At 42.0% G+C, this 60,948-nt stretch overlaps 1 protein-coding gene across 1 annotated transcript; it reads right to left on the reverse strand.

Annotated features, from left to right (window-relative positions):
• Window positions 1–17,192: 17,192 nt before the first annotated feature.
• On the reverse strand, window positions 17,193–59,402 carry rabggta (Rab geranylgeranyltransferase subunit alpha). The gene is made up of 17 exons (XM_033997140.3): window positions 59,296–59,402; window positions 58,962–58,997; window positions 58,681–58,791; window positions 57,544–57,668; window positions 56,933–57,120; window positions 56,504–56,704; window positions 54,268–54,351; window positions 52,094–52,176; window positions 50,942–51,043; window positions 50,445–50,550; window positions 49,567–49,618; window positions 45,123–45,211; window positions 38,719–38,807; window positions 38,008–38,124; window positions 37,721–37,834; window positions 28,986–29,073; window positions 17,193–18,555 (listed from the first exon to the last, which is right to left on the reverse strand). The coding sequence occupies exons 2-17, from the start codon at window positions 58,962–58,964 to the stop codon at window positions 18,407–18,409; spliced, it is 1,701 nt and encodes a 566-aa protein (XP_033853031.3). The 5' UTR covers window positions 58,965–58,997; window positions 59,296–59,402; the 3' UTR covers window positions 17,193–18,406.
• Between the last annotated feature and the right edge of the window lie 1,546 nt (window positions 59,403–60,948).

Here is a 60,948-nt window from a genome sequence, read left to right on the forward strand (position 1 = left end):
ATGTCTCCCTAGAACCTCCTGTGCAAGAAAGAAATTATATATATATATATATATATATATATATATATATATATATATATATACAGTATATATATATATACTGTATATATACAGTACATATATATATATATATATATATATATATATATATATATATATATATATATATATATATATATATATATAAGAAAAAAGAAAAAAGAAAAGGATATTTCAGGTACTTAAAAAGGTAGAATAATTGATTACAAATCAATTATCAGGACGTTTCGGACTACAAGTCATTCATCGGCTGAATACAAAAAAACAGTGCACTGTGGCAAACAAGAGTTACAGTTAGAGTAAGAGTTAGAGTCCTGGTGGGTGAGACCTACGGGCAGGTAGGCCTTTGCAATCACCTCCCCAGAATATATTTCCCAGATTGATAAACAAGATTCGGTCGCTGAGAGGCCCAATTGTGGCACTTCTGAGTATTATATACAACAGGAAAAATAATCAAATTAAAATGGCCAAGGATATATCATATGTAGAACAAGTGCTAATCAAAGTGAATCAAACACTAAAAGAAAAAAAAGATTGTATCCATTCAAGTGTAAAAAGGAATCTGGCAGTAAAAAGAATGATGACAAAACATAGAATAGATAAGAGCTATCATAGGTAGTTTCCAAAGTAGAGTAATGGTAATTAAGAAGTTGTTTATTAATGATTGTTTGGGTTAGACTGGTTTTGCTTACGCAAGGAAATAAAGCAACATCTTAGGGAAAAAAGGAATTTTGAGAACTCGTTTATGAATGATTGTTTAGTTCATGCCTGAGCTGAGCAGGGAGATAACATTTTCTTTGAATGGAAAACAAATAATAAAAAAAAAAAATAATGAAACAGAAACTCAGTACTATAAAGTACAGAGTTATGTTACTCGCATTGAACTGCCTTTATGTTGAAGTATGTCGTTTTGTTTGTTTGTCTTTGTGTGTTTAACTGTGTGTGAATCTTGAGTAGGCCTATGTGTGTGCGTGAATGCGTAAACTGTGTTTACGAATTATTATTATTATTATTATTATTATTTATTTCTTATTATTATTATTATTATTATTTATTTCTTAGCAGACGCCCTTATCCAGGGCGACTTACAATCGTAAGCAAATACATTTCAAGTGTTACAATACAAGTAATACAATAAGAGCAAGAAATACAATAACTTTTGTTCAAGCAAAATACAAGTGTGACAAACCACAATTCAATAATACAGCAGATAACAGTGATAGTTACATCAGGATATGATTAAATAGTGATAGTTACATCAGGATGTGATTAAATACAAAGTACTACAGGTTAAACACTTGGCAGATTACAGTATTCTGAAGTACAGGATTAAATGCAGTAAAATAGGGGGCAGATAAGAGCAAAATAAAGCACATTTAAATGAAGGGTGATAGTGTCCCAGGATACAAACAGAGGAGTTCGACAGGTGCTGTTTGAAGAGGTGAGTCTTAAGGAGGCGCCGGAATGTGGTCAGGGACTGGGCAGTCCTGACATCTGTAGGAAGGTCATTCCACCACTGCGGAGCAAGGGTGGAGAAGGAACGGGCTCTGGAGGCAGGGGAGCGTAGCGGAGGTAGAGCTAGTCTTCTAGTGCAGACGGAGCGGAGAGGTCGAGTGGGGGTGTAGGGAGAGATGAGGGTCTGGAGGTAGCTGGGTGCAGTCTGGTCAAGGCATCTGTAGGCTAGTACAAGAGCCTTGAACTGGATGCGAGCGGTGATCGGGAGCCAGTGGAGCGAGCGGAGTAGTGGAGTAGCGTGGGCGAAGCGAGGCAGAGAGAACACCAGGCGGGCAGCAGAGTTCTGGATGAGCTGGAGCGGACGGGTGGCAGACGCAGGGAGGCCAGCCAGGAGGGAGTTGCAGTAGTCTAGGCGGGAGAGTACCAGGGCCTGGACCAGGAGCTGGGTAGCATAGTTGGTGAGGAAGGGTCGGATTCTTCGGATGTTGCTCAAGAAGAATCGGCAAGTGCGTGCCACAGTGGAGATGTGCTGGGAATAAGAGAGGCAGGGGTCCAGGGTGACTCCAAGGTTCTTAGCTGAGGAAGAGGGAGAGAGTGTGGTAGATTCCAGAGGAACAGAGATAGAGAGATCAGAGGAGGGGGAGGAGGAGGGAAAGAAAAAGAGGTCAGATTTAGAGAGGTTGAGTTTGAGGTGATGCGAGTGCATCCAGGAGGAAATAGCAGACAGACACGTAGAGATACGGGAGGAGATGGTGGAGTCAGAGGTGGGGAAGGAGAGGAAAATCTGAGCATCATCAGCAAAGAAATGGTATGAGAAACCATAGGATGCGATGAGGGGGCCCAGGGAGCGGGTGTAGAGAGAGAACAGAAGAGGACCCAAGACTGACCCTTGGGGGACTCCAGTTAAGAGAGGGTGAGGTGTGGAGGTTGCTCCACGCCAGGTTACCTGGTAAGTGCGGTTGGAGAGGTAGGAGGAGAACCAGGCCAGAGCAGTGCCAGAGATCCCCAGGTCAGCAAGAGATGATAGTAGAATAGAGTGATCAACAGTGTCAAAGGCAGCAGAGAGGTCGAGGAGAATTAGGACAGAGGAGAGAGAGGCAGCTCGGGCACACTTAAGTGAGTTGGTGACAGACAGGAGGGCGGTTTCAGTGGAGTGAGCAGAGCGGAAGCCAGATTGGAGAGGGTCAGGCAGAGAGTGGTTGGACAGGAAAGCAGAGAGCTGACGGTGTACAGTCCGCTCGAGGGTTTTGGAGAGGAAGGGTAGGAGGGAGACAGGACGGTAGCTCTGGAGGGAGGTGGGGTCGAGGGTAGGTTTTTTGAGGAGGGGAGTGATAGAGGCTTTTTTGAAGGCAAAGGAAAAGATACCAGAAAGTAGAGAGGTGTTGAGGAGGGAGGAGATGAAGGGGAGTAGAGCAGGAGCAGCAGCTTGAAAGAGGTGAGTGGGTCCAAGGCACACGTGGTGGGTTTGTGACCCTGGAGCAGGGAGAAGAGGTCAGAGTCTGAGTGGGGCAAGAAGGTGGAGAAGGAGGGCGAGTAAGTAGGGGATGTAGTGGGTGTAGGGGTTGGAGCAGGAGGGGGTGCGGGGGAGGGAGAGGTGTTAAAGAGTTTGCGGATATCTGAGATTTTAGAAGAGAAGAAGGAGGCAAAGTCATCAGGGGAGATTGAGAGGGAGGAGGAGGGGGGGAGGGTTTAGGAGGGAGGAGAAGGTAGAGAATAGTTTACGTGGGTTGTTAGTGGAGGCTTGGATTACAGATTGGAAATAAGCACATTTAGCAGAGGAGAGAGTAGAGGAGAAGGAGGAGAGGAGAGTGCGGTAAAGGTCTAGGGCAGCAGGGAGTTTGGTTCTCTTCCATTTCTTTTCAGCAGATCGCAGTGTGATTCTTGCCAAGCGGAGCGCAGAGGAGAGCCAGGGATGGGGAGGGGAGGGGCGAGCAGGTCGGGAGGTGAGGGGACAGAGGTAGTCGAGGGAGGAGGTGAGTGAGGAGAAGAGGGTGGAGGTAGCAGAGTCTACGAAGAGTTGTTAAAAGGAGTCGATAGGAGGGAGGTGAGAGAGAGCAGTGGAGGCAAGGACAGAGGGGGAGAGAGAGCGGAGGTTACGGCGAGAGGTGACAGTGGGGGTAGGAGGAGCAGGGAGAGGGGGGAGAGACAGAGAAAAAGAGATGAAATAGTGATCAGAGAGGTCCAGGGGGGTGACAGAGAGGGTGGAGGGGCAGCAGGCCCTGGAGAAGGTGAGGTCCAGTTGACGGACAGCTTTGTGGGTAGGAGGGGACAGAGAGAGACAGAAGTCGAAGGAGTGAAGGAGAGGGAGGAATCCAGCAGAGTGGCTGGGGTTGGAGAGATGGATGTTGAAGTCACCCAACAGGACAGTCGGGGTAGACAGAGAGGGGAGGGAGGAGAGCAGATAGTCGAGTTCATCCAGAAAGTGAGTGAGAGGCCCAGGGGGGCGGTACAGAACAATGAGCAGGAGTTGACAGGGAGAGGTTAGTTGGACTGCATGAAATTCAAAGGTATTGACAGAGAGTGAGGAGAGATCGGAGGGGACAGAAAAGAGTAAGGAGGGAGAGAGGAGAAGACCCGTCCCACCTCCCCGTCCAGTGAGACGCGGGGTATGGGACAGGACGTAGAGAGAGGACAGGGCAGCAGGAGTAACAGTGTGAAATGATGGCAGGGAGAATAATTAGGCTACCAAAATATCCTAATCCAATGGTAAGCGTTCAAATAAAAAATCTAATTGAAAACTTGACACAGGTGCAGAACAGGTTAGCACAGTTCAAAATTTGAAGCTGGTATTGAAAAGAAAAATGATGCAAGCTGAAAAATATGCTAATCTGAAATTAACGTAGGAAAAAACATACCGACCATGGTATTTATACCAAAGAGACCCCTCACCCCAAAATGACACAGTCCATACACGGTAACCAACAAGGTCAATGTGTATGTGGGAGTCATTGTAAAAATAAATAAATAAAATGGTATCACATCTCAGAAGTGAAAGTTATAAAAACTGCATAACAGTATATACTACACTCGATCATTCCCTCTCTCCACAGAATAACGGAAGCCAGATGGGACCCTCCTGCGACCATGGTGAAGAAGACACAGTGCATTAAACAAGGACAGCGTGTACAATTGCAGTTCAAACGTGCACTGAGGCCCCAGGCACGGCCAAAAGGCATTGAACATCCTGCAGCTGGAGTTGTGGAGACACACATGAAACCTGAGCACATCTTTTGATGGAGAAAAGGAGAACAATATCATCTTATACTAAATGAATCAAGCATGAACTCTGATCACAGACTGTGCCTCCACAATTGTAAACAATGACACTAAACAGCATAATCGACAATGTTTGGAGTTAGAGGTAGGGCTATGGTCCAATAATGATGCTCTAAACAGTACAGTATGGTCAGTATGAAGGAACATATATGAGGAGGGATAATGCCAGCCACCAAAAGAATGGCTGGATAACACCTATTTCTTGATGAATAACTATAACATGAGCAGTCAAAATTGTATTTGGAAATCAATTCGAAATATAACACTGACCTCTTGCAAAAATGACCAACCAAGGGAGTGCCCAACAAAAAAAAGGCCTAATGGAGGAAGACATCATTATTGGTCCAGAGTGTAAAAGTGTTTTGAATAATGTAAGTATGGTATTGACACATGTTATGTTTAATCTCAGACAGTGGTTACAAAGAAAGGATAGCGATATGGTGCACAAAGCATGCTGTTATGAAACTAATACACATGTGGTATGGCAACGTCCTGCAGTCACCCCAATTAACACAAACATAACCACTTAGCTAGTATGTGAAATGTTTCCAGTCAATTAATAACTGTCTATCATTTGATTGACTTAATCCAATGCCATAGTGATCAATCAGTGCTGTGGTCACGACATTAAAGAGCGTCACTTAAGCTATGATTATCAGACAAAATAGAAATATTGCATGTGATTTTGATCGGTGGAAAGCATCACACCCCAATACGAGGAGGTGGGGGAAGGAATCCCCCCAAGCTAAGAACAAGCGACGAGATCCAGAGAGGCTCACTGCCAATAAAGGGTCAGCGGAAATCCGATTGCAAAAAGCATGTAGTGAAGCGAAACCCAGTGGAGCAGTATCCCACTTTCAAGGAAAGGATTAATGGAGCTCAGATTGCATAGCAAGTGAGAATCCTGATCCTGATTTTCAAGGGTGACCAATGGTGAGAGGCTGCAACAGGGGAACAAAATCCTGCAAGCAATATGTTATTAAGAATGCCATAGCGAACTCATTAATTCTACAACAGTTTCTGACTCATTACAAAGCATAATTTTGCTCAATAGCTTTATTAAGCTAAGGAATAACTAAAAAGATACATAATAATCTGGTTGTACTTGATTGTAGTTGTACAATTCAGTACAAAAAGGGTGGACTGTAGTGATGGCTTTCTGCATGAAGTATTAATTATGTTATTAATTATAAGTTGTATTAATTCAGTTGCTTTAATAAGCTTTTATATTAAGTTTCTATAGAGTATTGTGTAAGTTTCAAGTTCTTTCACTTCCCATCGGCAAAACCAGCTATGTGCAGTTTTGCACAGCCTAACACGACTGAAAGTCACAGATAAGTGTCTGAGCTAAACGCCAAAAGGCAGGATATTAGCAGAGATAGTGTGAGATGGGGGAAGGGGAACTGAAAGACAAGATGCATGCGCCCTGCTAGGTACCATGTGGTATGCAACCCCTCTATGTCACGTGTGTGCATCACCGCTGCTTAAGCAACACAGAGAGACATTGGGGGTGGAGCTGAAACGCCGGCACAGGCGCACAGGATTTATTCACAAAACAGAAATAAAGGTAAGGGTTCATCCGACACCACTATTTAATATTACTACTATCATTAAATTGCAATTTACATTGACAGACATCTTACAAAACCCACAGTCTAAACACCCAGTCTAAACAAAACAAACAAAAAAGTTGAGTCAGCAATTGTTTACAAAGGTATAAATGCCAAACATTGTAAAGTTTTGTCAGTCTTTCGAATTGACTCCATGGATATCCGTGCTTTCTAATACAAACATATGCACTGAGCTGTACTGAGGCCTTGTCCAAAGTCAGTTTAAATCTCGTGCTTATATGATTGTATTGGAGGTATACCTTTCTTGTACATAAAGTGTTTTTGAATCAAAAACCATTTGTCAGCTTAATTTCTTCACAACAATATCTGTCTTGTAACGTCCTCCTGTTTGAACTGAGGCGGTGTGCTATATAGACATAGATGCTTGGTCAAGTGGCCTGATGAGGGAAACCTGATTCAATCAACCAATTAATAAACTAAAATGTGACATAATCAGCTGGAACAATTGTATCCTATAACAGAACATTGCAATCCATTAATTACAGAGTGGACAGCATGGACCTGGAGTCCAGGCGCACTCCCAAATAGGAGGGTGTCTGTAAGGGTAAGAGCTGGCTCTTTGCATGATTCACTGACAGACCCAACCGATGAAGGTGGTCTGTGACGAGGTCCGTGTGAGCCTCTGCCTGCACTAGAGACTGAGCACAAATGAACCAGTCGTCCAGGTAATTGAGCACTGATGCCTCTGAGTCTCAATGGGGCCAGAATAACCTCCATGCACTTCAAAAAGGCATGGGGATCTAGAGAGTGGCCAAACTGCAAGACCCTGAACTCATACGCTGTTCTGCAGGTACTTAAGTGCGTCAGGTTTTATGGGGATACGGAAATAGGCATCTTTGAGGTCCACCGTAGTGAACCAGTTGCTTGGCCTGAATGACTGCAACACCTGTTGCATCGTTAACATTTTGAACCTCCGTTGACTCAGATACAGATTGACCTGCCTGAGGTCGAGGACCCCTAGGGCCGCTGCTAAGCTTGTGTCTTGGCCTGAGGCTCTTGCCTCTGCACCGGGCAGCGGTCTGGCCGCAGGCACAGCTGGCTGTGCTGGTCCCTGAAGCTGCTGTACAGGGATAAAAACCCAGGCATATGCAATAGCAAGCAATGTACACTATTCCTGGGTGCGTGGCTCTCCCTTGGCCCAGAGCCATGGGGTGAGGATGCAGCCATCTCTCTATGAGAGGGGGATGGGGAAGAGTGCTGTGCAGGTGAGGGACGCAGAGCGCTCTGTAGAGCTGCAGGAGGAACGTTTCTCCAGCATATACTTGGAGAATGCACACAAAACTCGCAGAAAGTGCGGTTTACCAGAGCCTCCTTTGGATGCTGCTGCCTCAGGCAGGAAGAGCATCTGCTTATCCACAGGCAGGCTGGCCTTGCATGTGCCACAGGGACAAACCCAGTCATTATGCAAATAGCAAGCAATGTACCGTAACAATGTACAGTTGCTGCCTCAGCTTGCTAAAAACAGCAACTGGACTGTCAACAAGGCCTGCTTGGTATCATATTGGGGATTGTAAAAGCCCGATCGGTAGCAGGTCGGAACCAGAACTGTACCCGAACGGTATGGGGCCGGTTTGGTACCAGTAGCACCGGGTTGGTACAGTAGTGTACAGTACTGTTGTTGCCCTCAAGGGGGCGTCTGCTCAAACAGCAATGCCGCTGTGCAGTAATACAACAGGACGGATCTGTAGACCAGGGCACCTGCAAAACCACAGTGGCCTCTTGATCATTGGCATAAGCTCTGTCGTTACAGGGAGAGCTTAACCGCAGGGGTGTGCTATCTGAGTCCACGTCCTCAGACAGGAATGCCAGCTCCTAGAGACGCAAAGCACCTTGGAGAAATGCTGACAGTCAACCCTCTTTATACCGCTGGGCCATGGGCAAAAACAGGCAATAAGCAAGGGTGGCGTTATAGTGAGGGTCAACAACAACAAAACACACACACACACACACACACACACACCTTCTATGTTTGCAATAAATTCAAACGTTTAAATTTTTTTTGTTATACAATTACAGTATCTCCAGGTCATTTTAATAAAACATTAATCTTTTTTTAAAACTACAGTACTAGTTCTTAACACAACAGTAGGTATACTAGTGACGATGTTTTATCATCTTTTCCCATCTGTATGAAACATACAGTACATGGTTACTTTTGAGGTACAGTTTATACTTAAATAAATAAATTATAAAAAAATAAATGAAACACTGATTCAGTTTCAAAACACCCAAACAACAATTACATAAAAACAATAATGCGTATGATTTTTTTATTTTTTATTTTTTTTACTGTACTGGTCATTTGAACTTTACTGTTTGTGGCACGACTGTAAGCCTGTTGAATACTCCATTGCACGCTGCCATCTATTTATTTCACAAAGCAATTTAAGCTCAACAGCATTCTTTTTATAAGCAGTTAAAAAAAACGTTGAATATGTACAGGCAAACACTTTTTTTAAATGAAAAGTAAAAAAACTACTAAACTATTATGCTGTTTACAAAACTGATGCTTTAGTCTAAACACTTGCACGTAAACAAACAAACCTCTTACAGTACATTTTTTTAACATTTAAGAACATATGAGCATAAGTAAGTTTATAAACGAAAGGAGGCCATTCAGACCATTTTGTTCGTTTGGTTGTTAGTAGCTTATTGATCCCAGAATCTCATCAAGCAGCTTCTTGAAGGATCCCAGGGTGTCAGCTTCAACAACATTACTGGGGAGCTGGTTCCAGTTTTTTATTTTATTTATGTGTTGTTATTTTGGGGGGGTGGCGTGGGGGGATTGATAAAAGCAGGTAACACCACAAAAATGTAAACTGTTGGCAATGACAATCTGGGGCTGTATTATGTTCTAAAGAAAATAGTTAATAATAACTTCCTTAGAACTTAGATCCTTAATTTGATTCGTGATTCATGTTCTTTTAACTTGATACGTTGTTCTTTAAACTCGATTTAATTAATCCACCTCACCTGTAATAAACAATTATCGCGGCCCACCTAACTACCACCAGCACCTGCAAGGTCAATTTTTTAAGTGACCGAAAATCATGCCTCTATCTGGGGAATAGCTTGTCGAACTACATGTAGTGTTGCTGTGGCTTCCGAAAATTTTGGTCCTCTCCGGCTGTGCTTGGTCCAGCAACAGCGCTTCCGCTGGCTCGTATCTCGTCTTAGAGGAGGCAGATCTGAGGGAACAACAGAGCGTTATTTAAAGGTTCAGCAATCCCCCAAGGCCCGCCTCTCAGTCACTCAGAGAGAGGGAAATCCAACACACCCTCTTCCCCACCTCTCAGTGTCATTGCCATGACTGACAGGCGGATCTTACGAGGCTGCTGCCCTCTTCCTGCAGTGCCATACATACGCCAGACAGTCAGTACAGATCTCCCCTGCTACATATCTTTCCCCTAAGAATGGCACCACCGATCCATTCGAAAATCCTACAATCCCATGCCTTCCCGAGAGAAAGGAGGCAATGGCACCAATGGAGCTCGTGGGATGGCTCTAGGACTGGCCTTCTGACACTCCCCACAACGTTTGCAAAAACGTCTGACGTCACCATCCAGCCCCATCCAGTAGAACCGTGACACAAGCCTCGCTTTGGTCTTATCCCTTTCCAAATGACCAGACAGGGGAATAGCGTGAGCCAACTGCAACAAATCCTCTGAAAGGGAATGAGCAATTGGTGAGGCACTTCCCCAGTCTGGGGTAATTTCTCAACACGGTACAATAGATATCGAACAATTTCAAAGTGAGGGTACGCGGCAACGCGTCTAGGCTCAACCACCCGACCATTAACCACAGCTGCTTGGTCAAAGAGTCTGACCATCACTTCGTCACGTCCTTGCTCGAGTCGTAAGTCACAGGAACAAGTTAAAAAATCAGCTCCCATGGCTTCCAGCTCAGGATCGGGTCGGTCCTGAGCGGAGGCAGCCGACCCAGACCCCTGCGCTGACTCCGCGGCCTCCCCCCCAGACTCTTCACCAATCGCCCCCACCTGAAACTTCTCGGACTCCCTCCATTGCCAGCCCTCATTCTTAGCGGTCCGGCGTTCACATTTAGTTTTTCGGGGTCTAAATCTATGGCAATACCATGCTGGGTCACGAAAGGGGAAGATCTCTCCAATTACTTCCTCTTTCTTAGCCAATAGGGAGGACGGGGCCATCACAGCAGCCAACCAATCTTTGAACTGCTCGCAGTCCCGCCCCAGAACTACAGGCACTGGCAATCGAGGACACAAACCCAACTGCACTCGCGTCACCTGCTGGCCAATTTTTTAATTCACATACATTTTAGGATAAGTGCGCACATCCCCATGAATACATTTAATATGCAACTGTCCCGATATTTGCTATGCCCTGGTGAGATCACATCCTATAGCGAGGCAATCCTAGTTGATGTGGCTCACCTCCCAGCTTGTTCCACACATCAGTGAACTGGTTTCTCACCATGAAGCTTCAGCAGGAGGTTGAAACAAAGGAGCCATCAAAGGGGCTCAACGGTACGGTCCGGTCCCGCAGATCTGGCACCCCCCTGCACGACCTCCGTTAGTGTTTGGCGCAGGAGGTCCATCATGGCGACGAACTGTTGGATATCCATTCTGTCTCCCTCGGTTCTTGCACTGTTGTATGGGCAGTGTCACTGAATCCCACCACTAACACCACGTGTGGAAGGGTGGTGGGCAATTTACTGACACACAGTAGACAAAACTTTACCGTCGAGCCCCTTTGATGGCTCCTTTGTTTCAACCTCCTGCTGAAGCTTCATGGCGAGAAACCAGTTCACTGATGTGTGGAACAAGCTGGGAGGTGAGCCACATCAACTGGGATTGCCTCGCTATAGGATGTCCTGAATACTGCCAACAGTAATCAGGACCACAGGGTTACAAAAGGCATGAAGAAAAAAGGAAAACAAAACGCTACTAACAAAACTACAAAATAAAGGTGCCGCGTTCTGCAGCGTTTCCCTGACCGTCACTACCTGCACGGTCTGGGTCTCCGTCCTACACTCCACCATTCCCTCAGACTACGGTCTATACTTTTGGGCGGTTTCTCCGCTACCCCTATATTTATTTTATTTTATTTTATTTTGTTTTGTTTTGTTTTCGTTCTCCGGCCGTTCTCGGTCCAGCAATAGAGCTTCCACTCGCTCGTTTGTCGTCCTATAAGAGCCGACCTGAGAACAACAGAGCGTAATTTTATAAGCCCAGCAATATCCCAAGGCCCGCCTCTCAACCATTCAGAGAGAGGGAGAGACCACACACCCTCATACCACCTCTCCATGTCATTACCATGACTGACAAGCGGATCTTGCGAGGCTGCTGCCCTCTTCCTGCAGAACCATGCATGCACCAGACAGTCAGCACAGATCTCCCCTGTTACAGTGCATTTAATTGTTTTCAGTTTTATTTCTTCTTGTAGCAGGATATTAATCCAGTTTAAGATGGATAGGCTCATAAGTTATCGACCCTCTTTTAAGAGACCACCTGTGTTAAGAGGCCACTACTTGACTGTCCCTTGAGTGGTCGCTTAATACAGGTTTGAGTGTATAAAACATGTTAACATAAAATGTTTAAAAGTACCTTGTAGCTAATATCTGCATGTAGCATTGCAATTTATTATTTAATTAATTAAATAATACAATTTCACTTAAGTCTCACTAGGTTTGATGGACAGTGAGCCTGAGAGAGTTGGACAGGGATCCTGATAGAGAGAGAGAGAGAGAGAGAGAGAGAGAGAGAGAGAGATGGACAGGAAGAGAGAGCTGGATAGAGAGAGAGCTGGACAGGAAGAGAAAGAGAGCAGGACAGAGAGAGCTGGACAGGAAGAGAAAGAGCTGGACAGAGAGAGCTGGACAGAGAGACAGAGAGAGAGAGCAGGACAGGAAGAGAAAGAGACCTGGCAGAGACAGAGCTAGACAGAGAGAGTACTATGAATACCGCCACTTTTTTTGTTCCCACGTCAAGCACTGATGATAAATAATAACCCTAAACAAAATAAAATAATTAATCGTGTATTAAAAACAGTGCAGTACCCATCCCACCCTCACTGCAAAAAAAGAACATCTTGTCATTTTTTAAACGAAAGGCCCCTGAAAATGGAAATGAACAACCATCCTTGAAAAAGAACTGTGAAAATACTTCTGCAGTAGAAGACAGACTGGCAGTCGCTCCTACCCCTATGGGCATGACAGTGGCAGCAGCCCCTATCTGCACACCAAAGGAAGTCCTTTGTGCTCTGACATCACCAGAAGATTGTGTTACACAGGATTCATCTGTTCATGATGGGAACAACAGCAGCATCTCCACAGCTGTAGATATTTCATTGTGCAAAGTGGAACAACCAATCAGGCCTCAACTGGATTCATATCGCGCTAAAAATGGTTGCCGTTTCTACAGCAGTTGGTTCCCTGTACCCCTTCATTGAATACTCAACTGTACAGAATTCTGTGTTTTGTTTTCCATGCTGTCACTTTGCAACTGAAAGCACAGTTGGAGCAGGAGAACAATTCAACAACAGAGCATTCATTGAGCATGGCTTTAAGAAATGGAAGGATTTTAAAAATTTGTTACAACAACATGCACTCAGTACTAGGCATCAGAGGGCTTTCATTGTACTAAGGCAATTTCATTGAAATCCTGGAACTGGTTGCTCCAATCAACCTGACCTTTTGAAATGACTGAACAGCAGGTACACATCTCAACAATACCAGAATGATTTAATATATTCTGCGGCAGAGAAAGTATTGTTGAGGAGGTCAAACAAGCCAAGTATTTTTCTGTCCTAGTTGATGAAACAAAAGATAAGTCAAACAAAGAACACTGTGACTCTTACTATGCCACGAGATGCCCAGAGAGCCATTGCCATGCCCAGAGAGGGAGCTATCATGCCCAGAGAGGGAGTTATCATGCCCAGAGAGGGAAATGCCATTGCCATGCCCAGAGAGGGAGCTATCATGCACAGAGAGGAAGCTATCATGCCCAGAGAGGAAGCTATCATGCCCAGAGAGGGAGCTATCATGCCCAGAGAGGGAGCTGACACTGACATTTCAGAATGTATGTAAATAATAAAACAACAGGAATTCCTGTTTTGTACCGCATCCTGTTTTCATTGTGTCTAGCAGTGTATTGGACATCCCAGAAACATCTGTCCAAAATAATTGCATCTTTTTCTAAAAACTTGATCAACTTTATTCACACCCTGTAAATTGAAATGAAATTATTTTGGACAGATATGTTTTTGCAATGTCCAGTACTGCTAGTCTTACAATTTTGATGTTTTCATTTTTTATGCAACAAATAGTGAAAGTGCACTTGCATTTTTTTTGCTAAAAGCAGCTTTCAGTTACATTGTATCTAGGAGGGTATGAATAATTGTGGAGGCTACTACTGTATATTATATCCTTAACAAATATGAATGTAAAAAAAGGCTTTTTTCAGTAGTGAGTCTGCATACCACACTTTAAAATTTGCTAGTTACTCCTGTGCTGGTAATTCATATTGTAATTAGTTTTGTGTGATTTATATAACAAAAAATAGTACATTATCTGAGAAAATGCTTACGTAATAAACTGTTTTTCAAGTTTTTATTTGTAAAAAACCGTCTGAAAGTTTGCCCCACCCTACTTAAATCTGAAATGGCGCCCCTGATGTAGGGTCGACTCACCATGTTGTACTTTTTGTTTTGCTTTGGGAGCGGCAGTGTTGATGACATTGGTATGAACGTTCAGTTAACAACTAACTAGGAAAGCGAGTCAAAGGTTAACTGCATAACTTTGTTGTTTTAATTGGCCATGATTGTTTCGCTGGCGCTACAATGAGGTAAACTACAATGCTTATATTTACATTTGCTTGGCTTGGGAAGTTGGCGGGTGGCGGAAAGCGGGGTGGCGATATAACGTGTACAAATAGTACAGTTTTTATATTGGTGACATTTGTTCAGAGAGAATAGCTGGAGGTATGCGAGGGTGGCGTTAAAAAGGGGGGCAGTATAACGCGGGACAACTGTGTGTGTGTGTGTGTGTGTGTGTGTGTGTGTATATATATATATACATACATACACACACACACTTACTTGTATAAGCTGGTGTTATGTATTAAACAAACATCTTTGTAGCAAGGACCCTGTGAACTCCAGTTCAGCTAAATTTTAGGGAAAGGAGGGAGAAGAGGGAGTCACCAGTACCTTCTGAAATATATTATTCACACAAAGATAAGAGCTGTCAAGGCAGAGATTAATGTTTAGATTTAATTGAGACTTCTGATGTATTGAATGGAGAACAATTGGTACATTTGTGATCCATGCTCTGAGGATCTCTGAGAAGCTGGTAGCTGTTTGGTTCGTATTCAGAAGTCTGCTTTTGAAGACAGCTTGTTTTTACGTTGTATTCTACAACTACACTTCCATATAGTGGAGTCTAGGAAAAATTCTGAATGTATATTTATAATGATGCATTGCTATAAGGTATTATATTTTAGCTTTGGAGTGATATATTGTATGTTTTAGGATTTAGTGGTGGGCGTTTTAGCTTTCTGCATGGCTAGCAGGATTAAGGATTAAGTATATGATAACCATACTTGTTTTACTAAAGTATTAATGCTGTTAAACCTGTAAAGGCACTGGAAACGCCCAGACTGCCTATTACTTGGGATTTGCTATGGCCTGCAACCACCCAATCCATTTTTAAGCATTTAATAAACTGAAGGAGCACTATTACTGCTCTGATTCATTAAAACTTCAATTTAAACGAGTCGGTGTGATTTTCTTCATTATTAAAAAGTTGTCTGGACATATTGTAAGCCTAGTGTACGAACAATCCACTTACAGGAGTTTAAAAAATCTCTGTCCTCCTTAAACGTCTCCCCTGAGTTTAAGAGTGTGCTCAGAGCAATAAAAGAAGTACGTGCAAATCTGACAAAATGTAGAAAAAAAGTCAATACCTGTCATACAGTAAGAGAAATAAGTCACCAAAGGTAAAAAATTGCATTTTTATCCCAACGTTTTGTTACATTTTGGAGATTTTTCGAGTCATCATTCATTCATCTTCATCATCATCATCATTCTGAGATTCTGATCTTGAGCTCTAAAAAATGTTGTTTTCTTGTCAGTGTAACACTCATTGTGGTCCCTATTGGCGCAAGGAAGTACGGTTCCTCTCGATTCTGGTTGATGAGAGTAAAGGGGCGTTCGCATCGGACACAGCGCAGCCAAAGCAATTGTTTTCAATGAAGGCGGTCACGGTCCGCGGCAGAGGGAAGCGGCGTGACGTAAACTACCAGCAGCCAATTGGGGAAGTCGGAGGCTCCTTTGCGAGAAAGAAATACAAAAAATAAATAAAATAATAAAATGGAGAAAATGCTCGTGGTTCTGATTTCTGATTTTCCAGAGTTGTGTAATAAAACATTAAGAACATAAGAACATAAGAAAGTTTACAAACAAGAGGAGGCCATTCAGCCCATCTTGCTCGTTTGGTTGTTAGTAGCTTATTGATCCCAGAGTCTCATCAAGCAGCTTCTTGAAGGATCCCAAGGTGTCAACTTCAACAACATTGCATAGGTTTGAAATCTGCCTTCATCAAACTGGAGCTCCCGTATCAGCTAATGATATTCGCCATACCTTTTTCATTTCTTGAGGATGTCATGGACCCACAGCGATCTTGCATTTTTTTTCTTTCTCCGGTAGAGCAGAGCGATTGCAATTCTCTTTTTTTGTTTGCTGTTCATTGTTCCAGGTATTGTGTTGTCAGATACACAGTACCACTGATTGTTGCCGCTTTTACAGTTTTACATATCAAAAGTTTGATATGATGGGATGGCAATAGTTGCATTTTTTTAATCATGTGTATATGATAATGCTCAATAATATCAATGTATAATGATGCCATTAACTCACACTCTCTTTGCCGATACCCAACAAACCAGATAAAACTCACAAAGAAAATATCTCAATTTTTAAAAGCAACATGTTTTCATTTTATTTTAAACAACACAATTGCCTGATATTTTGGGTAATTGTGGGGGGATTATGATGGTGTGGGGGGTTAAAATTACATTTTATAAAAAAAATTATTTTTTGCTTCATTACTTTAAATTTTTTTTTTTTTACTAAGCTTTGTGTCTTCTGTATAAAGAGTTTTCCCTTCCCGCTGGCATTTACTGTTTGTTGCTTGTCCATGCAGCCGTGACATAACAGACCGCCCGCTGACTTCCCCCTGCCGCATTCGGTGTGAACAGTGGTCTGCGGTGACTGCAGAGTGGCGCTCAAGGAGGCGGCATGCGCGCCGTGTCAGGTGTGAACGCCCCTTAACGCTATTTGTGGTCCCCACTGGACAAAAAGGAACATACATTTTATTCGGAGAACTAGCTATGCTGAGGGATTGACTATATATTTGGTAAAAGTAAAACATTAATAAATATTGAAATAAATGAAAACATAAATCAATACTTAGACCTTTCTTTCTATCTATCTATTTCTTTTCCACTACCATATAAACACCGCAATTTAATATGGCAGTGTATGAAACGAAAATACTGTGTTTTTGATACAAGTTAGAAGAAACAATTGGGGCAACCTTGGCCCCCATCGGTTTTACAGTTGTGCCTGTTTGCTTTGTGCTGGGCAAGGTTGCCCCAATGGTTTCTTGAAACTTGATTTGAGTTTGTGATATCTCCACTTTAAATTGCTGGGCACTTTTGATAACCTGGCATTTATTCACATTTCCAATGTGTTTTTGTGGCTGATCTAGAACAGTTTGCTGATAGTTTAAGAATAAAAAAAAACTAAAATAATCAAATTTGGCAGAAGGACTGGTTTTTATTAAATATTTCAAAGAAAAATAACATGCATTCAATATTCATATTACTAATAATAATACAACAACAGCAGCAGCAGGAAAACAGTAATTTATCAATACTCCGGGATGTCTGTGGTTTAGTTAATGCTGTTTAGAATGGTTGCAAGGGTAGAAGTATTTAAAAATATCAGCAGGTATTAAATAAATCCATTCATTAACGCATTGATTTCAAAACAAGAAAATCTGTCCTTCCCTCAGCTTTACAACTGAGTACCAATCGATGGCAATGAACTTCCGCACTGAGTGTTTTCAAAATTCATTGTCAGTTTACACCCTCGGTACAGCAGTAAAAATGTCAGCGTCCCGGATGAGAGGAAAATATTCTTCCAAATCGGCTTTTATAACATTGGTGTGGAAGTTAACTGCCACCGACTGGTGCTCAGTTGTAAAGGTGAGGGAAGACAGCTTTCCTGTTTCGAAATCAACAGGTTAATAAATTGATTAATTTAATAACTGCCGACAAATACTTCTTGAAGGCGATTACCAGGATGAGAATCAGTTCACAGCCCTACTTAACATACAGTGCAGAATGCCTGCAGTTTCCTCTGTCATCTCCTTCATTCACGCAGCCAAACCAACGTGGGTCAGAAGGGTTGGAAACTGTCCATCGTGCTGGAGCAAGCTGCTTTACAGTGAAGGAAGCTTCTAAGTTTGTCTTTACTGTCACCCTCACCTTTTCATGATGTTTGCAATCATTCTTAACATACTGCAATTACTCAAACCCTGTATTTCATTTTCCTTTTTTTATTAAGTCTGTTGCTTTCAGGAGCTGCTCTTCAAGTCCAGTTATCTGCAATAAACATGTGTAGGTTAAACCAATCAATCCTTATATTAGTGCACAGCTATATTGCCAATATAAAACAAACCTGATCCACAGTGGCAGATCACTAGATGGTGCTGGCTCTTCTATAAAGACTTTGGCTGATCTAGCCTGTGTTACACATGTATATGGCAGTGCAGCTAGAACTGAAGAGCAGCTCCTGAACTCGCAGTGAAAGCTACAGACTGATCAACAAAATACAAATACACAGTATTGGAGTAATTGCAATAGAAGCCCCAGAATGACTGAGGGGCAGCAAAACACTAGGACATTTAGAGTTGAAAATCCTCCTTATTAATAATGTTATTTTTGCACTGGGGGAATCTGGAGCCAATCAAGCAATGAGATCCTTGACGCCAGGCAACAGAAGGGCCAGCTCCGATTGGAAGTCGGTTGCCTCGGTAACCGGGTTGCCTTGGAGATTGAGGATGGTGAGTTTGGGGCAGGAAGCTAAAGGTTGAAGGTCAGCTATCTTTGCAATGCCTGGAAGCAAGTTTGAGTCAAGGAAAGGAAGTATACAATTTATTAGCCATAGCAACATTATCACATCTTTAAAATCCATTCTCTTACCTCTTACTAGCTTTATTAACATTATCACTGGCCCCTCCCTTTAAAGGAGCGCTGACCATCTTTAAAATCCATTTTCTTACCTCTTATTATTATTATTATTATTATTATTATTATTATTATTATTATTATTATTATTAGTTGTTGTTTATTTATCCAAGGTGGCTTACAGAGACCATGGTGTGTGAACTGTGCATCAGCTGCAGACGGAGTACAAGGAGGTTCCCTTTCAAGTACAAAATGTATCCATTACATAACAGGTTAATTGTATTCTGAGACTTACCAAAGCTGTCACACAGTGACCGGCAACATCATCACGCCACTGTCCGAAACCTCCTGAGAGAAACTAGGCTCTGTGATGATGGTTCAACAGCACAAGTTTCTTATGTTTCCTTGCAGAATTAATCTCTGAATTATTTTATAATTTAAGCTTTTTTTCCCCCGAAGGTTTTGAGTGTGTTTTGTGAGTCTGTACATGGCCTTGTAGCACGCCGGGAACCTGCACCTCCCTCCCCCTCACTGTGACACAGTTCACTCCGACTGGAGCTGAGATAGTCTTGTATTAGTGCTACCTAGTCTGGGCTCAGGCTAGTGTGTGCACTTGTGTATTGTGTATAGTTATTTTGTACAGTGTCTGTTGTTACTAGATTACTTGTATAGTGGTAGGAACTGCCTGTGTGTCACTTTCTCCGCTGCTTTTATTTTCCAGGTGCACAATATGAGTTGCTGATTTTTTCAGCAAGCAGCATTTTCTGTTTGCTGATTCACACTCCTGTACAAACTCTCTGGTGCTCAGCTGGCCGGCTACACCACACGACCTGTTGGCAGGAGCCTTCCGATCAGAGAGCTGGTCTCTGCGTTCATGCCGCAGGTGGTGGGCAGCTTTTTAGCACCACGCTGTGAAGGCTTTTTAGCTCAGGCTATCAAGCGGGCACACACAGGCTCTGCTGCGGTTCTGCTGTTGTTGTTGCCAGTGGTCTGTGTGGTTGCTTTTAGTCCCGCCTGTTACCAGCGCAGTTACCGGTCCAAGCGCCAATCTATCTCCAGCTTGTACCGCAACGACCCCATGCACCGCACAGAGCCGCGGCCACACCAGCACCGACCGCCCGGCCCATGCATTGTTCACCGGTACCGCCCGTTACACAGTGGCGTTGCTGCTTCAGCAGACGCATCCCGCCTTGGCTGGGGTGTTACCTAGAATGGCAGTGGGGGGCATAGGGGAGGTGTAACCCCCAATGCACACTAATGTACTTACGGTGCTGCAGGCACCGAACCGGTACCAAACAGCATTGCTTTCTTACTGTACATTGCTTGCTATTTGCATTATGCCTGGGTTTTATCCCTGTGACATATGTAAAGCCAGCCTGTCTGTCTAGGACCAAGCAGGCCTTGTTGACAGTCCAGTTGTTGTTTTTAGACAGCAACTGTACATTGTTACGGTGCATTGCTTGCTATTTGCATAATGACTGGGTTTATCCCTGTGACACATGCAAGGCCAGCCTGCCTGTGGATAAGCAGATGCTCTTCCTGCCTGAGGCAGCAGCGAGCAAAGGAGGCTCTGGTAAACCGCATTTCTGCGAGTTTTGTGTGCATTCTCCAAGCATATGCTGGAGAAACGTTCCTCCTGCAGCTCTACAGAACACTCTGCGTCCCTCGTCTGTACAGTGCTCTTTCCTATCACCCTGTCTTAGAAGAGGTGGCTGCATCCTCACGCTATGGCTCTGTGCCAAGAGAAAGTGACGCACCCGGGAGTAGAGAAGCATTGGGCAGCAGTTTCCCCATTAGGCACGCGTGTCTGCTTGCTCTGTTCCGTCTGGTTCCGGCCCGTTACTGACCGGTGTTTACATCCCAGTCTGTTACCAAGCAGACCTTGTTGACAGTCCTGTTGCTGTCTTTAGCAGCTGAGGAGGCAACTGTACATTCTTACAGTACATTGCTTGTTATTGCATAAGGCCTGTGTTTTTATCCCTGTGCCAGCAGCCTCAGGGACCAGCACAGGCCAGACCACCGCCCGGCGCAGAGGAAAGAGCCTCAGGCCGAGCCACAAGGTAAGCAGCGGGGTTACCCCCAGGGGCTTGCTGCCACAGGTCCAGGGCCCCTTCTCAGGGAGCCATCTGGAGTATTGGCATCAGTGCACCACAGACATCCGGGTGCTTGCTACACTTCAGACTGGCTACTCACTGCAGTTCAAGCACAGTCCCATTCCCTTTCGGGGTGTGACTGCATCAGTCGCGGACCCACAGGACACCGCTGTGGTGTCTCAGGAGGTAGCAGTTCTGCTGCAAGAATGGGCTGTTCATATGGTACACCCCCTCCAGCTGGAGGACACAGTCTACTCCATGACCAAGCGGGATGGTGGCAGGTCAACCTGTTCTGAGCCAAAGGAGCTCCCTATGCCTTTTCGAAGCGCAGGGAAGCTATACTGGCCCATCGAAACTCAAAGGTATCAGAGTACTCTTTATTTGGTTCATTGTGCCCAGTCTCCAGCTCAGGCAGACGCTCACACATAACTGTTCACTGGCCACCTTCATGCAAGTCATGAAGAGTCATGCAAGAGCCAGCACACACTTTCTCAGACAGCCTCCTATCTCGGAGTGTGCTTGGACTCTGGGTCCATGCTGTCCACTCTGTCGGACGGCAGAGTGCAGAGAATAGCCACCTGTTTAGAGCTATTCAGTTCAACAGAGCACTCATGGTATGATGTTCCAGAACTTCTGGGCTTGAGAACAGCAGCTTCTCAGATCCTACCTTTGGGTCTCCTGCGCATGCCCTCTGTGCAAGCCTGGTTCAATAGCTGGGCTTTTTCAGCCCACATTAAACTGCGACTGCCTATTGACGGTGTTCCATCACTGTCTAAATGCACTCTCTTGGTGCATACAGCCTGCCCATCTGCACCTTGGCGTAGCGTTGGGAAGTGTTACCAAAGGGGAGGCCTTCACCACAAATGCGTCCAACCTGGGCTGGTGCGCTGTGTAGAATGGCACTCCACATAATGGTTTGGAACTGCAGGCAATTTAACTAGCCTTTTTTTTCACAGGAGGTTCAAGGGAGACACGTGCTTGTCTGGATGGACAACACTACCGTGGTGGCTCATATAAACCACCAGGGCAGCCTCAGGTCCCCCAGTCTCCATCGAGTAGCCTGCAAGCTGTTGCTTGGGGCGCACAATCACCTCCACTCCCTGCGAGCAGTACACCTGCCCGTGGTGATAAACTGGGTGGCAGACCTCCTCTCAAGGGGAGTTCCCAATGCCTCAGAATAGAGGCTTCACCCGGAGGTGGTGAACCTCATTTGGCATTGTCCCCGCTAATTCTTCATAACAGGAGCTGGGGACCCACTAGCTATACATGTCTTGGCACACCAGTGGCCGAGGCAGCTGCTGTATGCCTTCCCACCGCTCGCCATGCTCCTGCTGTGTCTAGAAAAAAATCAGACAGGACCGGCCAGGGTGCTATTAGTAGCCCCTTACTGGCCCAGGAGACTTTGGTTTTCAGCTCTGATGCAGCTCCTGAGCGACCAGCCGTGGAACCTGCCTGAACGTCACAACCTGCTCAGTCGGGCGCGAGGGACAGGCATCCCAACCCATCAAGCCTACAGCTCTGGGTCTGGGGTTTTCCAACTGGGTTATTGACACCCTACAGAATGCCAGAGCAGCGTCCGCGTGTTCCCAGTATGGGTACAAGTGGGGCATTTTTCAGACATAGTGCTTGCCTAAGGGCTTGACCCCACGATCTGGCCCATGAGAGTTATGCTGCAATTTTTGCAGGACCTGTTTGATGAAGTGAAATCCCCCTCTACATTTAAAGATCTATTCGGCAGCTATGTTAAAAGTGACTTGCTCACTTTTTGGTAGGGGTGCAACAATTAATCAATGCATCGATTATTTATCATCTGGCCTTAAATTTCCCAAGCTTCAATTACATAATGGTGAATCGATGCATCAAATTAGAGCCCAGTTTGACGTCTCCTGTTACCAGTTTACATTAAAACCTTGTGTGAGAGTGCGCTTCTTTTAGTGCTAGTACGGTAGATTAGCACGTTGCTAGGATACACACTTTATGCCTCAAACATTCGCATTGGACAAGCCAAATCAGAAGTAGGCATATTGTATTCCTGTTTTCTTGATTTAAAAATTAAGGCAATTTTTTTTTTTTTTAATCTATTAAATCTACCGATTTAGCTTTTGTTTTGGATTATATTGCAGTGTTAATTCAAATGTTTTACTTTTGGACATAACATGTTAACCGTAATGAACAACGATAGTTCAGGTAGAAATTACTTCTGTTGCTTTGCAGTTTTTTGATTGAAATGTTTCTGCCGAAGCGCTGTTCAATATGTCATCTCCTGATATTTTCCCGGGTGCATTCCTTGTACAAAACAAAGGAATTGATGGCTGCCAGGTCCAGCAGAGATAACAACAGACTTGTATATTTTAAAAAAAAAACACATAGAATATTGTAGGTTATATTCAAAATAAAAAACAAGTATTGTAAAAGGTAGTCAAAGTGACGGCTTTGACAGTTCTAGGTAGAGGAGATTGTTATAATATATATTATTATAATATATATAAATATATAATATATATTATATTTGCGATCCTGCCTTTCAAACGCCTTTAGGGTATTTAATACATGGATTTAGTAAAAGTCAAGAACGGACAACCGCGTATCTTTAACACACGCAGAGTAATTTCAATTTTAAAAGTGAGAACTGTCAAAATGACTGCAGTCACGGGAACTTTGACAGCCCTTTGCAATGTTGTTGAAGCCGACACCCTTAATGTTGTTGAAGCTAACACCCTGGGATCCTTCAAGAAGCTGCTTGATGAGATTCTGGGATCAATAAGCTACTAACAACCAAACGAGCAAGATGGGCTGAATGGCCTCCTCTCGTCTGGAAACTTTCTTATGTTCTTATGTTATTAATACATGTTTTTATTTTCAATATAACCTACAATATTCAATATATATAATATACAATATTTATTTTCAAATATACAAGTCTGTTGTTATCTCTACTGGACCTGGCTGCCATCAATTCCTTCGTTTTGTACAAGGAATGCACCAGGGAAAATATCAGTAGGAGAAATTTCATCTTGAAGCTAGCCACAGCACTTCAGCAGAAACATTTCAATCAGAAAGCTGCAAAGCAGCAGGCTGCAGCAGCTCAACCTGGATGCAGTGCTAGAGTGACACACGCAAGAGAAAACATGCGTTACTTTTGTTTTAAATTACAAAATACATTCGTTTTTACATTTCGTATGTATATACCTGTTTACATACCAATTTCCTTTGAAATGTTTATTTTATTATAGTTTTTTCATTTTTTGAAGTAATGCTTTATCGTGGCAAGTCAGAAAATAAACCCTTTTATGTTTAATTGTTCATTTAAATACAGTGTTTCAGCTGTGCAGATGTTTGATATGAAGTGCTTGAATAAAACTTTTGAGTTGTATCTGATAGTTAGTCTTTTATTTTAATACTGATGGTTAAAATGTAACGTCATATGAATGCTGGCAGCGGTTTTAGGTAGGAGTATAACCGCGGTGCTTCTAGTGTTAAAGGGCCATCTGATGCGGATGCATGTATATTCTTTCCAGTTGTTAAAAACTCAAGTCCATTGTATTTCTTTTTAAATAAGTGTTCTAATTTGAATGCAAGTTTTGCCTTTTTGTTTAATTATTATGCACAACAGTGTTTTTAGTTATTGGTCTTCTGTTAAAAAATCAAAGCTAATGTTTGTTCATTATTTTGAAAAGTAAAACGTCAATGCATCAACTATCGTTGATAAATGCCTATACGATCGAATCGAATACGAAATTAGGGTGCCCATTGCACCACTACTTCTTGGCAGGGCAATTTTTGAAAGGGGCACTGAGGCTGCACCCTCCCCTTAAGGACAGTATTCCTCAGTGGCAGCTGAACGCAGTGCTTAAGGCACTCATGAAGCCGCCCTTTGAGCCCCTGCATTCAGCTGAGCTGAAGCATCTGTCTTTTAAGGTCACGCTCCGTACGAACCCGACTTTCATGCCCAAATGTATTTCTACCTTCCACGTCAACCAATCGGTGGAACTGGAGGCTTTCCATCCCCTTCCTTTTCGGAACAAAAAGTTGGAGGCAATCTGAACAGCTGTTCATCTGCTATGGAGCGAAGGCCCACGGTAAAGCCCTGTCTACGCAGAGGCTGTCCGGTTGGATTGCAGAGACAGTCAAGACTGCTTATAAACAAGCCAACTTGCCCCCTCCTGTGAAGGTCACTGGTCACTCCACAAGAAGTATGTTGTTCCGGGTGCATCAGTCACTGACATTTGCAATGCTGCAGTATGGGTCATGCCCCATACTTTCACAAGATTTTACAGACTAAATGTCCTGGATCCTCAAAACCCTGGTTTGGGACCAGAGTGCTAACGACGGCTTCTATGTCGATACCGGAAGCACGTGCAGAGAATTGATTCCTGCTATGTACTAAAAATAATAAATAAATAATCTATATTGTGGCAGCCTTACCGTCTGACCCTCTGATTTAAGTCATTCTGCAAGTAATGCACTTTGCGATACATTTCGTACTTGAAAGGGAATGGTATCCATTACAATCTTCGGTTGCTGCGTACATTACACGCAGCAGGCTGAAGAAGAAAAAAATTGACTGCCGCTGTTCAACTGTCATCGTGGAGGCTAGTGCCATCCAGGAGGGGCGGACACTGGTGTGATGACGTTGCCGGTCACTGAGTGACAGCTTTGGCAAGCGTCACTTTTAAAATTTAAATTAGTCTGTGTGTGTTAAAGATCCACGGTAGTCTGTTCTTGACTTTTCCTAAAGACATGTATTAAATATACTGATGGCGTTTGAAAGTCAGAATCGCAAAAAATATATATATATATATAGTCTGCTGTCTTATAATATTACTATTACAAGAATTTTTCAAGAAATCTTGAGTTTTTTGGCATTTTGATCAGAGAGCAACTATATATTTGCCTTGGCATCAGAAATTTGGAACAACTTAATTGAAAACAGCATTGCCTGCTTCAAGCTAAACAAAACATTACATGGACAAGCAGCTGTTTCCAACAATAGCACAGTGTCACTGGACACAATACATGTGAAACAAACCTGTCAAATTTGGGATCAAGTTTTGGCTGACAATGCGGTACTTAGGCTGATCTAACAGTGCTTAGGAAAAGGGATGAATGTTACCAATAATTTTTTTTTATTATTTCACTGTAAATTAGCAAAACAGTTGAAGAAAAAAAAACTGCCTGGTTGGAACAGTAAACAAAGCGAGAAGAGCGTTTACACCATCTGTGCAAAACTTAGTACTAAATGAAAGCAATCACTGGTGTCCAGTTGCTGTATTTTAGAATGTACTGGACATGGCAGCCATCAATTCCTTCGTTTTGTACAATGAATGCACCGGGGAAAACATCAGTAGGAGAGATCTCTTATGATGCTAGCCATGGAGCTTTGGCAGAAACATTTCGATCAGAAAACTGCAAAGCAGCAGGGAAACTCAGCTCAACCTGGATACAGTGCGCAGCCATCAAGTGACACACGCAACAGAAAACAATGCCAGGTAACTAAACGCAATAAAAAGAAAACTTCTGATGTCTGTGCCCAGTGTGAAAGAGCAGTATGTGGTAGATGCACACAAGCTGATAAGTGTTACATCTGTGTGGATTGTGCTAATATGGGGGCTACTTCGAAGTATGTTTCCCTGAATGCACATTCACGTTACACAATGGGAACCGAATTATTTTCTTTTTTATGAATAATTACTTAGTTTTTTACAACTTTGTATTTATATACCAGTTTACAGCTGTTTACACAATATTGTCTTTTCAAATGTTTATTAATAGTTTTTTGAAGTCACGTGTTGTGCTAATTTTGAAAATAAAGCCTTTTATGTTTATTTTTTCATTTAAATATGGTGTTTCTGCTATGCAAATGTTATGTATACATTGTTTGAGTTGTACCTGATAGTTTGTCTTTAATTTTCATATTGAAGCTGTTTAAAATATACCCGTCAAAATAATTGCTGCCGACGGTTCTAGGTAGTAGCGTAAACCGGTTCTAGTGTTAACCAACAGCCAGAAAACACCCATTAATTAAGCAGCATATGATTAACTGGATCTGTTAGCTTTAATTAGCAGCAAGAAAACACCCTGAGTGACTCACTTCAAACAGAAGCATTGTCAACACGACATCCAAATGAATTATGATCTCTTAAATGAAAGAGTAAACAATTTGGGGAATGGAAAATGTGTATTTGCAGAAATGTTTATCGTTACTGTAAAACGGAGTGTGTTATATTTTGTTTTCTTACAAAAGAAAGGCTAGTTTTAATTTTCCATGAAGTGAATCACCAGCTAAACAGCTAGAATGATGGGCAGCAGTGTGGAGTAGTGGTTAGGGCTCTGGACTCTTGACCGGAGGGTTGTGGGTTCAATCCCCAGTGGGGGACACTGCTGTTGTACCCTTGAGCAAGGTACTTTACCTAGATTGCTCCAGTAAAAACCCAACTGTATAAATGGGTAATTGTATGTAAAAATAATGTGATATCTGTATAATGTGAAATAATGTATAATGTGATATCTTGTAACAATTGTAAGTCGCCCTGGATAAAGGCGTCTGCTAAGAAATAAATAATAATAATAATAATAATGATTACAAGGGGTGTTAAAATATTTGTGCCGAGATTCTAATTAAAGGATATACAGTATATTTCAACAAGAGACTGATAAATAATGACTTGCGATTTTGTAATATCCCGTTAATTTTAATCCAATGAATTTATATAAATTTGCACTCATATTTACTTCAATAGTTAGTCTGCTTGCATATTCACAGTATTATATTTACCAACTTAAGAATATAATTAGTTCTGACAGAAAATACCAATCACAGACAATGTATTGCTTTCACAAAGACCATGAGTGCTCACACAGATCAAAGTGCTGACTTATGCTATTTTGATATGAACCTTCTTTGATCGTATTTTATTTACAAACTTTTCCTAAAATGTATAAAAGATACAACTGTGTTGTGTGTTTTATTGTGTAGTTGTTTCCTCATGATCTTGACTTAATTTGGGAGAAATTTGTAACAGAGTGCTAACTGAGTTAAACCATTACACACATTAATGAATTGATTATCTTGAACCGTGTCTCTAAACACCAATTTTCCTAGAGTAATCTACACCTTTACTCCATAAGACACTGTTCCCTCCTGTCAGCTATTGGCTTGTAACAAAGAGCGAAGGGACCCGAGCTGTAGGACTACCTCCCCACCAGAAGGGGTGTTGATAAGGTCAGTGTTCCTCGAGGCTGGAGCGGAACCGGAAGTCGGTCATCTCGGAGTCGGGCCATAGGTGCAGTAACACTGAACAAGTCTATTTTAATCAGCTGGGTGCTGCACATTGATTGGATACAGCACTGCATCAGCCTGATTGCAATGAGGAGTTTTGTGTTTCAGGAGGGGGGCAGTTACGTTGACATTGACCTTAGGCTGTGTGTTAATTCGCCGGAGCACGTGTTGACTGGTGTATTGCAGAGGAATAGGAACGGGACGCTGCTGCCACGGAGCCAGCAAAGGATCCACAGCACTTTCCCCTGCACAGCCCAGCACAGCACAGTTCCTCACTGCACGGTACGGTCAGACCCTGTGGCATTAAACCTGGACTGCACCAGCACAGCTGCAATCACGGAACAGGAGCAGAACTGCACAGCGCTGCCCAGCAGCAGGATTATTTATTACTGTTATTTTGGGACTGAGCCTTGTTTTGCTGCCGAGTTACCATTGCTGGTAACCGGCAGCGTTTGTTATTAGTTAACAAACTTTTTGTTGCTTTGATTTAAATAACAACCAGGTTACTTCGAAAACCTATTATTGTTTGGACTGCCTTTGGTTATTTTATTATTTTCCATCCTTGTTACGTGGCTCTAGATGCCCAATCCTCAGTCATAGAAATCACGCAATCACAGTGCAGCATTTGCAAAAATTCCACAACCTCATATCCTGTTTACAGATGTCATACCATGCACAGAACAAACACCACACTTAATTCAATGTTCAGAAATCAAAACAAAACAAAAAACACACATACCTTGGAATAACGCTCTTTCTTTAAGTTTCGATTAACACTTTACTAGTCATCTGTTTGCTACCCTCCTCTATCCCTACAAAGCTTGATTCAAACCAGCACAGGGAAGACAAACCGAATCCCTGTGTCAGCCATGTTAGCTCCAGTAGCTCAGTCTCAACACACTGTGCCGGTTCTGTGTTTGAGACAGAACAGCGCCCCCTTACTGTGTAAACCCCTGTGCAGCACGGTTTTATTCACTGTTGGATACGGTTGTTCCTGAGCGAAACCTCTTCCAGTCTGGGCAGACCACACAGCCCCTCTACACCTTCCAGCACATTGTCATCCGCTTCCAGCACCTGGGATAGAGGGGACAAGCAGGGCTGGAAATAAAACTCATGTTCCACAGCAGTTTGATAGAATACTGGTTTCACTACAAGTTTAATAAGACACACCTGAGCTTGTTACCATTACACATGGTGGCTAATCAAACTCGTAGTAAAACCTGGAATGGGTCAAACAGCTCTGCAATAGGAGTCTTATTTCCATGCCTGAAAACGTTATTAAGCCTGGTTCCCTGAAACAGAAATGTAACCATTACCTAATGGGTCAGTATACCCAAGCCATCGCAAGAGGCTGCCTTGTGCGTTACCACTCTCGTAAGAAAATCAGTATAGTGTTGTTTAATTACAAATCGAGCTGTTACTGTGTAAAGTTAATGACATTAGCCAGTGTGTGATTTGTGTTATACTAACTATTTGACAAGTCTCAGCAGAGCATGGTTGACTTGATTACACTAATTTGCATAGCCATGTCATATGCAGACAGGCTAAAAGAACTGAATCTGTTCAGTTTTGAACAAAGAAGACTACGCGGCGATCTGATTCAAACATTCAATATCCTAAAAGGTACAGACAATGTCGACCCAGGGGACCTCTTTGACCTGAAAAAAGAAACAAGGACCAGGGGTCACAAATGGTGATTAGATAAAGGGGCATTCAGAACAGAAAATAGGAGACACTTTTTTACACAGAGAATTGTGAGGGTCTGGAACCAACTCCCCAGTAATGTTGTTGAAGCTGACACCCTGGGATCCTTCAAGAAGCTCCTTGATGAGATTCTGGGATCAATAAGCTACTAACAACCAAACGAGCAAGATGGGCTGAATGGCCTCCTCTCGTTTGTAAACCTTCTTATGTTCTTATGTTCTTATGAGCCTTTGTCACGCACATCACTGAGAACGTGGACAGGCTGCTAGAGTCCCAGTAGTAGTCATCCACATGGGTACAAACAACATTGGAAGAGACAGGCCAAAATCCCTGCAAAACAAATTCAGAGAGCTAGGAAGGAAATTAAAAAGACAAGACCATACTGGGATACTGCCGGCACTTTGCAAAATAATCTGTTATAGAATGACATTAGAAATGTGTGCAGCAAAGGAGAAGCCATAGTAATGGGGTATTTCAACTTACCCCATATAAAATGGGAAAACCCGGTGGGGAGCACGACAGACAAAATAGAAATGGTGGAAATGACAAATAACTGCTTCCTAACGCAATCTGTCAAGGCACCAACTAGAGGGGAGGCATGCCTTGGTTTAGTCTTTTCAAATAACGAAGACAGAATAACTAAAACAGAGGTCAGAGAACCATTGGCAAACTCAGACCACAACATGGTCTCAATTGAACAGCTTTTTAAAACCTAAAAAGTAATGACTAAAGCTAAGGTTTACAATTAGGTCCTCTGCTACTCCTAATCTACATTAATGATTTGGATTCTGGTATAGTAAGCAAACTTGTTAAATTTACAGACGACACAAAAATAGGGAGGAGTGGCAAACACCATTGCAGAAGCAAAGGTCATTCAAAATGATTCAGAACTGGGCAAACACATGGCAAATGACATTTAATAGAGAAAAGTGTAAGGTACTGCATGCAGGCAATAAAAATGTCCATTATAAATACCATATGGGAGATACTGAAATTGAAGAAGCCTAAGAAAAAGACCTAGGAGTTTATGTTGACTCAGAAATGTCTTCATCTAGACAAGATGGGGAAGTGCTGAATTTAAATCAAGGGACGTAATGTTAAAACTTTACAATGCATTAGTAAGGATATTGCTGCTGTAGAAAGAGTGCAAAGAAGGGCGACCAGAATTATTCTGGGTTTAAAAGGCATGTCATATGCAGACAGGCTACAAGAATTGAATCTGTTCAGTCTTGAACTAAGAAGACTACGAGGCGATCTGATTCAAGCATTCAAAATTCGAAAAGGTATTGACAATGTCGACCCAGGGGACTTTTTCAACATGAGACACAAAAGGAGATTAGTTAACCCTTTGAGTAGTGAGTTCTGAAATGCACTGCCGGGTTTTTTTTCTGTCTCTGCATGCGCTTGATTATTACGCGTACACCTTACAAATAAGCTGAAAGCTATATGTTTGTATGTATGTAATGAACACTGATGAAATACAGACAAATAATTTTTACCGTTAATAAATAAAACAAATAAATATAATGTTTTATTTTGTGATAGGGAAAGGTTTTGATTAAAAAATAACAGGTAGACAATAGACAATTAACAACGGGGTGGAACAGCCACAACACGTTCTACAAAAAAAAAAAAAATGCTGAACTAGAGGGAGAGAGCGAGCGAGAAAGAAAGAAAGAGAGAAAGAAAGAGACATGACTAAATCATATCCAGGTAAACAGGTTGTGGGGGCGGAGGGAGTGAGAGTGTCTAATGCTTCAGTGTATGATACTCCTGAAGCATGGAGCAACGCACAGAGCTTGGCGCCGCCTCTTCGCTGTCACTTGATGTTGATGGTAAATATTCTTCGCTTATAAGAACATAAGAACATAAGAAAGTTTACAAACGAGAGGAGGCCATTCAGCCCATGTTGCTTGTTTGGTTGTTAGTAGCTTATTGATCCCAGAATCTCATCAAGCAGCTTCTTGAAGGATCCCAGGGTGTCAGCTTCAACAACATTACTGGAGAGTTGGTTCCAGACCCTCACAATTCTCTGTGTAAAAAAGTGCCTCCTATTTTCTGTTCTGAATGCCCCTTTATCTAATCAGCTCAGCTGAATGCAAGGGCTCAACTGGAGGCTTCATGAGTGCATCAAGCAGATTGTGGGGTCAAAACTCACAGGCAGGCACCATGTCTGAAAGACGCCCCACTTGTACCTGTACTGTACGCTGGCATTTTGCAGGGTGTCAATAACCCTATTGGCCAGACCCAGACGGCTCAAATCTTGCCGTTCAGGAGCCAGACCCAGATCTATCTTATTTAGATTTCCAGAAAGCTTTTGACAAAGTCCCACATAAAAGATTAATTCTCAAACTGAACACAGTAGGGATTCAAGGAAATGCATGCACATGGATTAGGGAGTGGTTAACATGTAGAAAACAGAAAGTACTGATTAGAGGAGAAACCTCAAAATGGAGCGACGTAACCAGTGGTGTACCACAGGGATCAGTATTAGGTCCTCTGCTATTCCTAATCTACATTAATGATTTAGATTCTGGTATAGTAAGCAAACTTGTTAACTTTGCAGACGACACAAAAATAGGAGGAGTGGCAAACACTGTTGCAGCAGCAAAGGTCATTCAAAATGATCTAGACAGCATTCAGAACTGGGCAGACACATGGCAAATGACATTTAATAGAGAAAAGTGTGAGGTACTGCACTCAGGCAATAAAAATGTGCATTATAAATATCATATGGGAAATACTGAATTTGAAGAAGGAATCTATGAAAAAGACCTAGGAGTTTATGTTGACTCAGAAATGTCTTCATCTAGACAATGTGGGGAAGCTATAAAAAAGGCCAACAAGATGCTCGGATATATTGTGAAAAGTGTTGAATTTAAATCAATGGAAGTAATGTTAAAACTTTACAATGCATTAGTAAGACCTCATCTAGAATATTGTGTTCAGTTCTGGTCACCTTGTTACAAAAAGGATATTGCTGCTCTAGAAAGAGTGCAAAGAAGAGCGACCAGAATTATCCCGGGTTTAAAAGGCATGTTGTATGCAGACAGGCTAAAAGAAAGAATTGAATCTCTTCAGTCTTGAACAAAGAAGAATACGAGGCGATCTGATGCAAGCATTCCAAATTCTAAAAGGTATTGACAATGTCGACCCAGGGGACTTTTTCAACATGAGACACAAAAGGAGATTAGTTAACCCTTTGAGTAGTGAGTTCTGAAATGCACTGCCAGGTTTTTTTTCTGTCTCTGCATGCGCTTGATTATTACGCGTACACCTTACAAATAAGCTGAAAGCTATATGTTTGTATGTATGTAATGAACACTGATGAAATACAGACAAATAATTTTTACCGTTAATAAATAAAACAAATAAATATAATGTTTTATTTTGTGATAGGGAAAGGTTTTGATTAAAAAATAACAGGTAGACAATAGACAATTAACAACGGGGTGGAACAGCCACAACACGTTCTACAAAAAAAAAAAAAATGCTGAACTAGAGGGAGAGAGCGAGCGAGAAAGAAAGAAAGAGAGAAAGAAAGAGACATGACTAAATCATATCCAGGTAAACAGGTTGTGGGGGCGGAGGGAGTGAGAGTGTCTAATGCTTCAGCGTATGATACTCCTGAAGCATGGAGCAACACACACAGCTTGGCGCCGCCTCTTCGCTGTCACTTGATGTTGATGGTAAATATTCCTCGCTTATAAGAACATAAGAACATAACAAAGTTTACAAACGAGAGGAGGCCATTCAGCCCATGTTGCTTGTTTGGTTGTTAGTAGCTTATTGATCCCAGAATCTCATCAAGCAGCTTCTTGAAGGATAACAGGGTGTCAGCTTCAACAACATTACTGGAGAGTTGGTTCCAGACCCTCACAATTCTCTGTGTAAAAAAGTGCCTCCTATTTTCTGTTCTGAATGCCCCTTATCTAATCAGCTCAGCTGAATGCAAGGGCTCAACTGGAGGCTTCATGAGTGCATCAAGCAGATTGTGGGGTCAAAACTCACAGGCAGGCACCATGTCTGAAAGATGCCCCACTTGTACCTGTACTGTACGCTGGCATTTTGCAGGGTGTCAATAACCCTATTGGCCAGACCCAGACGGCTCAAATCTTGCCGTTCAGGAGCCAGACCCAGATCTATCTTATTTAGATTTCCAGAAAGCTTTTGACAAAGTCCCACATAAAGATTAATTCTCAAACTGAACACAGTAGGGATTCAAGGAAATGCATGCACATGGATTAGGGAGTGGTTAACATGTAGAAAACAGAAAGTACTGATTAGAGGAGAAACCTCAAAATGGAGCGACGTAACCAGTGGTGTACCACAGGGATCAGTATTAGGTCCTCTGCTATTCCTAATCTACATTAATGATTTAGATTCTGGTATAGTAAGCAAACTTGTTAACTTTGCAGACGACACAAAAATAGGAGGAGTGGCAAACACTGTTGCAGCAGCAAAGGTCATTCAAAATGATCTAGACAGCATTCAGAATTGGGCAGACACATGGCAAATGACATTTAATAGAGAAAAGTGTAAGGTACTGCACTCAGGCAATAAAAATGTGCATTATAAATATCATATGGGAGATACTGAAATTGAAGAAGAAATCTATGAAAAAGACCTAGGAGCTTAACTGACTCAGAAATGTCTTCATCTAGACAATGTGGGGAAGCTATAAAAAAGGCCGACAAGATGCTCGGATATATTGGAAGTGTTGAATTTAAATCAAGGGAAGTAATGTTAAAACTTTACAATGCATTAGTAAGACCTCACCTAGAATATGACACAAGGTGGCTGTGTGGTCCAGTGGTTAAAGAAAAGGGCTTGTAACCAGGAGGTCCCCGGTTCAAATCCCACCTCAGCCACTGACTCATTGTGTGACCCTGAGCAAGTCACTTAACCTCCTTGTGCTCCGTCTTTCGGGTGAGACCTAGTTGTAAGTGACTCTACAGCTGATGCATAGTTCACACACCCTAGTCTCTGTAAGTCGCCTTGGATAAAGGCATTTGCTAAATAAATAATAATAATAATATTGTGTTGAGTTCTGGCCAACTTGTTACAAAAAGGATATTGCTGCTCTAGAAAGAGTGCAAAGAAGAGCGACCAGAATTATCCCGGGTTTAAAAGGCATGTTGTATGCAGACAGGCTAAAAGAAAGAATTGAATCTGTTCAGTCTTCGACAAAGAAGAATACGCGGTGATCTGATCCAAGCATTCAAAATCCTATAAGGTATAGACAATGTCGACCCAGGGGACTTTTTTGACCTGAAAAAAGAAACAAGGACCAGGGGTCACAAATGGATATTAGATAAAGGGGCATTCAGAACAGAAAATAGGAGGCACTTTTTTACACAGAGAATTGTGAGGGTCTGGAACCAACTCCCCAGTAATGTTGTTGTAGCTGACACCCTGGGATCCTTCAAGAAGCTGCTTGATGAGATTCTGGGATCAATAAGCTACTAACAATCAAACAAGCAAGATGGGCTGAATGGCCTCCTCTCGTTTGTAAACGTTCTCATGTTCTTATGTACAGGCTCGATGGGTCAGGATGCTATAAAAGTCCCCCACGCCTGACTGAGCAGATAGCAGTGACTGGGCAATCTCCACAGCTGGAAGCTCAGGAGCTGCATCAGGGTTGAAAACCAGTCTCCTGGGCCAATAAGGGGCTACAAGGAGCACCTTGGCCTGGTCCTGCCTAATTTTCTCCAGAAAGCAGGAGCATGGCAAGCAGTGGGAATGCATATAGCAGCTGCCACGGCCACTGGTGTGCCAAGGCATCTATAGTCAGCGGGTCTCCGCCTCCTGTTATGGAGAACCAGAGGTGACAATGGGTCGATTCCTGGGAGGCAAGAGATCTTTCTCTGCTCTCCTGAATCTCTCCCAAATGAGGCTCACAACCACTGGGTGAAGCCTCCATTCTGAGGCACTGGGGACTCCGTTTGAGAGGAAGTCCGCCACCCAGCTTGTCACCCTGGGCAGGTGTACTGCCCGCAGTGAGAGGAGGTTCTCGTGTGCCCAGAGCAAAAGCTTACGGGCCACATGACGGAGACTGGGCAACCTGAGGCCACCCTGGTGGTTTATTTAAGTCATTACTGTGGTGTTGTCTGAACGGACAAGCACATATCTCCCTTGAACCTCCTGCAAAAAGTTCTGCAAGGCTAGGTAAACTGCCTGCAGTTCCAAAAGATTTATATGCAGAACCTGGCAAGGGGGGTTCTGCCCAGCGCTACAGGAGACGTAGATGGGCAGGCTGTTTCCACCAAGAGATCGCCTTCAGACAGTGGAGAGACGCTGTCAGCAGGTGGCCACGGTTCAGCGCGGGCTGAAAAACCCTGCTGTTGAACCAGGCCTGTAGAGGGCGTATGCACAGGAGAGCCAATGGAAGGGGTCTGGAAAGCTGCTGCTATCAAGCCCAGAAGTCTCTGGAACGTCACTACTGTGAGCGCTCTGAGCTGAACGAGCTCCAAACAGGTGACTATTCCATGCACAGTGGACAGCATGGACCTGGAGTCCAAGCACAGTCCTAGACAGATGGCTGTCTTAGAAGGTGTGAGCTGGCTCTTTGCATGACCTAACTGATGAAGGTGGCCGGTGACGAGCTTCATGTGGGATTCCGCCTGTGCTGGAGACTAGGCACAAATGAGCCAGTTGTCCAGGTAATTGAGCACTCTGATGCCTTTGTCTCAGTGGGGCCAGGATAGCTTCCATGCACTTGGAAAAGGCACAGGGAGCTAGAGAGAGGCCAAATGGCAGGACACGGAACTTGTACGCTGTTCCCTGAAAAGCGAACCACAGGTACCTCTTGTGCCCTGGACTTCTGGGGATGTGGAAATAGGTGTCTTTGAGGTCCTGATTGACTGCAACAGCTGTTGCATCATCAACATTTTGAACCTGTGGCAGCAAGCTTCTAGGGTTGCAGCTTAGCCTGGGCTTTTGCCTCTGCGCTTTGCGGTGGAATGTGTTAAAGCTCCCGTGGTGAGCAGCTGTGGGCCGGTTTAAAAAAGCGAAATTTTAATTTTAACTCCAGCCACAGCTAATTAGCCTGCGAGGAGAGCACCAGTCAACTGACTGGGAAGAAGCGATACGAGCTGCCAGCTTCACGCGGGGCACAAAGACATAACAAACAGGCTGTGTGCACAAAGACGTGTAATTAGAAACTAATACAGCATTAATAATTATCGCATAAATTAGTGTAATTTAGCGAGTAACATATGCAGATAAAAGCAACAAGTACTTATCGGATAGGCGCTCTCTCTGTGCATGCAGTCCTTTTAAACCCTCGGTGCGGGCATGACTGACTCACAGACTCGGCAGAGCAGCTTTGATATATCTATTCAGGTTTTGGGGTCTTTAAGAGGTAAACACGCATTAGGTAATGGTTACACTTGGTACTTCAAAGGGAACCTGTATTCATTAAACATGCTTGTCAGGCTTTTAACTTTCAAGAGCAAGCCACTTTAACCCTTTGCCGTCCATTTATTCAGTACCTGTCAGGAGCGTCAGGTCTAATTTATTTTCACACAAGTTGTTTATTTTACAAGTGATGTTTAAAAGTAATTTTATTCACAGTAGAACAGGTTTAAAAGGCTCTGCATATCAAAAGGACACTCAATACTGCATCTCCAGCCCTGTCCTACCCCTTGTTCGCTGTATTTATCACATATCTCTTCATAGTAGTGCATACTGATAAATCATCCCCTGATCACTCGATTTATCACTCCTCAATAATGCTTTCCAAGTCATTATTTTATTACTATAACATCTCAAAAAGCTTGGCAAATGCCCGTGATTTTCTTTGAGCCCTGGATGCAGAAGCAGCTATCTTGTTTGTTTATGTCTGTGACAGGGCTTTTTGATGATGTCGGACAGGGTCCGATATAGGACCGCGAAAGGGTTAAAATGTCATTTTAACTGCAGTGAGGATTCAGTTAGGATTTTCCAGGCAAGCTCAAAGCAGGTTGAAGCCAAGTCTCAAGTTGTAGTAAACTAACAGCCACTAGGTGGCGCTCACCTCTAGGCACTGCAACATGGAAAGCTGGGCTGTCAGAGACTGGAGCCGATTGGACGAGAGGTTCATGTGAGTGACCAATAGGAGCTGGTCGAGGTGATACAGGGCTGTCACGTCCTGGAGAGAGAATGAAGTTACAAAAAGAAGCACTAAAATGGTTTGTAATAGCAGTCATTTATGTAAGACAACCATCATAAAGACAGCCTCCACACACCTCCAGATTCTGATAATCTCAATAACTTGCACCAAAGAACGAAGGAAGTTTCATCACAAATCGGACCGATGCCTACCTTTTTGGACAGGTCTACCACTCTTGTTTCAGCATATTCCATTTTGAGAATGGAGTTCTCGATGACAAACTTACTGCGTAAGTCATCGAAATACGCAGAGCGCATCGGGTCTGCAGCCTAGAACCACAACACAAACGTCTATTATTATTAGCAAGAAGTCATATTTTATAATGCAATGGTAATACTAACCATTGGTTTACAAAATGATACAAAATAAGAAAGAGCAGAGAGCAAAATAACAGTTCAAACAAAGCAAAACCAGTATTGTGCTGGTCTTAACCCAGCATGTGTAGCAATTGTTTTTATACCCTGTCTCTCTCTTACTTTCTCTCTCTCTTGTTCTCCATTCAACCTTCTCCCAGGACCCCCCCCCACCCCATGCTTTTAACACGTGGTCACCTCCAAATTAGTAACACTTAATCAATTTGGAGATGGCCACATTGGGGAAATATAACCCCAACCCCCAATGCAAAACAAGAACACAAAAACATTGTGTTTGCAAACACCAAACAATACACCCAACTCATAACAATACAACAATACACCACTCCTTTTTAAAATCATAAGAATACAGAGTTTTTAAACAAACACAAACCGTTACTTTGAAATCACAATACACATTTACCTGGCCTGCCACTGTGTATTATAATCATTTAGTTGAAAATGGTTTCCCTTGGCTACCTAGAACCCCAATAGTCAAGAACCCGTCACCTTGAGTGTTTTGAAGTACTGCAGAGTGTCCTTCTCATAGCCCAGGGGGTCTAGCGCCCTCATGAGGAGAATGATGGTTAGCAGACACCCTGCCATAGAAATACAGTTATTATTAGAATCTGCAGGGATGGAAATAAGACTCCCATTGCACAGCAGTTTGATCCATTCCTGGTTTCAATATGAGTTTAATAATAAGACACACCTGAGCTTCTTACCTATACACATGGGGGCTAATCAAGCTTGTGGTAAAACCTGGAATGGGCAACACTGCTGTGCAATAGGAGTCTTATTTCCAGCCCTGATCAATTATGTCCACAGCAAGTGTCATCACAATTTAATAAGCACTTCTCTAGATATATGTGAAAATATGTGTGCTAAAGAAGGACGTTCCACCAAAAATCCACAGCTGCTTTCCTTAACGAATTAAGGATAATAGTCAATTGGTTAACGTCTTGTTAAAGTTAATGACACCTCGATAGAAATGGCTTAGCCGATAGCTTTGTGATGGGGGGGTACAGAGACGTAAGGAAGCAGAAGTAACAAAAAGAAACCAAAACTCGAGATCTAGTGTTTGTTCCACACAAAGTGTTTAGTTAGCGCTCCAGCTAGAGCTAGGTTTATTTTGTTTGCTTTATTAGCGGTTGTTTCTCCACCGCAGTGTAAGAAAAATAAAACCAACACCAGTTTAAAACTGTAAATCAAGACTCCAGCCTGATCATTTACACTGTCCTCGGCCACTCTGTCAGATTACAATTAGCAAAAGCGTGCCATCAGCAGTTTAAATACAGTATACAGATATCAATGGTGCTCAACCACTGAGGCTGAGGACAATACATCAAAACAAGTCCTCGTGGGTAAGCAGCTTGTTATATGATCACGGTTATGTTTACTCAAGGCTGCAGAATCCTATTTTACTACAGTATACTTGAGAAGCGATCGCGAGGGTGCCGTGCGGGGTTACATGTAATGGCCTTTGAATTAAAATGATACTACAGTATAGTATTTTACTGTCAGGACTACCACTGTATTTAAGAACCTGGCTTACTTAATTTCTCACAGTTTTTCATTAAGCGGAAATGCAAAGCTCCGTAATCCCCCCTCCTCCTCCTCACCGCGCCGCAATCCCACTCCCTATACATGCATATCACACAATAACACTGCTGCACTCACTATGTATTCAATGACTGCTTAATTCTTACAAGCTGAGTATTTTACATTGGTTAGTATAGGAATGATTTTATCCCAGTAGTTTTGATCACTATATAAGAATATAAGAATCTCCATTTGTGACCCCTGGTCCTTGTTTTTTTTTTTCAGGTCAAAAAAGTCCCCTGGGTCGACATTGTCTATACCTCTTAGGATTCTGAATGTTTGAATCAGATCACCGCATAGTCTTCTTTGTTCAAATTAAATTATTTTAGCCTGTCTGAATACGACATGCCTTTTAAACCCGGGATAATTCTGGTTGCTCTTCTTTGCACTCTTTCTAGAGCAGCAATATCCTTTTTGTAACAAGTTGGCCAGAACTCAACACAATATTATTATTATTATTTATTTAGCAAATGCCTTTATCCAAGGCGACTTACAGAGACTAGGGTGTGTGAACTATGCATCAGCTGTAGAGTCACTTACAACTAGGTCTCACCCGAAAGACGGAGCACAAGGAGGTTAAGTGACTTGCTCAGGGTCACACAATGAGTCAGTGGCTGAGGTGGGATTTGAACCGGGGATCTCCTGGTTACAAGCTCTTTTCTTTAACCACTGGACCACACAGCCACCTTGTGTCATATTCTAGGTGAGGTCTTACTAATGCATTGTAAAGTTTTAACATTACTTCCCTTGACTTAAATTCAACACTTCCAATATATCCAAGCATCTTGTTGGCCTTTTTTTTATAGCTTCCCCACATTGTCTAAATGAAGAAATTTCTGAGTCAACATAAACTCCTTGGTCTTTTTCATAGATTCCTTCTTCAATTTCATTATCTCCCATATGGTATTTATAATGCACATTTTTATTGCCTGCGTGCAGTATCTTACACTTTTCTCTATTAAATGTCATTTGCCATGTGTCTGCCCAGTTCTGAATGCTGTCTAGATCATTTTGAATGACCTTTGCTGCTGCAACAGTGTTTGCCACTCCTCCTATTCTTGTGTCGTCTGCAACATAAAAATTGTAAAAATTTGGAGGAAGTCTGGTGAGGCGTACAAAGAAAAGAACACCATACCTACTGTCAAGCATGGAGGTGGTAATATCCTTCTATGGGGCTGTTTTTCCTCTAATGGCACAGGAAATTGAGTTCCAGTACACGGTAAAATGGATTCCATAGCATACCAAAAGATACCATCTGAAACCCTCCGCTACAAAACTCAGTTTAAAGCACAACTGGATGTTCCAACATGACAACGATTCAAAAGCACACATCAAAATCTACTTCAGAATGGTTAAAGAAGAATAAAATCAAGGTCCTGGAATGGCCTAGTCAAAGTCCCGATCTAAATCCGATTCAAAATCTTTGGTATGAGTTGAAGGCTGTGCACAAGAGAAGTCCTCGGAATTTGAATGAACTGGAACAATTTTGCGTTGAAGACTGGTCAAAAATCACTAAAGAATCATGCCAAAAGCTCACTGACAAATATCCTAATCGTTTAAAAGAGTTTTTATTGCTAAAGTTGCCTCAACTAGCTATTAATTTAGTTTCCTTGTCAGGGTGTGAATACTTTTGAATTATCATTTTTTGAGTTTTGCTAAACAGTTGCTGAAATAAGTAACTTTTTTTCTTCATCCACAAAAGCAAAACTTTTGCACCAAAAGATTTTTCCTAAAATTCTTTGTTTGAGAAATTTTTAGAAATTACAAATTATATACACATATACACACACACAGTCTCCACCGCTTAAAACGGGCGTGTTTGTGTAAACGTGATTCACCCACAGTAAGCGATGGACGGTATAAACTCCCACACAATAATCTGACTAAACACCAGTACAGTAATAAAAACAAACACTCATTACACTAATAAAAAAATATGTATTAAAACCTACGAATGTAAGAAAAATTACTAGCAAAAAAGTAATGCAAGTGCAGAAATGTACAGTACAGGCAGGCTACAACTCTGTGATACGCATCTGGACGGTCTGTTTTTATAAGTATGGACTTTGTCTGCGTTTTCTAAAAAAATCCCAATTAGTCTCTCTATCCGGTTGCTGCTCCATAGCACGCCGCAGTGTTACAAGATGCTTAACACGGTATAAACAATGCCTTTGTTACTAAAAAATCAATGGGAATGGCAAACGCTATTTGTCTGATATAAATGGCTCCCCGCAATAACCCTGGGGCGGAGTGCCCCAAGCAGACGTAAGACTTATTCAGGTCGTAACTGTACGCCTGCTAGGGGGTAGGTGTAAGGCTGGCGTAGACAGGCAAATGACATGGGGCATAGATGCAGGAAGTTACATTTGAAAGCGAATCAGCTTTGAATATTGTAAAATAACATTTATTTAGCAAAAGCCAAAGATGGGTGTAATAGTACATTGGTTTGAAGATTTAGAGGAGGGGTTTTCAACCGGGGGTACGAGTACCCCTGGGGGTACTTCTAAGGACCATAAGGGGTACGCAAGGGGTAATTTTTTTAACGGTATTATATATTCTCTAAACCACGGTGTATACTTATTTAATCTTTGGTCAGCAGCTCAAAGTGAACCACTAATGAAAAAAAAAAACATAGAATCTATCACGTCCACATTTTCCACTTGTATGCATGCACGATTTCGATTGTGTGGATTTCCACTCTGATATACAGGTGAAGCAGGCGTCTGGCGATTGTGCCAGGAGAGCGCTCTGTGTTGCTTGTAATTTTTGCTGTTTTCAGCTTGTCGTATCAGTGAAGCACTGTTTAGGATTGTTTAGGAGAATAAATGCACCGCTAAACATAAATCACAATACTCATACTTTGACAGGTTTTGTTTATTACCGCGGCTGCATTTTATTAACAGTATTAGCGGCTGGTTGAATATATTTTCTGTGTTTGATACATTTCTTTCTGCAATAGAAAAACGAAGGAAAACACAAAAGTCAGAAAGTGCAAAACGTTATAAAGATTCCCTCTGGATCATACTTAGTTTGTAATTATAGTTTTATCTTGAGGTTAATGTTTTTGATTCTGTAAACATTTTAAACGGCACACATAATTATGCTGAGGTGGGAAGTAAATAGTAACGTGATAAACATTTACAGTGCAGACTATTTTGTATTATTTGTAATGACTTTTCCCAATAGAGTTGAATATGAGTCTTTCCAAAGATTCCTAAATACTACCTTTTAATTCTTTGCATCCAAAGACATGCAATTAAGTTTTAAGAATCAGACCTATTGTTTGGTTTTCTGTCTCAGCAATTTGTCAGTCCCAGAGTGTTGTGTAAAATTATATATTAAATAAACAGGAGAAAAAAGAAATATGTTGACCAGATTATTCTGCCTTTTACTACAACTGTGGTACCATTCAGTGAGCGAAAATTGTAAAGGGTACTTTAGCTGAAACCTCCCGACAGAAAGGGTACAGTTTAAAAAAAAAGGTTTAAAACCTGATTTACAGTACCGCTGTGCATGCGTCGAGAAATAATCATATGGGACAGACTTAATCCATTGGATATGTTTGATCTTGAGCTCTATCAGTGCTATCGATTACCAAGACAGAACCTCCTTTGTCTTATAGATGAAATACGGGATGACCTTCAATATATGAACCAAAGGAATGCTGCCTTCTGACTAAATATTACTGTCATGTTAAGCTTAGAATTAAGAATGTCCTTGTTCTCTTTATATACAGACAGCAGTGTGCGTATTTCGTGATCTGTAAAGTTTTTTTCTTTTTCTTTTTTTCCTTCTTGACATTTTTGCTTATAGAACGCGAAGGCCAACACGTGAAACTATTGCTATTTCTCTGCCTCGGTCATTACTCGGTAACGCGGTCCTTACTACGCCAGGGATGGTTTTGCTTTGGTGCACTTGGTGTGGAATTTACTTTGCGACGGCGTACTTTACGCCTGCTTGGGGCACTCCGCCCTGGATGGTGTAAGTGGTGGATACTGATATATATATATATATATAAAATAACTTAGATCTTTAATTTAACATTATGTAATCAAATTACAAAATGATATTGCAAAAGTCTACCAGAAGCCTAATAATAATAATAATAATAATAATACAGTATTACATGCTAGATTTCAAAATGTTACATTTTTGGCAAACACTAAAACTTGTCAGTTTTAGCGTTTGCCAAAAATACTTTCGTTAAGTATACGGGAAACTACAAAGCGGTGTGTAATTCAATATGTTAACGTAACATTATTCAGCAGGTTTCATTCGACTTTATGAAACAAAATTTGTTAATTCTGTAGGATGATGCAAAACTTTTGGCCATAGCTGTACATTTAGGACATTTTCCAGAATCTCAGACCCCTAGTACTGACCCTGTCCTGTACCTGAACCAGATCCCTGGTACTGACCCCGTCCTGACACCCTGTCCTGTACTTGAATCAGAGCCCTGGTACAGACCCTGTTCTGTTCCTGAATCAGATCCCTGGTACTGACCCTGTCCTGTATTTGAATCAGATCCCTGGTACTGACCCTGTTCTGTTCCTGAATCAGATCCCTGGTACTGACCCTGTCCTGTACCTGAATCAGAGCCCTGGTACTGACCCTGTTCTGTTCCTGAATCAGATCCCTGGTACTGACCCTGTCCTGTACCTGAATCAGATCCCTGGTACTGACCCTGTTCTGTACCTGAATCAGATCCCTGGTACTGACCCTGTTCTGACACCCTGTTCTGAACCTGAATCAAATCCCTGGTACTGACCCTGTCCTGTACCTGAATCAGATCCCTGGTACTGACCCCGTCCTGTACCTGAATCAGATCCCTGGTACTGACCCCGTTCTGTACCTGAATCAGATCCCTGGTACTGACCCTATTCTGACACCCTGTCCTGTACCTGAATCAGAGCCCTTGTACTTACCCTGTTCTGACACCCTGTCCTGTACCTGAATCAGAGCCCTGGTACTGACCCTGTTCTGTACCTGAATCAGATCCCTGGTACTGACCCTGTCCTGTACCTGAATCAGATCCCTGGTACTGACCCTGTCCTGTACCTGAATCAGATCCCTGGTACTGACCCTGTCCTGTACCTGAATCAGAGCCCTGGTACTGACCCCGTCCTGTACCTGAATCAGATCCCTGGTACTGACCCAGTCCTGTACCTGAATCAGATCCCTAGTACTGACCCTGTCCTGTACCTGAATCAGAGCCCTTGTACTGGCCCCATCCTGTACCTGAATCAGAGCCCTGGAACTGACCCTGTTCTGACACCCCGTCCTGTACCTGGGAGGCAGAATTTGAGACTCACATTTATTCTCTGGCTCCATTTCCTGCAGTTGGGTGCAGGAATCAAGCTCTGACTGCAGCACTGTGGACTTCTCTACAGACAGGTCAGACCTGGAGGGGGTGAGACAGCATTTCAAAACTGTGTCAGACACTTTCTACTCCAGTTACACAATTGAATATCTTGATCAAGTACTGCTTGTGAAACTGCGTCCTGTTGCTGGCCATGTTGGCTCCAGTGGTCTATTTATAACAGCGTTCTTCAATTGGCGGATGTCAGATATCAGATGCAGTGCTGCCAACTGGGAAGCTTTTCTGCAAAATGTGGCTGTTTTTAATTATGTTTTGCAGGAAAATCACTTTTAATGTGAAACAACTGAATAGGCTTTTAAATCAAAGTCTTTACTTTCTCATTAAACGCAGGATGAATAACTCTAAAATGAGAGCACAACATTTTAATAAATGACTAGTCTGTATTAATGTTAATACAATTACAAATAGTGATTGCGATAATGTGTGTCATGCATTTATTCTTTTTTAAATGATAGAGTAATCACATATTACAACGTTGCACCCTCGTTTGTATGCAGTTTCTTCATTCTGCATGCACCAAAACACGCACATTAAACCAATTTTACTACTAAGTGGCTAGCAGGGATCAATCAAATTCTTAAAGTGGAAGAAAACGTTGGGGAAAAACAACAATCCTGAATATCATACTAATATTCAAGTTATATTTACTAACCCCTAAAAAAGGAAATATTTAATATATTAGAAAGCTGCTTGTTCAGTTAATAAAAAGAAATGACCCCTTAAAACTAGCGTTTCTAGTGGCATATCACACAGCCAAGAAGCAGGCAGGTTTTTGTAAAAGCAGTTGTCCTTCATTACAAATGCTAGTTGCAGATACGCACGGTTGAAAGGTTGCCACTATATACAGGGCATTTGTGTCCCCTAACAAGCGATATTTATTGACAGCACGCCATAATACAGGAACAAATGATCACTGCACTTGACCTGGTAATAACCCTTCTCCTTCCTTGTTACAACACTCTGTAACTGTACTCTATGTAAGATACCCTCAATCAATAAACTTTAGTTTAGTCACACACTCGGTATGCACATTCATTCTTAATCGCGTCTGTACACTCCATAACATAACAGTGAATATTTTTCTACAGTTTACTTATTATTATTTCACTTCTTCAGATAATGACTCCTCTCCTGTAGCGTCTATCTTTCCTTAAGGTTACTATTTAAATGCTTGCTGTTCATCCTGCTCCTCTTCTGACACTGAATTATTTGAATGTATTTTATGCATGCACGCACACAGTGGGGTGCAGCCCCCTCAATTTCTTGTTCTGCCCCCCCTTCCACCTCATCATGGAAAGTCTGGCACCGCTGTCATGGCAAATCAGCCACCGCCACAGATCGACATGCTTTCATTACTGAACTTGCATGTTTGTTGCGCAGTCATTTCTCGAAAACAAAGACGGTGCGAGCGATGTCAAAATTTATGACAAAAAGGAATTTAGATGTGCATTTTAATTCAATAGTTTTAGTAAAATTAAGATTACTAGCATGCAGTTTTAATTGCATTACAGTGATAAAGATTTGCTTTGTATTATTAAATGGCAATGTCATTGCTTTATCTGGTCCTCCAGTGTAATTGAATCCCCCTGATTTATAAGAATGACAGACTGACTCCACTCTGGTGCCACAATGGTATCAGATTCAGCATCCACAGAGGAACAACTGGAGCTAGGAGTGTGTTTGTGTGTGTACTTAGACAGAGACATGGATATATATAAAGACAGACAGACATTATATATATATATACAGTACTATGCAAAAGTTTTAGGCAGGTGAGAAAAAATGCTGTAAAGTAAGAATGCTTTCAAAAATAGACATGTTAATAGATTATATTTATCAATTAACTAAATGCAAAGTGAGTGAACAGAAGAAAAATCTAAATCAAATCCATATTTGGTGTGACCACCCTTTGCCTTCAAAACAGCATCAATTCTTCTAGGTACACTTGCACAAAGTCAGGGATTTTGTAGGCATATAGTCAGGTGTATGATTAAACAATTATACCAAACAGGTGCTAATGATCATCAATTTCAATATGTAGGTTGAAACACAATCATTAACTGAAACTGAAACAGCTGTGTAGGAGGAATAAAACTGGGTGAGGAACAGCCAAACTCAGCTAACAAGGTGAGGTTGCTGAAGACAGTTTACTGTCAAAAGTCATACACCATGGCAAGACTGAGCACAGCAACAAGACACAAGGTAGTTATACTGCATCAGCAAGGTCTCTCCCAGGCAGAAATTTCAAGGCAGACAGGGGTTTCCAGATGTGCTGTCCAAGCTCTTTTGAAGAAGCACAAAGAAACGGGCAACGTTGAGGACCGTAGACGCAGTGGTCGGCCAAGGAAACTTACTGCAGCAGATAAAAGACACATCATGCTTAGTTCCCTTCGCAATCGGAAGATGTCCAGCAGTGCCATCAGCTCAGAATTGGCAGAAAACAGTGGGACCCTGGTACACCCATCTACTGTCCGGAGAAGTCTGGTCAGAAGTGGCCTTCATGGAAGACTTGCGGCCAAAAAGCCATACCTCCGACGTGGAAACAAGGCCAAGCGACTCAACTATGCACGAAAACACAGGAACTGGGGTGCAGAAAAATGGCAGCAGGTGCTCTGGACTGATGAGTCAAAATTTGAAATATTTGGCTGTAGCAGAAGGCAGTTTGTTTGCCGAAGGGCTGGAGAGCAGTACACGAATGAGTGTCTGCAGGCAACAGTGAAGCATGGTGGAGGTTCCTTGCAAGTTTGGGGCCGCATTTCTGCAAATGGAGTTGGGGATTTGGTCAAAATTAATGGTCTTCTCAATGCTCAGAAGTACAGGCAGATACTTATCCATCATGCAATACCATCAGGGAGGCATCTGATTGGCCCCAAATTTATTCTGCAGCATGACAACGATCCCCAAACATACAGCGAAAGTCATTAAGAACTATCTTCAGCGTAAAGAAGAACAAGGAGTCCTGGAAGTGATGGTATGGCCCCCAGAGCCCTGATCTCAACATCATCGAGTCTGTCTGGGATTACATGAAGAGAGAGAAGCAACTGAGGCTGCCTAAATCCACAGAAGAACTGTGGTTAGTTCTCCAAGATGTTTGGGCCAACCTACCTGCCGAGTTCCTTCAAAAACTGTGTGCAAGTGTACCTAGAAGAATTGATGCTGTTTTGAAGGCAAAGGGTGGTCACACCAAATATTGATTTGATGTAGATTTTTCTTCTGTTCACTCACTTTGCATTTTCTTAATTGATAAATATAAACTATTTACATGTCTATTTTTGAAAGCATTCTTACTTTACAGCATTTTTTCACACCTGCCTAAAACTTTTGCACAGTACTGTATATATATATATATATACACATACATATATACACACACACACACACACATAAAATGCCAGTGCTAGGCCTAGCATGGCACCCTTATATCAGTCAGGTAATGATTATTTTAATATTTTTTTAAATCAAAAGGTTTTTTTATTCAGTCTGAATTGTGCAATCGCTCTGTGCACTCATATGTAACCTGGTTTCTGTTTTGGTTGAACGGACCAGGTACACATTTTAAATTGGGTTTCCCGCGGTACATGGGATTTTGAATATTAAATGAAATTCACTGGTTGAAAATGAATATTTTGACAAAAGCATAAAAGCATTAATGATTTACACAACCTACTCAACACTTTCAATGTGTGACAAAATCAGGGGGGGGAACAAATCAATTAAAAACCTGAAAAGTCTTCATTAGATAAGTATTCACCCCTCCTTTGCTATGACACTCCTATATAAGCTCTTAAACATCTCATTACAAAAATGCAAAAAACTAAGTTTTGAAAGCTTTGAGCCATGCTTAAGATACAGTATTTGAAAGTATATATTAATGCTATTGCAATCAGAATTGTTTATAGTGATGTATAAAATAAATGTGGCATTCGACCTTTTTAAAATGAGTGGAATTTCATGGAATTTCATGGAATTAAATTCTATTTCCTTTCATTCCAATTAAAATTCCAATTCTGTATCCTGAAGATTTTTTCAATTCAAATCCAAATTCAACAGAAATTCAAATACCAACACATTCGGAAAATTACCCCAACCCTGTCATACACAAAAGCAAAACTTTTGCTATAAAAGATTTTTCCTAAAATTATTTATTTTATTATTTATTAAATTCTAAATTTACATTGGGGTATGAAAACGTTTCACTGCACCTGTATATATATATCTATATATATATAGATATATATACACACACAAATAGATAGATAGAGACAGACAGACAGACAGAGCCAGGTAGATATATAGATAGACATGCAGATCAGACAGACACAGATAGAAAGTCTTGAAGACAGACAAAGACGTTTATGTAAATCAATGCCAGATACCTGAAGAGCTGCTGGTCTGTGGCAGAGTCTCGGCACCAGCTTTCAGAACGACCTGAAAAACAAGAGAAACTTCTGAAATACAGAAAATCAGGCCTAGATCCAGGCTGGGCTTCTGAAATACAGGAACAAAGTCAGGTGTAGAAACAGCATCACTGTCTGCTTGCTCTCTTACTTAAGAAATAACTTAATTGAGGAGCACAGAATGGACATATAGGCTAGTCCATGCATTTGAAAAGGGAGTAGATCAGGGCTGGAAATTAGACTCCTATTACACAGCAGTTTCACCCATTCCAGGTTTTACTACCAGCCTGATTAGCTACAATGTGTATCGGTAACCAGCTCATGTGCGTCGTATTATTAAACTCATAGTAAAACCAAGAATGGATCAAACTGCTATGCAATGGGGTCTAATTGCCATTGCTGTACATGTACTCCACATCCACAGGCGGTCCTATGAACCCCTCCCCCACTCACACTCCCACTCCCACTCCCACTCACCCCTCAATTCCCCACTCCTCACTCTCACGCCCCACTCACGCCCCCACTTCCCCCTCTCATGCCCCCACTCCAACTCCCCCATTCCCTCACTCCCTCCCCCAATCTCTCACTCCTCCATTCACTCGAACACTCACTCCCACACTGCTAACTAACACACTCCCACTCCCCCACTCCCTCATTCCATCATCCCTCACTCCCTAATTCCCTCCTCACTCCTCAATCCCCTACTCCCTCACTGCTCACTAACACACTCCATCACTCCCTCACTGCTCACCAATACTCCCCACTCCCCAATTCCATCATTCCCCCACTCCTCACTCTCTCCCCCATTCCCTCCCCACTGCTCACTAACACACTTCCTCACTCCCCCACTCCCTCACCTCTGTACAGAACACACTCTCTCTGCACCACCCCGTCTCTCCAGTGGATTTTGAAGCTGTGTTCAGAGCAGGCCTCATTGATGGTCCCGGTGGGCAAGTCGCAAATCTGATGTGTTACATGTGAAGGATCAATCTGAACATCTCTGAGCACACTCACCAAGTCTCCTTTAAAATCCATTCTCTTACCTCTTATTAGCTTTATTAACACTATCACAGCCCTCTTTAAAGGAGCGCTAACCAAAGCTTCTTTAAAATCAATTATTATCTCTTATTGGCACTATCAATATTGCAGTTCCAATCTAATTAATATAAAAGCTCTACTGCCATCGTGTGCCATAAGGAGGGAACTACAACTACACCTAACCTATTAAAGGAATGCTACCCAAGGCTTTAAAATAAATGTTCTGCCTATCAGAGATCAAGCCTGCGAAATGAGATTTCAACACCCCTATTTTTAAACATTGTTTGTTTTTTATTTGGGTGTATTTAAAAGATACCCACAATGCACTGTGTTTCAACTTAGGGTGTGCAGTTCTCCATTTGACCATTAGAGGAAGACTGTCCACAAATAGAACCAATTCTGCTGAAGGTGACAAAACCTAAACAAAACAAAATAGATTATTAAGAATATAAAAAATATTCAGTTTAGTGCCGGGACAAACATCTAAAATGTATTTGGAGACAAAAATGCCCATGTTTGTACTCATTCACATAACAGTATTTATAAATGACTGGATCAAAAAGATTCAAAGGAAACCAGTGCATGAATGAGGTGTGAAATCAAGAGCACCCGTTCTACTGGACACACAAGTGTTAAACTCTCCTTACCACAGCTTAATGAGGCTTGTTGTTTAGCACATGCTTTACCATGCCTCTCTGTGCTTTACGATGCTTCCCTATGCTTTTTCATGCCTCTTTGTGCTTTACAATGCCTCCCCATGCTTTACCATATCTCTCTGTGCTTTACCATGCTTACCTATGCTTTACCAGACCTCTCTGTGCTTTACAATGCTTCCCTATGCTTTACCATGCCTCCCCATGCTTTACCATGCCTCCCCATGCTTTACCATGCCTCCCCATGCTTTACCATATCTCTCTGTGCTTTACCATGCTTACCTATGCTTTACCAGACCTCTCTGTGCTTTACAATGCTTCCCTATGCTTTACCATGCCTCCCCATGCTTTACCATGCCTCCCCATGCTTTACCATGCCTCGCTGTGCTTTACAATGAATGCTTCCCTATGCTTTACCATACCTCCCTGTGCTTTACAATGCTTCCCTATGCTTTACCATACCTCTCTGTGTTTTACAATGCTTCCCTGTGCTTTGCCAGACCTCCCTGTGCTTTACAATGCTTCCCTATGCTTTACCATACCTCTCTGTGCTTTACAATGCTTCCCTATGCTTTACCAGACCTCTCTGTGCTTTACAATGCTTCCCTATGCTTTACCATGCCTCTCTGTGCTTTACAATGCTTCCCTATGCTTTACCTTACCTCTCTGTGTTTTATCAAGCTTTCACTGTGCTTGATTACACTTTTCTGTGCTTTATTACACTTCTACGATTGGTTAAACTGACTAGCAATGTATTCCTACTGGTAAACACACAACCAGTAGAGAGGATGCTGGGTGAACTGGTCAGTACTCACGTTGACGGGTCTGGAGAAACTCAGAACCAGTCTCTGTCCCTCCCGGCTCACATACAAGCAGCTCACTGTCTCCTCTCGATCTGCTGCAATGAGAAAACCAAGAGCTGGCTGTGAAATTGTGTCCCTGGTGTCGGCCATTTCGGCTCCAGTGGTCAATATACAGACGTGCTCAAATTTGTTGGTACCCTTACAGCTCACTGAAATAATGCTTCATCCTTCCTGAAAAGTGATGAAATTAAAAGCTATTTTATCATGTATATTTGCATGCCTTTGGTATGTCATGGAATAAAGCAAAGAAGCTGTGAAAAGAGATGAATATTGCTTATTCTACAAAGATATTCTAAAATGGCCTGGACACATTTGTTGGTACCCCTTAGAAAAGATAATAAATAATTGGCTTATAGTGATATTTCAAACTAATTAGTTTATTTAATTAGTATCACACATGTCTCCGATCTTGTAATCAGTCATTCAGCCTGCTGTTTGGTATCATTGTGTGCACTACACTGAACATGGACCAGAGAAAGCAAAGGAGAGAGTTGTCTGAGGAGATCAGAAAGAAAATAATAGACAAGCATGGTAAAGGTAAAGGCTACAAGACCATCTCCAAGCAGCTTGATGTTCCTGTGACAACAGTTGCAAATATTATTAAGAAGTTTAAGGTCCATGGAACTGTAGCCAACCTCTCTGGGCGCGGCCGCAAGAGGAAAATCGACCCCAGACTGAACAGAAGGATAGTGCGAATGGTAGAAAAAGAACCAAGGATAACTGCCAAAGAGATACAAGCTGAACTCCAAGGTGAAGGTACGTCAGTTTCTGATCGCACCATCCGTCGCTTTTTGAGCGAAAGTGGGCTCCATGGAAGAAGACCCAGGAGGACTCCACTTTTGAAAGAAAAACATAAAAAAGCCAGACTGGAATTTGCTAAAATGCATATTGACAAGCCACAATCCTTCTGGGAGAATGTCCTTTGGACAGATGAGTCAAAACTGGAGCTTTTTCGCAAGTCACATCAGCTCTATGTTCACAGACGAAAAAATGAAGCTTTCAAAGAAAAGAACACCATACCTACAGTGAAACATGGAGGAGGCTCGGTTATGTTTTGGGGCTGCTTTGCTGCGCCTGGCACAGGGTGCCTTGAATCTGTGCAGAGCACAATGAAATCTCAAGACTATCAAGGCATTCTGGAGCGAAACGTACTGCCCAGTGTCAGAAAGCTCTGTCTTAGTCGCAGGTCATGGGTCCTCCAACAGGATAATGACCCAAAACACCCAGATAAAAGCACCCAAGAATGGATAAGAACAAAACATTGGACAATTCTGAAGTGGCCTTCTATGAGTCCTGATCTGAATCCTATCGAACATCTATGGAAAGAGCTGAAACATGCAGTCTGGAGAAGGCACCCATCAAACCTGAGACAGCTGGAGCAGTTTGCTCAGGAAGAGTGGGCCAAACTACCTGTTAACAGGTGCAGAAGTCTCATTGAGAGCTACAGAAAACATTTGATTGCAGTGATTGTCTCTAAAGGTTGTGCAACAAAATATTAGGTTAGCGGTCCCATCATTTTTGTCCATGCCATTTTCATTTGTTTTATTACTTACAATATTATGTTGAATAAAAAATCAAAAGCAAAGTCTGATTTCTATTAAATATGGAATAAACAATGGTGGATGCCAATTACTTTTGTCAGTTTCAAGTTATTTCAGAGAAAATTGTGCATTCTTCGTTTTTTGTGGAGGGGTACCAACAAATTTGAGCACTTCTGTATCTGAGCAGGAGACAGACTCCAAACTTGAGCCGATGGAGTCAGTTTCATATTGGCTCCTCAGCTCTAGCTTACACACTATAAACCTTGTACAAGTCTGCTAACAATAACCTGTGCTAAAGACTGTCTGAATCATGTTTAGTGTTGCTGTATAATATATAAAACTGCAGACTGAAACTCAGGGGGACTGTCTGAATCATGTTTAGTGTTGCTGTACAATATATAAACCATGCAGAGTGAAACCCAGGGGGACTGTCTGAATCATGTTTTCGTGGCACTGCTGTATAATATATAAAGTTATGGCTATTGAATCTCAGAGGGACTGTGAATCACTGCTGGAGCCACAGTCCAGTATAATACATAAAACTATGACTATTGCATCTCAGAGGCTCTGAATCACTGAACTCACCTCTCCCCAGTAGCCAGCGGTAATAAAACCAGGCGCTCTGATCATTGGGGTCGGTAAAGAAAGCGTTTCGAACTAACTCGTATTCTGCAGAGAAAAAACAATCAATAAAAAGAGTTTAATTGCAAACCTACCAGACGTGTGCACTGACAAAACTAGAAGACATGCAGACAAACGTTTCAGCTACTGTCTTCACCAAGAGGATGTGACTTCAAACAGTCCTCTGGGATCGGAAAGCACTGATCGCAGCTCAAAGACAAACAGGATCTTCAGTGTCCTTCCCACAGCTGCTTTACAGCACTGGTTCAGACTGACTGTGGGGCAGCAGGCTGGAGGGGGTTCATGTGAAATGTTATCAGGCTGGAGGGGGTTCATGTGAAATGTTATCAGGCTGGAGGGGGTTCATGTGAAATGTTATCAGGCTGGAGGGGGTTCATGTGAAATGTTATCAGGCTGGAGGGGGTTCATGTGAAATGTTATCAGGCTGGAGGGGGTTCATGTGAAATGTTATCAGGCTGGAGGGGGTTCATGTGAAATGTTATCAGGCTGGAGGGGGTTCATGTGAAATGTTATCAGGCTGGAGGGGGTTCATGTGAAATGTTATCAGGCTGGAGGGGGTTCATGTGAAATGTTATCAGGCTGGAGGGGGTTCATGTGAAATGTTATCAGGCTGGAGGGGGTTCATGTGAAATGTTATCAGGCTGGAGGGGGTTCATGTGAAATGTTATCAGGCTGGAGGGGGTTCATGTGAAATGTTATCAGGCTGGAGGGGGTTCATGTAAAATGTTATCAGGCTGGAGGGGGTTCATGTGAAATGTTATCAGGCTGGAGGGGGTTCATGTGAAATGTTATCAGGCTGGAGGGGGTTCATGTGAAATGTTATCAGGCTGGAGGGGGTTCGTGTGAAATGTTATCAGGCTGGAGGGGGTTCGTGTGAAATGTTATCAGGCTGGAGGGGGTTCATGTGAAATGTTATCAGGCTGGAGGGGGTTCATGTGAAATGTTATCAGGCTGGAGGGGGTTCATGTGAAATGTTATCAGGCTGGAGGGGGTTCATGTGAAATGTTATCAGGCTGGAGGGGGTTCATGTGAAATGTTATCAGGCTGGAGGGGGTTCATGTGAAATGTTATCAGGCTGGAGGGGGTTCATGTGAAATGTTATCAGGCTGGAGGGGGTTCGTGTGAAATGTTATCAGGCTGGAGGGGGTTCATGTGAAATGTTATCAGGCTGGAGGGGGTTCATGTGAAATGTTATCAGGCTGGAGGGGGTTCATGTGAAATGTTATCAGGCTGGAGGGGGTTCATGTAAAATGTTATCAGGCTGGAGGGGGTTCATGTGAAATGTTATCAGGCTGGAGGGGGTTCATGTGAAATGTTATCAGGCTGGAGGGGGTTCATGTGAAATGTTATCAGGCTGGAGGGGGTTCATGTGAAATGTTATCAGGCTGGAGGGGGTTCATGTGAAATGTTATCAGGCTGGAGGGGGTTCATGTGAAATGTTATCAGGCTGGAGGGGGTTCATGTAAAATGTTATCAGGCTGGAGGGGGTTCATGTGAAATGTTATCAGGCTGGAGGGGGTTCATGTGAAATGTTATCAGGCTGGAGGGGGTTCATGTGAAATGTTATCAGGCTGGAGGGGGTTCATGTGAAATGTTATCAGGCTGGAGGGGGTTCATGTGAAATGTTATCAGGCTGGAGGGGGTTCGTGTGAAATGTTATCAGGCTGGAGGGGGTTCATGTGAAATGTTTGAGTTTGTCTGGAGAATCCTAAGTGCTGGGCACTGAACAGCCTTCCTCATTCCATTCAACTCTAAATTAGTATCTGTTAGTGTAAAAAAGAAGACATGTGAATCTACACCTATGCCAAAAGGTTTGCATTTCCTAGAATTTTAGGATTGAGATATAATTTTTTTTTTTTTTAAATAATGATATGAACATAATTTAGATATTTTATTTAACATCATGTATCAAAGAAACTACACAATGATTTCCAGGAGCCATAACAGTAGTACAGTATTTCATGTTAGATTTCAAAATGTCACATTTTTCAATTTGTCTGTTTTTCATTAGGTATATGGAAAACCACAAAGCAGTATGCAATTCAATATGTTAACGTAACATTATTCAGCAGGTTTCATTCCACTGAAGCAAAATGAGTTCATTATATAGGGTGATGCAAAACTTGGCCAGAGATTAATCCTACCCCCAACCCCCAACCCCCAACCCTGCCCTGCAAACCTGTCAAGAGCACCCCCTCGTGCACGCGGCCGGCTTGTTGACAGGTGTCGGGGTGCACTCTGGGAAGCAGCGTGCTGCGGTAGTGCCAGCTGGAGTAGTTGGAAAAGTTGGAGCTGATCAGCTTGAAAGTGAAGTCGAGCTCCTCAGAGCAGGAGACCTGAGAGCGAGAAACAACGAGCCTACGATAATCCCAGCAGTGAACTGGAGACAGGAGAGAGAGAAAGCGAGAGAGAGAGAGAGAGAGAGAGAGAGAGAGAGAGAGAGAGAGAGAGAGAGAGAGAGAGAGAGAGAAAAAAAAGAGTCAGTGTCTCTTCTAAACCCGATTGGGGAAACTCCTGTATTTTTTACAAACAATTACTAAACTAATAACAATAATAATAAGAAGAAGAAGAAGAAGAAGAAGAAGAAGAAGAATGTTGCTCCCCTCACAGTTCCTCTCGTCCAGCTGCAGGAGCTTGCTGCAGAGTTCCAGTTCCCGAGCCCAGTCTGGACTGGGCATGTGGTCTAGAACCCAGCCTCTGTGGTACCAGGTTCCGTAGGACTTGGGGTTCACCCGGAGACAAGCCTCCAGAAAGGAGAGCTCCTTCTCAAGGAGGACCTGCAGTACCTCAGGAGACCTACCAGGGTGAGACAGAGAGACACTGAAACACACAAACACTGCAAGAGACACTGCAATACAACTGCAGACAGAGCACCACAATCCTGTTCAGTTTGACACTACAATATAATCCCTTCTTCTTGGTGTCAATGTTAGTTTACTACATTCTGAAAAGAGTTTAGTTTCATTAAAGCTGCAGACAGACAGCTGCTACCCAGCATGTATGAAGTAATGATATCGTGCGATGGAAAGAAGACTCCATTGCATAGCAGATTAATCCATTCTATGACTTTACTATGACTTTAATAAGACACACCTGAGCTTGTTACCTATACACACTGTGGCTAATCAAGCTCCTAGTAAAACCTGGAATGGGTGACACTGATGTGCAATAGGAGTTTTATTTCCAGCACTGGTATAAAAGGCACCACTGTAGACTAACTTCTCTTTCTCAAAGTGCTGGAAGATTTCTCTTCTGAAATTCCACAAGGTAGCGAAGTCAGGGTTCCCTCCTAAAAGCTGTTTCGTCAGTTCAAGGCCTTCTTCATCCAAAACACTTCTCTTCCTCTGAAGAACAAAACAAAGAGGAATCTGTCAATCAGTCCATTTTTATTTTATATAGCGCCTTTCATAGTGGACTACCATCACAAAGTGCTTCAATAACATCCATACCCTTGCAGGGATTGTGAAACTGTGTCCCAATTTTGGACATTTTGGCACCAAATGGCTATAGATTAGAACGACCCACAACTGAACCAGTTTCTCATGTACTCCACCTAAAGAATGTCCTGAACCAGTTTCAGTAACAAGTGTGAAAAACTAAGAAGAGGTAAGCAATGGATTTTAAAGAAGCCTTGGTTAGCTCTCCTTTAAAGGGAGGGCCAATAATAATGTTAATAAAGCTAATAAGAGGTGAGAGAATGGATTTTAAAGATGGTCAGCGCTCCTTTAAAGGGAGGGGCCCATGATCATGTTAATAAAGCTAATAAGAGGTGAGAGAATGGATTTTAAAGATGGTCAGCGCTCCTTTAAAGGGAGGGGTCGGTGATCATGTTAATAAAGCTAATAAGAGGTGAGAGAATGGATTTTAAAGATGGTTAGCTCTCCTTTAAAGAGAGGGCCAATAATAATGTTAATAAAGCTAATCAGAGGTGAGAGAATGGATTTTAAAGATGGTCAGCACTCCTTTTAAAGGGAGGGGCCCATGATCATGTTAATAAAGCTAATAAGAGGTGAGAGAATGGATTTTAAAGATGGTCAGCGCTCCTTTAAAGGGAGGGGTCGGTGATCATGTTAATAAAGCTAATAAGAGGTGAGAGAATGGATTTTAAAGATGGTCAGCGCTCCTTTAAAGGGAGGGGCCCATGATCATGTTAATAAAGCTAATAAGAGGTGAGAGAATGGATTTTAAAGATGGTCAGCGCTCCTTTAAAGGGAGGGGTCGGTGATCATGTTAATAAAGCTAATAAGAGGTGAGAGAATGGATTTTAAAGATGGTCAGCGCTCCTTTAAAGTGGTGCCAGTGTAATGTTGCTCGCGCTATAGGTGTTGTATTTTTTAAATGTCTGGTGTCTCTTACCTTTTCGAAACACGCATCTCTCGCCGCTACGGCGATTTTCATTTTCTTCTCGCGCTCCTTCCGTTTCTCCTCCGCCTGCTCCTCTGTCGTTTTGACTTTCAACCTGCCGTGCTGAAGCAAAAGGGAACGTGAAAATGACAAAGAAAAAAATAAACCATCAGTGTTAATCGTAATGATCACGTACTACAGCTTGAAATGTCTTGCGCGACACTTGAATTTAGCATTGCAATCAGGGGAGTTGGTTTACGGGGTGGAAAGGCCCCATCTCGCCATCAACTTACCATGTTTTAATATGTTGGCAGCTTGTTTATTCAGTCCTGCAAAACAGCGTTAAAAAAATTAGCTGACAGTTTTGAAAACAGAGCTGACGCTGTCTGTGCCTCAAATTTCACTCATTACTGATATGCAAACACACTCCACGAATTTAATAAACCAGATTGCACACATATAAATAATACAACATCTTTAGTTTAGTTAGTCCTTTCACTCAGTGGTCAGATTGTATACCATATACTAGGCACGGATAATCTTTCGGTGATGACGAAACGCGTTTTAAAATTGCAATTTGGAAAGAAACAGAATAAATATTAAGTCAATTGATTCAATAAAAGCTACCTGGCACAAATGTCAGCGTTCACGTTTTGTGATATTTTTGGAAAGGTACGCTTCTTCCTGTATGATTACAATACACGGTACTGTGCAGTCCGTCCATGGAGCATACCATCGTATTTTAGGGGTGAACACTTTAAAACTACAAACGTAAACAACTTACACATTTTCTTATGTATTATTTAATATTGTACTTAATAAAGTTTACAAAAAATATAACCAAGTTAATTGTTCTTGACACTGTTGAGTAATACGGTTTTTACAGAAAATAGATTTTGGCAGTTACCCCTGTTTTTAGGTGGATGGTACATGCTCCATAATGGCGGACGAGTCCTTTAAAAGGGGATGCTTTTTTAAAATGTATTTTTATATGAGCCGTCAAATATTCCAAACTTTTACTCTAAACTTTTGCCCAATATTTCTAAGATAGTTTGGAAACACTTGCGGATTCTACATAATTCAGAAAAATTAAAAAAAGTATTTCTTAAGGCCCCAGTTATAGCATTCAAAAGAGAAGCTAATTTAGGTGATATTTTAGTTCACAGTAAACATAAAAGAATAATTGACAAAATAGGTTCTACGAACATATGCACCAGTAAATGTAAAGTGTGTAAATACACAGACAAACGTAAAAATATAATTAAACATAAGAACACCACATATCCACTAAAAACTAATACCTACTGTAAAAATAGAAATGTTGTTTATGGAATAGCCTGTGAAAAATGTGATGAAATCAAATATGTTGGAGAGACTGGAACTACTTTATATAAAAGAATTCAGAACCACCTTTCGTTAATTAGAAATAAAAAAATGAATGAACCAATAGTACAGCACTTCACCAGTCAGGGACATGACATAAATGATGTAAAGTTTGTAGTATTAGAACAGCTCAAATTAGACAATGCGACATATAGAAGAATAAAAGAAAGTAAATGGATAAATAGACTGAACACGATTATGCCAGCGGGACTCAACAGAAAAGAATGAACTAATTAACTTCAATAAATATATAACATTTAAATAAATAAACAAAATTCATTCAAAAGTTGTGCATGCTGATGCGCTGGGGAGGCCAAATCTAGACTGATCCTCAGAGCCAGCATTGCATGATATAATAAAAATATAAGTTTATGTAAAGTGGTGTTAATTAGAATTAATACAGATTCAAAGATAGAAGTAAAAATGATGTCACAATATATAGAACACCATTACATCATGTAAGAATAAATCATGGATTTGAATGTAAACAATAACAAGTAGTTGTCATGCCGTCAAAAACCTATAAATACCTCCAATGTTTGGATTCAAACACAGGCTCCCTTGAGAAAGATATGTACAACATATCGAAACGTTGGGCAGCTGGCTCTTTGAGTTAAGTTTTAGTGGAGGGTGATTAATGGAAGGTGGTTCTGAATTATTTTATATAAAGTAGTTCCAGTCTCTCCAACATATTTGATTTCATCACATATTTCACAGGCTATTCCATAAACGACATTTCTATTTTTACAGTAGGTATTAGTTTTTAGTGGATATGTGGTGTTCTTATGTTTAATTATATTTTTACTTTTGTCCATGTATTTACACACTTTACATTTACTGGTGCACATGTTCGTAGAACCTATTTTGTCAATTATTCTTGTATGTTTACTGTGAACT

This window comes from Acipenser ruthenus, chromosome 54, assembly GCF_902713425.1.
Source record: "Acipenser ruthenus chromosome 54, fAciRut3.2 maternal haplotype, whole genome shotgun sequence".
Taxonomy (NCBI): Eukaryota; Metazoa; Chordata; class Actinopteri; order Acipenseriformes; family Acipenseridae; genus Acipenser; species Acipenser ruthenus.

Bases quoted from the DNA above. Each gene is read 5' to 3' on its own strand.
- rabggta (XM_033997140.3), bottom strand. The intron at 56,705-56,932 runs GTGAGGGGAGCA...TCCTGTCTCCAG, and splicing joins GCAGCTGGACGAGAGGAACT to TTCACTGCTGGGATTATCGT. The intron at 54,352-56,503 runs GTTTGCAGGGCA...TTTTCTCTGCAG, and splicing joins CGAGGGGGTGCTCTTGACAG to AATACGAGTTAGTTCGAAAC.